Below are 71,300 nucleotides of genomic sequence, written 5' to 3'. Positions count from 1 at the left end.
TGCTACTTTAGAGTAAAGGTAAGGAAGGTCGTGTCTGGAATACAGGAGAGCCCTTAGGGTGCCTCCTGGTATTACCACGCCTGTGATTAACGCCAATGGAAAACCACCTCAACCCAATCCAGGCAGACTGTGAATGGCCCAGACCCTTCACATACGAAGGTTTGGGTCACCCCAGCAAATACAGAACTGCGACCAGCTGAGGTCTTGCTGCAAGCAAATGGAACATAGAAGGTCATTGTGAGTACCAGCTCTGCCAATCAGACCAGTTACAAAATCAAGGGCTGCCACTGTCTTGAGTATTTCCTCTCTATTTTGCTATGAATATGTGGGTGTATCAAATATCTTTGTTTCCTTCCCTCTTTTGTCCCCTTTTTGTCATAGCATGTAAGTTACAGGATATCAGGGAGATGATTAAATGCCACTAAAGGACTTTGCCTCCTCTTCTGGGGAGGGAGTTTGTGCACACTTGGTTGCATGTAGGATGGTTGTACCATTTTAGGAAAAGTGTAGCCTTGTTATTGTTTTTACCTGGAGATTGGGTATGGTGTAAGGAAGGGTGTCTGGTGCCAAGTTGATGTGGGATGGACTTGTGACAGTCAATCTTATGTGTTAACTTGGAGGGTGATTTTGGTGAGATTGATGTTACATTGCGAACTTTGGGTAAATCAGGTTGCCCTCTGTAATATGGGTGGGCCTTCTTCAGTCAGCTGAAGGCCTGAACAGAACAAGAGGGCGGCCCCCCCAGGCAAGAGGGGATTTTCCAGTGAATGGCCTTCAGGCCGATCTGCACCGTGGGCTCTCCCAGATCCCCAGCCTGCAGTACACACTGCAGGTTTTGGACTTGCCAGCCCCCATAGTCCTTGTAATGAATGAGCCAATCCTTTCTCTGTTTACATTATGTATACATCTTACTGGTTCTGTTTTTCTGGGGAACCCTGATGTCTACCCAAGCCAGCTGACCCATCCTCATGCATTGAGTGACCAAGGACAATGAGCTCCATCCTCTTCAGAAGGATGACTTTGGGTTGTTTGCTCTCATACTCTTAATTCATGTGCTTTTCTGGCATCTGGCTTGTTTTCTACATATTATTCCTCAGACTTGAGGAAAGCTGTTGTTCAAGGTCTCACTGGCCTGCTCCATGTGCATGCAAAGACCCCTGGAGTTGCTGTCCTGGCACTGCACCCCCATCTTGCTTCTCCTGAACAGTCAGACAGCTCAGTCACAGCCCTCTACATACAAATAGAGGCATGGCTGTAGTGCAAGTCAAGGGCCATGTATCAGTCAGGATTGATAAATAAAAATAAAATCTTAAGCCCCCAACCAACTGAATAGATCATCTCTTGGTCAAGAGGACCCCAGAGAAAACTTGAAACTGAGTTCCTGGGAGACCATGATAGGACGGGAGATCAGACATGCCTCACCGCCATTAGGCTTCCTTCCCTAAGGGCTGGGTAGAAACCCAGACCGCTGTTCCTTCCTGATGAAGACCACTGACCTCAGAGTGGCTCTGGCCAGCCTACTGAGGATGCACAATGATTTTCCATGTCCTCTCCTTCACTTTTTGACATCACAGGGACAAAACTCCACCTTTGGTTTATGCTAATGTGGCCATTTTTGAACATGGGACCTGTGAAGGGGCATGAAGCTCAATTGCACACAGATGTATTTCTCCTTTCATGAATATTCATGACTCCCCCCATAGCTTATTGAATATGTATATTTGGCCACCTTGCTCAATCAATCCGTCTTATTCTTCCCACCTTCTACATGTCTGTTTCTGGCTTCTGGCTGGAGGCTACCTTTCCCAGGTGGTCAGAATGGCCACCTGCCGGCTGCAGCCCTTTATGAGAAATAAAGCTTTCCTCTCCAAACTTATGAATGTGGTCATGGTTCAGTGGACAGAATCTCTCAGTTCAAAGTGATGGGAGCTCATCTGGAAACAGGCTAAGCACCCAGGGGTGTTATGGGCTTACAGCTGAACAGGATCATAGGTGGATCACAGAACCAGAGGAAGGGGCACAGAGTCAGGGTCTTGAGCCAGCACCATTAATGGTGCAGAGTCAGGCTCCCTCTCCCTGTCTCCCTCTCTGTCTCTCTCTCTGTCTCTGTCTCCCTCTGTCTCTATCTCTCCCCCAACTCTCTCTGTCTCTCTCCCTCTGTCTCTCTCTCTCTCTTTGTATTAATCTCTCCCTCTCTCTTTGTTTCTCCCAATCTCTGCCTCTCTCTCTTTCTCCCTGTTTTTCTCTCTCTCCCTCTGTCTCAATCTCTCCCCCATCTCTCTCTGTCCCTCTGCCTTTCTCTCTCTCCCTCTGCCTCTCTCTGTCTCTCTCCCTCTGTCTCTGTCTCTCCCTCTGCCTCTGTCTCTCTCCCTCTGTCTCAATCTCTCTCCCATCTCCCTCTCCCTCTGCCTCTCTTTCTGTTTCTCTCCCTCTGCCCCTCTCTCTTTCTGCCTCTGTCTCTCTCTGTTTCTCTCCCTCCGTCTCAGTCTCTCCCCCATCTTTCTCTCTCCCTCTGCCTCTCTCTGTGTCTCTCTCCCTCTGTCTCAATCTCTCCCCTATCTCTCTCTCCCTCTGCCTCTCGTTCTGTCTCTCTCCCTCTGCCCCCCTCTCTGTCTTTCTCCCTCTCTTTGTTTCTCTCCCTCTGTCTCAGTCTCTCCCCCGTCTTTCTCTCTCCCTCCGCCTTTCTCTGTGTCTCTCTCCCTCTGTCTCTGTCTCTCTCCCTCTGTCTCTCTCTGTCTCTCTCCCTCTGTCTCTCTCTGTCTCTCCCCCTCTGTACCTGTCTCTCTCTGCCTCTGTCTCTGTCTCTATCTCTCTCTCTATCTCTGTCTCTCTCCCTTTCTCCTCTCCCCCTTCCCCATTTGTCTCTCATGCTGTCATTTTCTTCTTGGCTTCATTCTTCAGACAATTTCCACGTCCCTGGATGACCCACCCAGATTAGCGTGCTCTCAGGTTAGTAACCCCAGGAAAAGACAATTCTTTTTTCATCTAGAAATGTCTGTTTAAAGAATCCTTAATTCTGCCAGAATCACAAGCTTACCTGTCGGGGTGATCTATACAGTTGTGGAACATTGTTCCATGGTAGACCAAGGTCTAAACATGGGGTGGTTTTAGGGGGCTGTGCTTGTTGGGGGGGACGGAAAAGGTGAGGAAAAGAGTCCACCCAACACAGCCGGTTTGTGTCACTCAGACGCATGGTGAGGCCCTGCAGGCATGCACGTGGACGCTGACCCACGGAGGGAATTGGTGTTCTCTGACTATCCCTTCAGTGCAGAACATCAGTCACAATTTAAGTTCTGTTTAGGTAAACAAATGACCTTTCCCTACGGGGAATTTTCATTTTATAAGGGTATGAGCTCATAGCAGGGCAAATCGCTTGGTAGTTAGGACATCAGATGATGGTTCTCAGTGTGGCCCAGGCTGTAGGACAATCGGAGACTTTCAGCTGCCCAGAACCCTCCCTGGACAAGAGATGTACGTGGCGACCCCGGCCCCTCCCTGTCCACGTGACCCTCTTCCCCATGACACTGCACAAAGGAGAGAACGTCCACGTGACACAGCCCCCATCGAGTCACCCAAAGCTGTGGGAAGCAGCCAATGTGAAAAAATAAAACTGACTAAATGCAAAGGCTGCAGGGGGATGACAGCAAACACAAGTAAATGAAATGGATGTCTTTAACTTAAAGTACTTCCGGCCTCGCTGTGTGTGCTCTATGGCCCTATGAGCTCATTTCTGTGCAAATAGGTGCCCAAAATTGCAGTGTGTCCAATTGACCATCCTTCAAATAGAAAGTAAGTGCATCCTAAAACATAGGGAAGTCAAGTCTTTCAGAACGTACCTAAAGAAGATAGCATCTGTGGTGCATGGAGCACGAGCCTCACCAGGCATCGCCATACCCACCACGGCTCATGCGTGCGGATGCCTTTGCTACCCGGGACAGTCGTACGAGGAACCCACTGGGGTCAGTCCCATGCACAAACGGCGTGTCAAGAAATTAAATGACTTCCTCAAGGCCCCACAATTACCTTCAGCAAAGCTGAGATTCCCAGCCTTCTGTCTGCTCCCTGAGACTGACTCTGAATTGCTTTTCTGCTAGAGATGAAAACAAGAACAGAAACGGTGGAAACTCATCATGTTTTTTAAAGTTTTACATAACCACTTAATTATAATATGCCTGCCCCAAAAGCACTCCTAATGTCCTAACATACGATAACTTATTTGTTTAATTTTATAAGTATTTTCAGGGGCGTGGGGGAGGGAGAGCATCAGGATAAAGAGCTAATGCATGTGGGGCTTAATACCCAGGTGATGGGTTGATCTGTGCGGAAAACCACCAGGGCACACGTTTACCTGTGTAACAACCTGCACATCCTGCACATGTGTCCCGGGACTTACAATTAAGTGATAAATAAATAAATATTTATGGAAACATGGAGCTCTTTTTCTACTTCATAGTGTTTCTTTTTTTTCCAGTACTTGTGATTTTTCTTTGAACTTCAAATATTATTGTCATGTAAGAAATACTCACAGTCCATCAAGCCTGCCTGTCAGGAGCATTTCCACCCTACAGACCAGCCGAGGAAGCAGAGTGCGGCCCAGGTCTGTGGGTCACGAGGCCTCGAACGCCGTCCCAGTGCGGGTAAAAGGTTGCTGTATTCTTTACACTGTCCCTTGTGGTCCTGGCTTCCCTAGGAGAAGGTGAGGACTTGGCTCAGCTCCTTAAGTACTTAAGTGCCTGTTCAGCTTCAGGTTAGAGCTCTATTAAATAGCAGTCCGACACCTTCAGATTCCTCCTCTACCCTCCATGAGATCGGTGACTACCACCTTGTGCATCTCATTTTAGCTGCAATTTTTTTTTTTTTATTTTTTTTTTGAGACAGAGTCTCACTCTGTTGCCCAGGCTGGAGTGCAGTGGCGCAATCTGGGCTCACTGTAACCTCCGCCTCCCGGGTTCAAGCAATTTTCCTGCCTCAGCCTCCCGAGTAGCTGGGATTACAGGCACCCGCCACCACGCCCAGCTAATTTTTGTATTTATAGTAGAGACGGGATTTCACCGTGTTGGCCAGGCTGGTCTGGAACTCCTGACCGCAGGTGATCTGCCCACCTTGGCCTCCCAAAATGCTGCAATTGCAGGCATGAGCCACTGCGCCTGGACTTGGCTGGTATCTTAATGTTGGTATCGTACTTTTTCCCAGAGCCTCTCGTGCCCTGCACAGCTCCCTGACCAACTCAGATGAGATCAGGGAGGTCGTTTGATCCTGTGTCCACCGCAGCTGACCGCGTGCACAGCAGAACCCACACAATGCTCTCAGGAACGGCTGTCCAGGAAACACAGGAAAGCTGTGGGCTGTGGTGGAGGCTTCAGGCTTAGGTCCCGTGGCTTTTGGCTCCCAGTTCTCCCTCTGGGTCTCTGCGGGAACCCCGGCACTGCCTGTAAAGCCCCAGCCCTCCCCTCACTTGGCTTAAATCGCTGGGCGTTTCCTTCCAAAGCTTAGAGAGCCCCAAAAAACATGCATTGGAACCTGCCTCCATGGCCCTCTCGGGCCTGCGTAGGGCTGACCGGCACCGCTGGAGCCTGTCCACCTCTGGAAGGATAGTTACATGACTCTGAGCAGCGACGGAAACCCCTCGACCTGGAGAGGCCACCTGTGTGGGGCCAACGTTGCACAGGCTGACCTCGTACGGCCGTTGGGGAGGGTATGCAGGGCAGGGGGCACGGCCAGGGGCACTCCTCCGGTGCTGGTTTGTCTATTTCATGTTATCCACCCCATCATCCACCAATTATTGTTGGGGTCCATTGGTAATAATAGCTCTCGCATGGATGGGCTCTTCCCAGAGCCTCGTGGGTGCTGAATGAAACCCAGGGAATGGCCTTCACCAGACACTTCCTTTTGTTTTTTCCTGCTTATGAAAGGCAGGGCCCAGATAGTTTCATTTTCACAGGGACATCTGTAAACGCGCACTTTGATTTACACTGGAAAGAGCCAATTGTTCTCATTTACAGAGGGTCAAGCTCCAGGGGGGATGCTTTGGAAAATAAAGTTCTTCCTTTTACTCCTGTGGGTCTGATGTGCTCTGTGAAGTTCAAACACTGTATCGACCATCTCAGCTCTCAGGACAGCATGTGACACCTGCCATCACTGGGAGCAAACTCTTCTGTGCAGGAGCACCTGATTCTGCCAGGGCAGGTGAGGAGGTGATGCCCCGTGGAGGCAGGTGATACGGAGCTCTGGGGAGACCGCCAGGTGGGAGGGGAGGAGAGTGCCAGGAACGGCCGCTGTGTCGAAGCTGCTCCCATGCGCCCCAAAAGGGGACGTCCACAGAAGAAGAGTGGGATCCTTCCTCTGACCACAGAGGCTGCCTTGGGCCGTGTCCCTTCTGGACATAAGAAGGCCCCGTGGGCTGAGCCACGTGTGTCCCACAATACCCCAGGCATCCCAATAACCAGAGTCCCCATGGGACAGCGAGGGAGGCTGAGCGGGAACAAGCTTTGAAGCCTTTTTAAAAAACCACTAGATCTCAAAACACAAAGTGCATTCAAATAAGAAGTTAATTTATTATAACTTTTATGTTATGAAAGTAGATTTTTATGTAAGAAAAGATAACAATAAACTTAAATTATCCTATAATTGTGGATATTTACTTGGGCTCAAACACTGAAGAGAAAATCAAAATTTCCCCTTTAAATTCTCTTTTTCCCATGTTCTTCCAGGTAATCCAGTCTCAGGAGCATGTTCCACTCAGGCGGACTTGGCCTGCGCTGAGTCAGTTTGAAGAGGGTGTGCTGGCTTCGGCTGGTTGGCCTTCAGAAGTGTGAGCAGGCCGACGCACCTCTGAATAAACTGCAGATGAAAGGGACTCACGGATCCCCAGAAGGAGGCATATGGCTGCTCTCGGGATCTTGACTTTTGAAATATTTGTTTAAAGCAAACACTTGCAGTGGCTGTGGAAAGCCTCCAGCTTCCTCCAGACCCTCAGCCTCTCCCTCACAGGGCACCAGGCTCTTCCCCTCAGGGACAATGAGAGCGGGAGAGGCTTTTGTTTATTCTTCAGGAGTCTCTGAGAGTTCACAGTCATTTTAAAAATTAACCTGGGGCCAGGCGCGGTGGCCTGCGGTGGCTCATACCGGTAATCCTAGCATTCTGGGGGGCCCAGGCACAGCCGGATCACCTGAGGTCAGGAGTTCAAGACCAGCCTGGCCAACATGGTGAAACCACGTCTCTACTAAAAATACAAAAATTAGTCAGGCATGGTGGTGGGCGCCTGTAGTCCCAGCTACTCAGGAGGCTGAGGCAGGAGAATTGTTTGAACCCGGGAGGTGGAGCTTGAAGTGAACCGATGTCATGCCACTGCCCTCCAGCCTGGGCGACGGAGTGAGACTGTCTCCAAAAAAAATAAATAAATAAATTAAGAAGTAGGAAACGGAGGCCAGGCATGGTGGCTCAAGCCTGTAATCCCAGCACTTTGGGAGGCTGAGGCAGGCTGATCACCTGAGGTCAGGAGTTCAAGACCAGCCCGATCAACATGGTGAAACTGTGTCTCTACTAAACATACAAAAGATTAGCTGGGCGTGGTGGTAGGCACCTGTAATCCCAGCTACTCGGGAGGCTGAGGCAGGAGAATTGCTTGAACTCAGGAGTCGGAGGTTGCAGTGAGCCAAGATCGCGCCACTGCACTCCAGCCTGGGCGACAGAGTGAGACTCTGTCTCAAAAAAAAAAAAAAAAAAAAAAAAAAAAAAAAATTAGCCTGGGCTCAGACCAGCCGTGGGCTCTGCTGGGCTCTCCTCAGAGTCCTCGGTCACATGGGCTGACACTTTGCCCGGTCCTGGCCCCTAGGCCCAGAGGGACTCACCTTGCAGGAAGGGAGGGCCTCCTGATTCCTGACCCCAGAGTCTGGAATCACCAGACTGGGGCAAATCCATCTTCTGCTGCTAAAACTTACCAGCATCTTAAAGCCCAAAGTGCCCTTTTCTCTGAATTTGCAAATAAAAGTGTATTATTTTCTAGAAAGAGACTTCTTACAATGAACAAAGTACAAAGCAGTGTCAATATTTTAGCAGTCCTGAGCCTCACACGGGTGTTGCCTGCATTTCAGGCTCAGCTCTGTACGTGAGCTGTAAATATGCGTTCCTTGAGATGTAAGATGAAAAGGAAAATCATCTGACAAATGTGTTTGGTGGATTAGGACACCATGGTGCGTGTCCTTGGGTTCCTCACTTTGAAAAGTATCCTTCAAGTAGCACAGAGCGGGCGGTTTATATCACGCTGGAGAAGGAATTCAGAGGCAAAGCCCCCCGCAGCCTCAGAGGGGAGGCGCGCCAGGCTCCTGGGTTCTGTCCGTGAAGGAAATCCACGAAGCCTTCCCGAAGGCTGATTTCTAACTGCCTAATGCTTCCAGTTAGGTGGGGCTGTGGGCACAGTCTCCCCTGAAAAGCTGAGGAGAGGCACGGAGAGTGGGCACTGGACACTGGTTTCCAGTCCCTTAGCCTGGTGCCTGCAGAGGCCACACCACCGCAGGGCTTGGCTGGCAGCAGGAGCCCGTGTGGAACAGCACAGACGCAGGTGCCTGGGGCATTGGGACGGGTGGGATAGAGCCTCAAGTCTGTCTGCGGCCTGATGCCTTTCTGTGGGCTACTGCAGATGATTACTGCCAGGTGAAAAAGAAAGCCCAACACAAGCTCTTGCTTTTCTGCGTCTCTTATTCCCAAACGGGTGTATGTTTAGCTTCAGAATAGCTGAACGTCCTCTTCCGCCCCCCACCCGCCATCTCCCTGTTAGAAACAATCTGTGGGACCTGAGCATCCTCCCAGGATCTAAGACCAGGCTCTGCTGAGCCACACTTTGAGAACAGTGCTGTAATTAAATACGCATGTGTATTTTTTTAAATAACAAAATATATTTAAAAACGTATTTTTCCTACCTGTTCCCTTCTAATATTTCTCTCTAGATGTGAACATAATTAAATGTAAATTTGTGTTTTACTCCATTTTTATTATCCGAGTGCTTTTTACTTTGTGATTCTTTAAGTTCCTTAGACTTACAAAGTTGTGAAATTTTCCATTACATTTATAAACTGTATTTATCTGGTTTGGATATTAAATATTATTACAGAGAAGCCAAACTAACTTTCTTAAGAAGAGGGTTGGAGTCTCTACAACTGTTAAAGTGAGAAAAAACCTGTAATAAGCAATATATTCCCCAGTGGTTTTAAAGTCACTAATTTAATTATGCAGACACTTTAGCTTAGTGCTGTTGGGATTCTCCTAAAGGCTCCTACGTGAGCAGACGCCCCTCACCCACCTGTCCCACAGCAGCCCACCTGTCCTCAGCTCTCCCTCCCCAGCCTCCAGGATTTTAAGTTGTAAATTACTTGAGACGTGTGCATTCACCACCAAGAAAGAACACAAATATTCTTCCTCACTTAGAATACTGTAAAGGAGGGGAAACATCCTAAAAACATGAGGGATAACTGAAAAAAATGTGATGCAACAGGCCCCAGAACGCATAACGCTATCCAAAGTCCACCGCTGGCTTCTGGCCAGTTGCAAAACTGTGGGCCTGCCTTTGTTTCCCTGACTGTTGTCTATTTTGACTAACTCAGCTGTTGGTGGCACATGCAGACAGTCGGAGAAGAGGCCTCCGTTCCCTCCTCGCCTCCTAACCACCGGTGCCCTGACAGCTCCGCCTCCAGCTCCTGAAAGGGTCAGGCGTTGGGACTTGTCTTTGGAAACCATATAGCACGTTCCACCTCATGTGGTTTTTTAAAATCTACATGACAGGCCATGTAAAAAGGTTCCTCGTACTCCGGGCAGCCCCTGCCCCCGTGCACCGAGCCCTGACATACTGGTTGGATGAGAGGATTGCTAAACACATTTACCGAAGTGCTGTGGAACGGAAGGCATTTGGGAAGACACCATGCAGGAAAACTGTCTTTCTCTCCAAACACCGATTGATTAGGGGATTAGGGATGGGCCCACCTGACCCAGATGAGGAGCCCGAGGTTCCCAGCTCACGCCCCAGGCCGAGCGACTGTCCTCCTGGGAGGCACTGATCTGACACCCTGGCTCACATCCGTCCTCCAATTCTCCCTCTGTTTTAAATCCCGAAGCTTTCCTGCACCTTGACACTGCGTTTTATGCTTTGTTACCTTCTCAGTCCCTTTTTCCTGAAGGCAGAGAACTGTGATTCTGGAAGAATTCTCCCTTCCTAACATGAAGACTCCCTGGGCATCAGCAGACCAGGGCTAGAGACGTCGCTAGGTGGCCGCCTCAACTCAGGGATGGGAGCTTAGGCTCCATGTTATGAAAGGGGCTCTGGCTGCGACTGTCCCACGTGGATCATGAAAGGTGTTGACCCGAGACAATGCTGGGCACCGCGAGGAACATGTGGGCACATAAGGAAATGCTGGGGCGCCCCCCCCGCCCCCATCATATACCAGAGCCTCTGTGGCACCCCAGGTCAGTGCATCCCAGCATTCCGCTCCCACCTGCTCTCTGTGGTTTGAGAGGAGATGGAGAGCAGAAGAGCAAGGCTCTTTCCCAAATGCCCCAAATCTAAAGGCAAAAGCATGCGGGCTGGTGGTTGTGGATGCGTGAAAACTACATCTGGAATTCATTCTTCACTCTCCTTCCCGCCCTTCTTTCCATTGTCCTGGAATAGACACGAACTAAGGGGGTTCAAATCCGTACTAGGATTTAACATTCTCCACGGATCAGAAGTGATGGTTTGTTGGAGACTTGATGGGGTTAGGAGTTGCACTTTAAAGATGTTTTGTGTCTGGGGACTGACCCGCTGTCAGCAAACTTTAGAAGGTCGCCGTGAGTCGGGGACAGGTGAGACGGAGAGACTGGAAGCCTCACCAGTGCAGAAGGGTCTCTGTAGGGGATTGGCTCTGCCATGGCACCTGACACCCTTGCAGGAACCCACACCGGCCACAGGTCAGGCTTGCTGCTGTCTGGCTAGTCTTAGCGAGTGGCCTGTGACCCTTGGAGATTGTGGGAGGAGCAGCCTCCTGCTTTTAATGAGGGTGGGAGTCTCCATCTCACCCCTGCAGGGGACAGCCACAGGCTTCCAACCCGCTGCTGGAGAATGGGGGGACTTCCCAACAGCAGAGCCTCTGGCTGCTCATGCAGTCGTGGGGTAACCGAGTATCCCCCTTTTTCTAAGAAATGGTTTATTATTTTTTTCCCTCTCTCTTCTTTTCCTTGGTTGCTCACTTCCCACTAAGCCCTTCAGAAATGCAAATCTAGCCTTTCACCTCCTCCTCACCAGACATTCCCCGTGGGCAAGTTCTTCTAACCCTGTGCGCCCAGACAGATCTCTCCGGATTTGCAGAGGAAAGCATATCCTCCAGCAAGCTGCCCCGGACTCTCCTCCACCAGGAAGGCATCAAGAAAGCATGCCCGTTTGGCCACTTTTACAACTTATTTCTGCCCAAGGCACCAGGAAGGTGCCACCTGAGATGTCTGGGAGATAAGGCACCAGGCTAGCAGAGGGCCCCTGCCCTTGCCTTAAAAAAGATTTCACTTTCTGCTGCAAAGGTGAAGCAGCACATTTAAAGGCAGGACGTGTTGTGCCCCCTCCCCAAGTTATGGCTTCAGAATAAATTCACTGTTTTTGTATCAGAGCTCACTCTTGTTGATTGAACTCTGCTTGCGGCAAGCAACTCACCTGGTTTTGGTCACAATGGGGCCTCTGGTTCAGTGTTGTCTTGTGGGGCCAGAGACAAAGAGCTTGCAGCACGCCGTCTTCCTTGTGCACAGGGTGTGCAATAAATGTTAAAACCACGCGTGTTCTCGTGTCCAGGCCGGGCACATCTCTGGAAGTGTGTGTGCCCAGCCTAGCTGCTGCTGCTGCGGGATGCTCACCCACTTGACAGGACCAGCTCTCCAGAAATGGACCCTCGACCGCCTGACAGGGCCAATTCTCCAGAAACAGACCTTCAGATTCAATGGAATCCCTCCAAAGAATCCACAAGTGATATTTTTTGGAGGGGGCAGGGAGAGGGACACATGTGTTAAAATTGACACTGTGACGCCAAGATTTTAAGAAGTATGTTGAAATGTACAGGGCTAGTTACAGACAATAAATGATCTTAGACAACAAGGTTGGAAGTCAGACTCTTCCATGATGCAGGCTAGAAGACAGACAAACAGATCCAAGGCAGGGAACCAGGGCTCCAGAAACAGACCCCCCACATCCCCTAATATAAGACAAAGTGATCCCTGCAACACATTGAGGGAAAGACTGTTTCAAAAACACTAGGGCTGGATCCGTTGTGTATTTTTAGGGGAAAAGTAAATATTTTCTTTTGCCTCAAACCACCATTCCAAAAGTTGATTTCAGGCAGATTGAAGATCTAAATGTGGAGGGTAAAACACTAAAGAATCAGGAAGAAAACACAGGCCTGTCTTCAAGATGGGCAGGCAAAGATTTTTAAAAATTATTTTTTATTTTATTTTAAGTTCCAGGGTACAGGTGCTGAATGTGGAGGTTTGTTACATAAATAAACGTGTGCCACGGTGGTTTGATGCACCTATCACCCCACCTAGATATTAAGCCCAGCATCCATTAGCTGTTTTTCCTGATGCTCTCCCTCCCTCTGTCCCCTCTGACAGGCCTCAGTGTAGGATGTTCCCCTCCTTGTGTCCACGTGTTTTCACTGTTCAGCTCCTACTTAATAAGTAGAACATGCGGTGTTTGGTTTTTGCTCCTGTGTTAGTTTGCTAAGGATGATGGCTTCTAGCTCCACCCAGCCCTTGCAAAGGACATGATCTCATCCTTTTTATGGCTGCATAGTATTCCATGGTGTATATGTGCCACATTTTCTTTATCCAGTCTATCACTGATGGGCATTTGGGTTGATTCCATGCCTTTGCTATTGGGAATAGTGCTGCAATTACCGTATATTTGCATGCATCTTTATAATAGAATGATTTATATTCTTTTGGGTATATACCTAGTAATGGGATTGCTTTGGTCAAATGGTATTTCTGGTTCTAGGTCTCTGAGGAATCGCCACACTGTCTTCCACAATGATTGAACTAATTTACATTCCCACCAATAGTGTGAAAGTATTTGGCAAAGATTTTTTAAATGGAACCAAGAAAGCACTAATCATAAATAAGTTTGAAAAAAAGGAACTTTATGAAAAATTAATAATTTTTGTTCAGCAAAATACACCATTAGGAGAGAAAAAGGCAAGCTCCATATGGTGAAGGCAACTTGCAATCCATGCATTAAATAAATCCCCGCACATGAGAATGTAACAAGATTTCCTGCAAACTGGTAAGAAGACAAACCAAAAGAAAAACTCAGCAGAGAACCTGAGCAGACACAGCACGAGAGAGGCGGTCACATGGCCTGCAAATATATGAAAAGGAGCTCAACGTCAGCAGTCATTAGGGAAACGCAAGTTAAAACCAAAAGGAGACACCAGAATGTCGAACATGAAAAGACCAAATTTACAAGTGCGAGAAATGCTGATCAACAGATGTGTGCGTGGCCAACGGGAGTGTCCGGTCCTAGGCCTAGAAGGGCAGGGCTTGGGCTGGGGAAGAGCAATAAGATCAATGGGAAGTTGAGGGCAGCAGCCAGGACTGGGGGTGGGGAGAAGGACCCACAGGGTCCAAGCACTTCTTATGTGGGATGACAAGGTGCTGGATTCCTGGTCTCCTGCCACACTTGAAGCCATTTCTAGCGGTAGAGTCACGATGTTTATGCATAGCTTATTTGGTTAAAACTCATTAAACAAAGGCAAAAACCAAAGAGTGAATGGGAGGGAGGAAACGTGGCTGTGAAAATGACACAATTTTTAAGGGGTTTGCCTGGGGACACACAAAGAGAAGTGGGGAGGTGGAGCTGATGGAGGTTTCAAGGACAGTGAGGGAGACCCTAGCCCCAAGTATGGTGAGAGACACCCCAGTTCTGAAGATGGTGACAGAGAACCCAGCCCCAGGGACAGTGAGAGGGACCCAAGCCCCAGGAGGGTGAGGGACCCCCAGCCCCTCTGGTGACTGTGATACAGGAAAGGAGAGCTGGGTCTCCCAGGAGGGCCTTGGGAGAGGGTCCCCAGGATGTGCTGGGTCCCCGGGATGTGCTGGGCTCTCAGGAAGCACTTGAGGAGGAGAGGTTTGTCAATCACGTGGCCGAATACTAGAGTGATGGGTTAGGGAGGACATGAGGGTTAGGGGGACATGAGGGTTAGGGGGACATGAGGGTTAGGGGGACATGAGGAATTGTTGGTATGGGGCAGGAAAGTGGCAGCTCAGAGCCGATTACAGCTAACAGTAGAGTAGGGAAGGACCCGCACAACCAGCCGTGACCACAGATCCAGCAACACCAGCGAGGTATTTTGTGCCAGGCCTCCCTCAGTGCCACTTCTCCCTGGCAGGCTGCGGGCAGCAGGTTGCGGTCCTGAGAAGCCAGAGCCGTGTCCACACTGGCACCTGTGCTGTGCCTCTTGGAGGGAGCCTTGTCAGCCGTATGGCAGCACATGTGACGGTCTGTGATTCTTTTTCCTTGGGTCCTGTTTTCCCTCACTAGGAAAAACATTGTCCTAATAAATTGCCCTATCTGTTCCCTTGTTCTCTTACTTAAGAACTCAGGGGCCAACTCCTCAGGCCATCTGTTTTGTGCCTTAAGCATGTGAACGTCAGTGGACATAGTTACCGTGCAGTCCTCACTCCCCACCCCCATCTTTTAAGCCCGGGTCTGTGCGGGCCTGTCCAGGGCCATCTGTAGCATCCATCAGGGTACAGGGGTGAGAGGAGGACTGTAGGAAGCCCCGGAAGTCTAAATCCACTGACACTAGGAAGGGTGGAGGGGCCAGCACAGACTGTGTGGAAGGACACGGCGGGAGGTGAGGGTGCAGGATCTAGGACTTGAGGAGCCCCTGGGGAGGTGAGGCAGGGTGCAGGGTCTGGGACTTGAGGAGCCCCTGGGGAGGTGAGGGTGCAGGGTCTGGGACTTGAGGAGCCGCTGCCACGTGAGCTGAGACAGAAGAGGAGCAGAGGGGTGGACCCCAAAAGGAAGGCAGTGTGCTAGGGAGGCAGCCCCTCTGCAGCATTTCTTTAAGGGGCTTGAGTCAAGGTGTAAATCACCTGCAGGAGCGGCAGACTTGTTGTCACTTGTTGCTTCGAAGGCTGAGCTGTGCTGAGATGGGCCAAAGATGGCCCAGCTTTGCTTGGGTTCCAGGGAACCGATGCTCAGTCCTAATGCTGGGGAGGCTTGGAGAGAACACGGGCCCCACAGAGCACTCAGGAGCCCACAGGGAAAGGAAGACGTAGGCGTCTTTCTACTTGGAAAAGCGTAAACTGCCTGCTGGGTTTCCCTGACACCATAATGAGAGGTAGGCTTTTGGACCCCGCTCTAATTTCTGGGCGTGAGCAGCAGGTACCCCACTTCCACCATCTGGAGGTGAAACAGGAACCTGCATAAAGCTGCTGTTTGTCACTGCAAGGCCAGACCAAGCCTGGAACCCACGCATCACTGTGTCAGAACCAACGGGGCACACGGTCGCATTCTGCTGTCAATCTTCTGAAGACTAGACCCTCGGCTCAGTTATTTTAGAATCTGTTCCATTTCAACCCACATGGGAGGTGAAGCCACTTGGTGCTTAGATGCCAGGTAACCCCGATGACTAGCCAGGGCCAGGTACTCACCGATGCCACCGGGAACCTTAGTAGGCAAGAATCGGTGACTGGCGGAGCCCACGCATGCCCCAGCATAAGAGCAAATATGTTGGGAAACGGGCGATAATTCCTACAATAGAAATAATTCGCAGAAAGCCAATGCCACGGGAACGCCAGGCCACTCTGGGCCACTCTGTGCTGAGTAGAGGGCTGCAGGTGCCCCGTACTTGGTTGGGGTGGCACCAGGAGCAGAAGGATTTGGGGAGGATTCGAGGGATCCCATCGCTCCTCCCGTCTGTCTCTCCTTGGGGTATCTCACCCGGCAACTAACACATCCCCTCTGCTCTGAAGAACAGATTTATTTCCAGGGAGAATATTCGCATTTCCAGCAAAACAAAAAGGACATTTCCAGGGATTTCCTCCTGGAGTTCTTTAAATAAAAGAGCAGCCATGCTAGTTTTCATCTCAGGAAGGAGGGGAGTGACTGTGCTGAGCTCGGGACTGTGCTGGGGGTCACGGCTGGCTCCGTGGGCAGCTTCACTGGGGCAGTCGCAGGACCTGCCCTCCTGGACCCGGAGAGATGCGGTCACCACGTCCTGGAGCTGGCCGCTCTGCTTAGCACACCACAGGATCACACACACACACCATGTGCACACACCCTGCACACGACGCACACACCATATACACACACCACACACAAGTACACCACACACACCATATACACACCACACACACCATATACACACACCACACACGCACACCATATACACACACCACACACACATACACCACACACACCATGTGCACACACCCTGCACACCACACACACCACACCACGCACACACCATATACACACACCACACACAAGTACACTGCACACACCATATACACACCACACACACCATATACACACACCACACACGCACACCATATACACACACCACACACACATACACCACACACACCATGTGCACACACCCTGCACACCACACACACCACACCACGCACACACCATATACACACACCACACACACGTACACCACACACACCATATACACATCACACACACACCATATACACACACCACACACACCATGTGCACACACCCTGCACACTGCACACACCATATACACACACCACACACATACCATATACACACACCACACACACGTACACCACACACACCATATACACACACCACACACATACCATATACACACACACACAGTATATACATACACCACACCCCACACATCACATACACACACCACACACGTACACCACACACACCATATACACACCACACACACCATATACACACACCACACACACACACACCATACCATACACACACACACACACCATATATACATAATACACCACACCCCACACATCATATACACACACCACACACACGTACACCACACACACTATATACACACCACACACACACCATATACACACACCACACACACACTATATCATACACACACACACACCATATATACATAATACACCACACTCCACACATCATATACACACACTGCACACACGTACACCACACACACCATATACACACCACACACACCATATACACACACCACACACACATCATACTATACACACACCACACACCCCGTATATATGTAATACACCACACCCCACACACCATATACACACACCACAGACACATGTACACCATACACACCATAGACACACCCTACACCCTATATACACACACCACACACACACCATACTATACACACACACACAACATATATACATAATACACCACACCCCACACATCATTATACACACACCACACACACGTACACCACACACACCATATACACACCACACACACACCATATACACACACCACACCATGCACACACCATATACACACCCCACACATATGTACACCACACACATACATATACACATAATACGCCACACCAGGCACACACCATATACACACACCACACACACACCCCATACTATACACACACACACACCATATATACAAAATACACCACACCCCACACACCATATACACACACCACACACACACATACACACCACACCACACACAGCACACCATATACACACCATATACACATAATGCACCACACCCCACACATCATATACACACACCACACACAGCATACACATCATACCACACACACACCATGAACCATACACACAACATATACACACACCACAAACATAATACACAACTCCACACATATCACACTCCTCACACACATCATATACACACCACACACACACACACCCATACACATCATATACATCACACCACACATACATAATACACACACCACACACATGCCACACTCCTCTCGCACAACATATAAGCTACACCACACACACTACACACACCATATACACCACACTGTAAATACACGTAATATGCACACCATGTACACACACTACATACCCCACACACAGCATGTATACCACACCACACATACACCATACGCACACACCACAGATGCACACAATGCACACACCATACACACTGTACACCCCATGTTGTCTCACATACACACGCGTCGTTGCAGGGCATGGCCACTGTGGGGGACCAGCGAGTGGTCCCCGATCTCACAGCCTCCTGAGTGGGTTCTGGCTCTCCCAGGAGGGGAAGCTGTCCTGTCTCTGGAGGCACCATCTGAGCGATGGAGGTGCCTCCTGCCTCCCTGGCTCTTCTGAGGAGCGGGCACCCCACAACTCCCATCAACTGCAGTTGCAAAGCCCCCCACCGGCCAGCCCTGCCTGACAAGCTACGGGTGGGAATCCTGCCGAACAACACAAAACGCAAGCCGGCATCACAGGTCTGGTCAAACAGAGGTTCCTGCCATTAGCCCTACAGGAAAAAGCAAACCTCGCTATCCAGAGCTCAGGCTCCCACACACCCCGTCCACGTGCCCAAGGGACTGTGCTCACGATGGGATACAGAACCCAGACAAACGAGGCTGCTCCCTCCTGCCAGGCGCCTGGGGCTTGCCCTTGATTCCAGGGTGAGGGGATTTAGAGTCGCCTGTCCCCATCGAGCGGGGCTTTCCTAAGTAGAAAGCTGACATTTTCTCTGTACTTTGTAAAGGGAGGAGGCCCTGCACACCCTCTGGGAGGTGCAAGACGCTTTGTCCATGTCTGCCCTCACCTTCCCAGTCCTTCTACTGAGAGGGCCTGTGCTCTGGTTGGGCTGACCAAGCAGCCAGACAAAGCAGGTGAGACTCAGGTGTTGGAGGACCAGGTATGCACACAGGGCCACGCACACACGCTGGAATCCTCGTTGCCTCTGAAATCCCAGGGCGGCCACACGCTTCCTGACCAGGTAGGCACACAGGGCCACGCACACACACTGGAATCCTCATTCCCGCTGAAATCTGCCTGGGCAGCCACACGCTTCCGGTGCAGGCAGAGGGAGCCAGGCTGTGGGAACCCCGGAGGACGGTGTCTTGCCGAGGGATTCACCCTCCCTTCAGGCACCTCGCTCTGGGACGCCAGAAGTGAGAGACAATCCGAGCACATCCACATAATGTGGAAATGCTGTCCTATCACCCGTCTAAACAAAGCTCAGAACTGTCCGCCCCCCACCTCCGGGACGGGGTCCCAGCTGGCCCAGGAGGAATTTCACTCACAGGCCCAGCAGAGGCCAACGCCAGCGCTCAGAATCCCGCAGCGTCTGGACACTCACAGCAGCAACACGGAAGCGGCACAGAAACAGCCCCAGCGGCCATGACCCAGCTCCACAGGGGTGCGGCGAATGCAGGCAGGCCTGGGCTGGCTCGGGTGGGCTGAACGCGAAGGCAGTAAAAGGACGTGGCTCTGCTCCTTTCATTGACATGCCATTGATGTTTGTTCATATCGATGCCTCTCAGTGGAGCCACCGCTCTAGCAGACAGAGCAGGTCTCTTACTTTATTGTTTGCTGAATGGAATAAAATACTGGACTTCACACACATGAGGCCTGCATGTGCATTTTTACTGCACACTCCAGCCCCAGCCTGTGCACTTCCCTCCCCAAGCATTCTTAAACATTTAAATGCCTCGCCCCTAAAACAAAACACACGACCACAGGAAAAGCCCTAGAGGAAACCCCTGAGAGACGCTCTGAGGGCTCCTGGCTCTGCCTGTGGGCACCCACCACTCCTGCTGGAGGCGATCCCTGATTGACAGGAAGTGCCGGGAAGGCGTGTGATGCGGTTTGACTGGGAGCAGCCCTACAAAGGCACTATTCTACAAGCTGAAAACTAGTCTCTGCTTCCTTTTAGAGGCTGGAAAACCTTTGACTGAAAGTCCAGCCAATTGTCTCCTGCAACTCTTTGCCATTCTAGAGAATATTTCATAGTCGTCTCAGTTTAAAAGCCATAGAAACCAGCTTATTCATGTCCGTGCCGCCCTGTTGAAGCCGATAAGAGATAAACGTCAGCAGGTGCATCTCGCTGCCTTTTATGGGGCAACTTAACTGCTTGGCTGCTGGAGCAAACACGCAAAATTAGTTTGGGAATGGACAAAGCACAGTAAATCCTGTTTTCTTTAGTATCAAAATCTCACATATATAGTAAATGTGTTTTTAAAAAGAAAAGTGATGTAGGAAACCCTCCTTACACAAAAAGCCTACAGAAATTCGTCTCACAGCACGGCACGGGAGATTTAAGTGGCATATTACACGTCAAAATAGAATATGGTGCCGAGAAGGTTCCTGTTCCATTTCCAGGAGAGCTGTGACCCTCTACTAAGCATCCAGGAAGTCCTCACGCTTGGCTTGTCTGTCAAATTAGCAAGTCTGTGCAGTGGCTTAAGAGGGGGAAGATAGTTCCACTAAATCTCTTATTTATATAACAAGAGTTTTGACATTCCTGCAATGACATCGTTTCTTCTTCAAGGACTTTCCTGTAAGTGAGGAACTGTGGTGTGATTTGCAAGGCGTTTGCTCCAGTTCTCCTCTTCCACCAAAACGCCTGAGCCAACGCCCCCGGTCCTTTGTGTGACTGAGTCCTACACTGGGATGGGTTTAAAGATTTCTGCAGCCCACAGAAGGGGGGTCTGGACTTCTGTGTGAGGCACCACCCCCACAGCTGCCTTTGGGCTGATGCCTGAGGAGCTAGGCCTGGGCACTGGGGACCCCCCGGCTTCTGGGAGAAGGAAAGTCTCCACCGAGCGCTCTCCTGCAGCTCAGAGTCAAGTTCATGTGTCATGGGGACGGTGGCAATTGCTGCATGTTTCAGGTTCATGGTTCATGCTTCCCGTTCACGTTTCATGGGGACGGTGACAACTGCTTTTGCTTCTCCCATCCAAAAGCAGGAACAAGAGTTTTCTTTAATGCTGCATCAGAATGAGAGGTAACTGGGCCAGCATGCAGGGTCCTCACCCGTGTCTCTGTCCACACTGGCTGTGTCCCCGGGCCAGGGCCCTGGGTGGGGGTGTGGAGTGGGACACGGGACTCAGCAGAAGTTGCCACCCTGAGAAGAGCAGGCGGCCATCAGACTGCCTGGGGAGACACACCCTGGCATTGTGTTTCAACGTCAACTGTCCTAGTGCCCCCGAGAGCCTAAAGAAAGGAGAAACCGGGCTTGCTAAGGGAGCCTCTCCATTCTCTCCACACCGTTGGTGGTCTTGGCTCCACCCTAGCCCAGCACCATGGGAAGTACCACAGTTACAGCCGCTGGGTACAGGGGGTGGGCCGGGTTCCCTTCACAGCACACAGCGCCCTGGTCCCCACCCGAGCTGCCACCAGTCTCCTGAAACCCCGGCACAGATTCCCCACGGGGGTATTCTTACCCAAGCCCAGAGACTCCCCTCCCACCATTTACAATGCCCAGGGGTGGATCAAAGAGCCCCCCATCCTGGCACAACAACAGGTCCCATCCCTGCCCTGCCCCCAACTCTGCTGCTGCCTTTCCCCAGGACACAAGGACAGGAAGACAGGGAAACGAGGTGGCCGTCCTCAGAGAGCACCTGGTTGCTCTCCCTAAGTCAATGCAACACCCCGTCCCATTGTCCCAGTCTGGATGGACAGGATGGCCACCAGGTCTCTGTCTTCTGCTATAAATGTGTCCACAGCTCCCACAGGACGTGGTACAGTGGGGGCGGGTCCTGACGGGGGAAGAATGTCTCATTGTGGATTGCTTTTCCTCTGGGCTGGTTTAATGTTTAACACACAGGACTGGCTAAATGCAATCCTGTTTAATTGACTGTGTAACTTGAGAAATCTCAGTCTCAGCAAGGGTCTGAATCGGACAGGTCTGCAAACAGGGGCAGAAAGTTACGTTCTGGTACCTGAAGCTGAAGCTGCCCTTTGCACCTGCCCCTCCCAGGGACACAGGCCCCTGCCCTCCCTGCAATGGCCTCTGCACGGCCTCTCCAGCCTGAGGCCTGCAGGAGCACAGCAGCATTCGCACCTCAGAGACAATGGGAAAGCATGAATCAGCTTCCCACATCCCTTGCACCCCAGGCAACGGGGGAGCAGGAGGGAGCGGTGCAGCTGGAACAGGAAAGGCAAGGCCGAGGCCGCAGATGGTTTGCAGAGAGGCAGGCACTGCAAATTGCCACTGCAGGATGGCAATTGCTGATTTCATTAACAAACTTTTTTTCTTTCTAATCCTCCCTCCCTCCTGCCCTTCCTTCTTCCCTGTCTTTCTTTCTTCTTTCTCTGTCTTGTGCATAGTTGTGTTGCTTCCGTTGTATTTTCTCCTTAAGAACATGCCCCGGGCCTGAGCTGCACAGCTTAGGGACCTCCCCACAGCGGGGAGGATTGCATGGATCCACTTGTCCAGATCCTCCACTTTGTGCACAGAGAAACTACGGCAAAGGGAACTTGCATCAGAATTACCAGCCGGGCCTCCTGGTCCTATAACTGCTTTCTGAGGGCATTCTGCTTGCCAGGAACTCTGCATCCCACCGACGCTGGCATTCCCTCCTTCCTCTCGAAAGGCCTGTTTTCGAGTCATGGTGAACATCCTGTTTCAGAGAAGGAACTGGGGGCGGACAGGCTCACATCCTTTGCCCAAGACAAGCAGGTGGAAGTGTGGATTTAAACCCAGGGCTTCAGACTCCAGAGGTGCTGCCTGCAGGGCCGCCTGGGCCAGCGTCCTCCCATCTCAGCCTGGCCCTCAGTGAGCCAAGGCAGCCTCAGTTGGGCTTACAGGGGGACACCTGCGTTTCCAGGGATGGGTAACTTTCTCCAGGTTGCGCTGGGAAGTGCAGACAGCGTTTCAGCTTGGGGCGGAGGAGTGTCTGTTCTCCGTGTAACTGCAGTTCCTGTTAGAGTTAAGAGCTTCTCTCTGATGTTCAGAGCGTCTTTCCTTCAGAGCATTTCCTGAACACTGTCCTTCCTCTCGTCTCTGCACCCCTGCCTGATTCCTTCTTCTAGAGGTGCCACCACGGTACTAACCAGACTCCTCTGAGAGCCAGGGGAGCTTGTCTGTGTGCTGGGACCAGGTTGCCACGCTCCCAAGCCTGGAAGGACCAACTCCGTGACAGCACGAGTCCCAGGGAGAAGGGGCCCCTCCTGGCTGCTCCAGTCTCCAACGTCCCTGCAGTCTGGGGGCCCCCTGTAGTCTGCAGGGCTCCCTACATACAGTCCCTGGGGTTCCCTAAAGTCTGGCGGTCCCCTATAGTCACTGGGTCCCCTACAGCCCACAGGGTCCCCTAAAGTTTCTGGTGTGCATGACAGTCCCCAGGATCCCCTACAGGTCCCAGATTCCTCCATCGTGCACGGGACTCCGTCTTGTTCTCTGCGAGGTCTGAGAGTCACACCAGAGGAAAAATAATGGGACTCCGTCTCGTTCTCTGCGAGGTCTGAGAGTCACACCACAGGAAAACAGTGAGGGACATTTTCCTTTAGCTCAGAGAGGCCCAGGGCTGAGGGGACAGGAGGAGGGAGATGTGACTGGGCGGCATGTGAGCTGGAGGAGGTGGACCAAGCTGAGGGCTGGCTCTCCCGTGTCCAGTGGCAGGATGCTCGGAGCGATTCCAAAGCCTTCTTTTATCACAATAGACTGAATCCTAATTCTGAAAGATTATGTAATCAGGATTAATTCTCACTGAAAGGATGAAAAATAATTCCTGTGGAGAACTGAATTCCTGCTGTATTTGAATTATTCGCTCCAATTTTTCTCTGCTTTTGAACAAAAGAACTGCCAACGCCTCGACTCCCGTATATCCCACCAAAGTCTTTAAGATGATTATTAAATTTGCTTTTAAAACCATGAGGAGGACTCAAGGTTGACATGTGCTGGGGGCACAGGAAGCAGCAGTTCATGCTCCGTGATGCGTGACTGTTACTTCGCTGTGACCGCCCACGTCTGCCCTGGGCCCTTCGCCCCCTCCGTGGATCGGTTTGCAATATCCCAGCGGAGCGCAGGGGCTCCAGGGCCCTCGAGGCCGGGCCTGTTAGCATGTGCCTGACACAGGACCATCCGCAGAACGTTTTATTGTCTTCCATTATAGGAATTCAGACTTCTAATATCGCATAATTTTGGCTACAATGTGTGCTGGTTGCCATTTGGAGACATTCGGTTCTAAGTCTCCACCCATCCAAGAGGAGCAAGCCTCGCACTCGGTCCCGGCCATGCAGCTGCCCAGAAAGCCGCACAGCTCCGCGGGCGACTTCCCCTTCCCAGGACGATCTATGCACCGCTCTCCTCTGCCCTCAGACACGCACCTTTCCCCTCCTCACTTTTAGCTGATGCGCTAACCCCGCACGTCTCAACCAGCAGGGCCGCCGGAGGGGAGCTCCTCGTCTCTTCCTCGCTGGGTGAGGACGAGGCCCCGTCAAGGTAGCTCTGCGGCTGCTGTCCGGCGTCCTCAAAGCAGACCCTCCTCTGCGGGCCTGGTCTATCTTCTCCTCAGTGTTCCCGGTAGGGCTGGATGATGACACCCACCAGCACGTGTTGGCCCCAGGAGCCGCACCTGCAAGAACAGGACGGTAGCTGGACTCCAAACCGCACGCCACACAATGTTCCCTTCTCCCCAGCCCTGAGCAGCAGCAGCTCCTGGGAGAGCTGGCAGGAGTGACGGTCCCACTTCCTCCCCCACCCAGTCTAGCAGGCATCCTTCCTCAGGAGTCCATGGGTGGCCTTAGTTGGGCTGCCTTCCAGCAGCATTTCACCAGCAGCCGCTGCCTTCCTGAGAGCAGCATCTTTCTCCTGTCTGGGACAGCAGTGTCCAGGGTTCCCACCCCTTCACTCTCAGCTCCTCACGCTCCTTAGCGGCATTTCCTCCTCTGTTAAACCCACAGAGAGTGCAGTGACTCAGGGCTCAGTCCTGGGTCCCCGTTTCCCCTCTTTATGCCATCTCCCTGGGTGACCTCGGCCAGTTCTACCCAAGTGCCAGTGACTCCCCAAACTTTCTCTCTAGTGCTTCCTACTCCAAGGAGCTTCCAATTAAGAATTCCAACTGCCTACTCAGCATTTCCAATGGATAGACTTACAGGCAATGTAAACTTAATGCGATTCCAAAAAATACATGTTATTCTACATCACATGGGCCATGCTTTTCTACACGTGAGCCACATTATTCTACACCACCTGAGCCACGCTATTCTATACCACATGAGCCACGCTATTCTACACCACGTGAGCCATGCTATTCTACACCACGTGAGCCATGCCACTCTACACTGTATGAGCCACACTATTCTATACAACATGAGCCATGCCACTCTACACCACGTGAGCCAAGCCATTCTGTGCCACGTGAGCCATGCTATTCTACACCACATGAACCATGCTATTCTATACCACGTGAGCCACACTATTCTACACCACATGAGCCATGCCACTCTACACCATGTGAGCCAAGCCACTGTATACCACGTGAGTCATGCTATTCTACACCATGTGAGCCACACTATTCTATACCACGTGAGCCACGCTATTCTATACCACATGAGCCACACTATTCTACAACATCACATTGGCCACTTTCACCCCATGTCACATGCACCATGCTCTTCTCTGTCAACACCCATGGGCCTGCTCATTCTACTTTATCATCACATGTTCTGTTATTCTGCATTGTATGCACCACCTTATTCTATGGCATCACGTGCACCATGCCCATCCAGCTCTCTTGTCCCTGCTCCTTCCCCTCTGGCCCATGTCTCCATCACCTGTCACCTGGACCATGGCCATAGCCTCGGCTGCATCTTGGTTTCCCTGATTCCACTCTTCTCAATGATAATCTGTCCTCTATACAGAAAATAGGAGCATCTGAAAAGCAAAATTAAATTTGATGATGCCTCTCTCTGCTCAAAATCTGTCCATTGATTGATGGACACACTTAGAATAAAACCAAACCCCTACCACCATCTTGCAAAACCGCATGATACAGTGCTGTGCAGGACTGAGGCTGTGCAGGTGATAGACGGCAGCTCTGGGGGTGCTGCTCCTGCAGCTGCATTGTGAACCAGGCAGGAGTGGGGGACCCCACACTCCTCTCCAGCAGGAGGGGCCAGGTGTCTGGTCACTTGCTGTCATCCCACTTCATTTTAAATCTCAGTAACACTTATTGTGACCAAGTGTCCTTGTCTGTTTTATTTGTTTGTTGTTCATTAGCCCAGAAGTGGAGGCAGAGCAACCATGGTTTATCTAGGACAGGGTGAGCCACTGAGCGGCCCTGCTCCTCTCCTGCCGGGGGTCTGTCCAGGCACCACCATGGTTTATCTAGGACAGGGTGAGCCACTGAGCGGCCCTGCTCCGCTCCTGCAGGGGGTCGGTCTCTCCAGTCACCACAAACATTGATGTGATTTCATGTCTCTTGGGGCCCTTGCTCCTGTCCTGGCGAGGAGCATCTAATTAGCAAGCTGAGGTCACCTGTGAGTTCCCGCTGTCCGCAAGTGGCACACGGGCACCGCCGTCCAGACCACACCCTCCTGTGTACTCCCCAGAGAGAATGGGAAGGAGGAGAAGGGCGCGTGTCTGCTTCTGAGCTAACTGCAGGGAGTAAGAGCTTGTGAGGGCCGGAAATGGAATGAGAGGGAGGTTCCCAACATCTCAGAGGCCTCCTCGTGTGAGTGGATAGGTTTTGGCTCGCCCACCACAGAGCATAGTTAGAAACGTCCAAGTTTTGAGTCTCTGTTAGTGGGACCCAGAAATGCCAACAGTGGAATCCCTTTCTTGGGCTTTCCCAGGGACCAGAAGACGTTTGCAGAAGGCAGGGAGCATCACTTGTCAGGAAAGTTACGTTTGTGTGGTGGCGAATCTCCTCTGCCACCTCGAAAGCAGGTGCCACCCATGGAGATGGAACGGGCAGTGTCAGGAACAGCTCAGCAGCCCCCGTGGTGTTGCAACAGCCGCTGAGGAGAGAGAGGATGGTGCCGTGAGCCCCCCGGGTGTCCACTTGCGAGGACAGGACCCTCCCCACGGGGCAGCCTCTCACCCCACGCGCTCACCATCTGCTGGGGTTGTGCAAACTCACCTGCCAGACTCCTGCCTCCTAGGCTGAGCAGGGTCTACAGTCCTTGACCCATCATGCTGAATGAGCCTGGGAATCTGGGCTGCACTGTCTGTTGTACACACAGCCGAGGTTTGCACTGGGTGGAGTCTCCATGCCCCACAGGTCCCAGGCTGGGCTCCCCTAGCCTCAATCCCATCCGCCACACTTGGCCCCTTATTCTACTGCCACAGAGAAGGAAGCTTGAGAACTGGGCTCCCTCGTCAGGGCAATAGCGAAAAGCGGCACCAGGGGCTCAGGTAGGGTCAGATGATCCCTGGGCTCTCTCCTTCTCTCCTCCCAGGCTGGGTGCTTGGGGTGGGGGATGTCACAGAGAGTGAGGCCCAGCTGTGAGGCAGCCCCAGGATGTAGAGACTCTGCCAGCATCCAGTGTCACTCCCGTCCTCCCCTCAGAGTCCTTGGCCCCCGGTCTAGCCCTGTCCTGTGCACATCCCTCCCAAAGAGGTCAGGAGATGGGAAGGGCATCCTCAAAGCTGCTGTGTGCTCCTGTGGGGGCTGGAGCTGGGACTGAACGTCAATCATCCTTCACTCAGCACCTCATGATGATGGAAATGTGAATTAATTCATTTGGAATTAATGAAGAAGCGGGAGCCGTGATGTACGCAGATTTCTAGGCACTGTATCTATACAGACCTTTCTTCCAGCCAGCTCCAAAAATGACCACCCTGAATACAACTGGGCCTTTCAGTGAAGCCCTGGGAGGCATCTGCTGCAGCTTCAAAGATTCCCAGGATTCCCAGCACTGATTGTGAAAGTGGAACAGACGCCTCGCGGCTGCCAACTGATGCCTTTAACGTTGGCACACAAGCGACACCAAGCTCAGCACAAGACACACAGGGGAACCTGGCACTGAAAACATGAGCACCACCTTGTCGTTTGATGTCGACGGTCAATGTGGAATTTCTAGAAACCTCATCCATATCGTTGACTCAGCGTTGGGAAAATCCTTCTTCTGAAGGGTAAACCAGTTGCAAGCATTTCATCATTTGGTGTACACATGAGAAACAGGCGAAGCAAGTCTATATTCAGAGCTGGAAACTCGAGGGATTGCACACGGAGACCAAGCCTCCCGACAGCAGTGCCTCATTTTCAGAGCAGCAGGCACAACGCCGGATCCCCGAGTTTCCTCTTCAAGTCACATGAACACGACAGTTGCCCTCATTTACGAACCAGGAACACAGGTGTCAGGGAGGGTCAATGCAGGGTCCATTGGCTGCACACGGTCCTGTCCAGCCCAGCAGGTTGAGCCCGGCGGCCACACCTTTCCACCCGCTCCATGGGTGCCCACTTCCATGCCTCTCTGTCATCTACAGGTGTGGACAGAAGGCGGTCTCATGGGAAATGATGCTCTCCCACTACAAAGCCTGGTCAACCCTCACTCAGTCATTCCAAAGCTTTCTATTAGCAGCAAGAGCTCCCTAACCATCCCCTGCCAAGCCAGAGCTGTGTCCTGGGGCCTGAGTCCCGGCTTCCATTCCTCTGGGCCTTCTGGGGTTTAGAAGTCACTTTTCTTCCTTAGCAAAGCCTGACTTGCAATATCATTGTTTCTCTGTAAGTTTTACAATCCTATTTTGGAAATTTCAGGGAATGCCTCAGGCTAGGTTGCAGCTGGTCCTAAGGGAAGTTTGAAAAGGAAAAGCACGTTCATCTCTCTGAGAAACACCTCCCTGTGCTGGGAAATGTGAAAGCAGGTGGGACACCAATCATCTTCCCACATCATATCGTCACCACCGCCAACGTTTTTCTGAATACATCGCACACCTGGCTCAGTAAAATCTGTTTTTTAATCTACTTTTTAACTTAATGTGTTGGCCTCAACTTTGCACTTTATTTTTCTTCTGCTAACATAATTCATGACTGTGTGGTGTTCTCTTGTCTGGAGGTAGCTTCAGTGAGGCTCAGTTGAAGGGCTCTGTGGGTCAGCGTGTGCTGTGGTTGGGATGTGGAGGTCAGTGTGCCCAGGCATGAGTCAGCCCACACAGGGCGCAGGGCACATTCATGGAAACCAGTCCATCGCATCTAGCAGGGTTCTTTGTGTGGCTGTGCATTTAAGATCAATACTTTCTTAGCGTTGGTTTTCTCTTCTCTACATGAAAACACTATGAGGCGCTCATTTGACTGCAAATCCTAAGTGCTCGGAAAGTTCCAGAACGTGTCTTCACTAGCATTCCCCTGGAAACAAGGCCCCGTACTTCAATGCCCTACATAGAACTTCCTCCGATTTGTACACTCTTAAATGACAGGTGCTTGCGGCCCACAGGGAGGTTTATCCATGGACGGTGTGACATCGGGAATGAGAAGGGCAGAGGTGCAAGGACTGCAGGTCTGTCCAACCCAGGGGGTCAGAAAACCTTGCCTGTTGCGGTGGAATGAATTGTTCCTCATACCATCCATATGCTGAATTCCTAGCCCCTGAGACCTATCAGTGTGTTCTTATTTGTAAATATGGTCATTGCAATTACAATTGAGATGCAAATTAAGTCCAGCGTGGTGGCTCACACCTGCAATCCCAGCACTTTGGGAGGCCAAGGTGGGTGGACCACCTGAGGTCAGGAGTTTGAGACCAGCCTGGCCAACATGATGAAACCCTGTCGCTACTAAAAATCCAAAAATTAGGCCGGACGTGGTGGCTCAAGCCTGTAATCCCAGCACTTTGGGAGGCCGAGACGGGTTGGTCACGAGGTCAGGAGATCGAGACCGTCCTGGCTAACCCGGTGAAACCCCGTCTCTATTAAAAAATGCAAAAAACTAGCCGGGCGAGGTGGCGGGCACCTGTAGTCCCAGCTACTCGGGAGGCTGAGGCAGGAGAATGGCATAAACCCGGGAGGCAGAGCTTGCAGTGAGCTAAGATCTGGCCACTGCACTCCAGCCTGGGCGACAGAGCGAGACTCCGTCTCAAAAAAAAAAAAAATCCAAAATTTAGCCAGGCATGGTGGTGGTCACCTGTGATCCCAGCTACTCAGGAGGCTCAGGCAGGAGAATTGATTGCTTGAACCCGGGAGGTGGAGGTTGCAGTGAGCCGAGATTGTTCCACTGAACTTCAGCCTGGGTGACAGAGCAAGACTCTGTCTCAAAACAAAAACAAACAAACAAACAAAAAAAACCATGTAAGATGAGGTCACAGTGAGGTAGGTGGCTCTTAGTGCAATATGAGAGTGTCCTTACAATAAGAGGACATACCTGAGAGGGGAGCACTGTGGGACACGCAGAGGGAGGACAGCCAGGTCCTGATGGGGGCAGAGACTGCAGGGCCTGTCTCCATAGAAGCCAGAAATGCCACAAAGAACCAGAGACCACCCCGTCTCAGTCTGCTCAGGCGGCTCTGAGAATAGACTCCGTGGCGGATCAGCAGCAGACATTGATCCCCCACGGTTCTGGAGGCTGGCAGACCAAGGTCAGGACAGGTTCAGCGTGTGGCGAGGGCTGCTTCCTGGTGTCATCTTCCCGCAGTGCCCTAACGTGGTAGAAGGGGTGAGGAGCCCTCTGGCCTCCTGCAGGACGTTACATAAGGGCACTCACTCTGCCCAAGAGGCTCCACCCTCAAGAAACCAGCCCCTCCCGAAGGCCCCTCCTAATACCATCACCTTGTCAAGGGGGAGGATTTCAACACAGTAATTTGGAGGGACACAAACTGTCAGTGTATTGTACCCCAGAAGATGAGAGAGAGAGAAAGCTCTGCCACCACCTGGGTTCTGAGCTTCTAGCTCCAGCGCTGCGGGCAGTGAGTCTCCTGCTTGAAGCCCCAGGTTGTGTCCTCTGCAGCAGCCCAGGACACACAGCTGGGAACACACGTTCTGAAAGACAGACAGGCCCACACAGCCCCGGGAGTGGGGGCTCCTGCAAGGCTGCGGTGAGGGGCCCTCCAGGGCTCTGCAGGTGCTCGTGGAGGTGCACCTAGCATGCATGGAGAGAGGAACCCACAGATGCTTGCTAGACCCTTGGCTACTCACGTCGATTGGCTATGGCCTGATGCTTGGTTTGGGGTTTGGAAATGCGTCACTGAAGATACACCTGCAAGCCTACATGGAGGAGACAGCAGTGCCAGATGAACCCGTCACCAGGGAGACCCACCAGCTCATCCAGCCGCTCGGCAATCCCAGATCCCGATGGAGCCAGTGGTGTGCGTGTAGACCCCTGAGCAGCAAGCCTGAGCATGGATGGTAGGAGCGTGTGCTGGCTGCAGGGTGCTCCATGTTCACCCGAGGGGCACGGCTGGGGAGAGCCGGGGTGAGGTCTAGAGTCATGCAGATGCAGCCAGCCCTTCTTCCTCGCAGAGCCACAGCCTCCCAGGCAGGTGCCTCCAGCACCTTCCATTCAGCTCACGCTCCTCCTTCTCCCTCTGGTCCCGCCCAACTCATTCTCTGTATGTCTCTGCCTTTGACTTACATTCCTTGAGGCACAATTCCAAGGCTTCCTGGATGACAGCCATCATGAACTCCATCTCCCTTGCCAGCTGTTTCCTCCCCCGTGCTCCCACTCTGGCCACCAACTTGCCCATCCCACTGCCTGTGAATATGCCTTTGTAGAGAAGAGGAGGGGCTGACTTGGATGGAAGGGCGTCTCCTGTCCCCGTGTGTCCTGGAACCCTCACGTGCATGTCTGGCCCCTCAAAACGAGCCTGAAAATGGACGCCTGCTCTCCCTCCTAAACATTCCCATTCCCCTTCCCCATTTCAGGAGGCAGCAACTCCATCCTTCCAAATATGCAGGACAAAGTCTTGGAGTCCTCTTTGAGTTGCTGCTTCACACCCCATCACGAGTCTCATGGGCTCTGCCTGCCTGCAAAATATACCCTAACTTAGGCCACTTGCTGTACCTCCGCCTCTAACGCCCTCATCGACACCGTCATCACCTTGTGCTTGGACTGGTGCAGTAGCCTCCCAACCAGTACCCATTTTCCATTCTTGCCTGCTGCCTTCCTCATCCCAAATGTATATTATAATGGGGAACTGGATGTACCTTTTCCTAATTTGCAAGCATCTTCAAAGTCTTTGACCTGTTATGGGTTGAACTGTGTCTGCCCCCAAAAAGGATATGTTGGCGTCCTAACACCCAGTATCTTGGAATGTGACTCTATTTGAAAATAGGGTTGCTACAGTGGTGATTGTGTTAGAGATTGATCATTAGGATGGCCCTAAACCAGTATGACTGGTGTTCTCATAAGAAGGAGCAATCTGGACGTAGAGACAGACAGGCACAGAGGGGAAGATGGCCGTCTGCAGGCTACGGAGAGAGGCCTGGAGCACACCCTTTCCCGGCTTCTTCAGAGAACTCACAGCCCTGCAGCACCTTGATCTCAGATGTCGGACATCCAGGCCACGGAGACGACAAACTCCTGCTGTTTAGGTCACCCAGGCTGTGGTTCTTAATAATGGCAGCCCTCGAAAACTTATACAAAGACAATATATTTTAACTTAACAAAAAAACGATGCACCTCAGATAAGGAGTACACCCATGGAACTAATGCTGCCAGCAACCCCAGCCCCTGATCGTGTTCATGACCATAGTGACCGTTTATGGCGCATGCCCTCTGCCTCCGCTTGTGCAGACACCTCAGCATTATCACATCCCTCCGAGGGCCAGGAAAGGACACCCCCAATCCACGCTGAGCAGGCCAGACTGCCAGGAGCTAGGAGGTCATCTGGATTCATGCAGAATGTCAGCCTAAAACCAGGATCCAGCCAAGCCACCCCACTCAGGATTAACCACGCAAGACGCCACTGCCTGGGACTGGCTTGGGGACTGTTTCCTTCTATTGCTAGAAAACGCCGTTCGGTTATAAAAGTGGTATGAAGACTTGATAAGAAAATTGGACAAAAAACACTTCCCCTGAGTGATTAAAAGAATAAAGTTATGACGACTTCTCATGTGCTCGCATTTTTATATGTCTGGAGCCTCCTATAACAGCTATTCCCCGTTCTCTAATCTCAATCTCCTATTCTCTATTCAGCCTTTTTACTCTGCTATTTAACACATTTTATAGTATTTGCCATCTTATAAAATCCCTTTCTTGTTGAGAGATCCAAACGATTATCCTGATGTCTGCCCTATATTCTAAGCTGCAACAACTCAGAATTTGGTGAGTCTTCACCTACAGATCCGCAAGCTGGGCCCGTTTTCCGGGATCCCACACAACACTGCTGTCGGCATCTGTGCTTGTGTGGGAACTGAAGCCAAGAGCCTACACTGATGAGGCTGTGGACAGAAGGGCCCGGGACTCTGGGGACCTTCAGCATAGCCTGAGGTCGGAACGGTCGGCCCCTCCCATGAACTGACTCAATGCCTGGTGTCTGGGTCTGTCCTTGCTGTGTGCTTCAACCCGGGGCACAAGAATGAGAGAGTGACCCCAGCCCTGAGCATGAGCACGCTATGCGTCCAGCACCTAAGTCCACACGGTGCTTGGCCTCTGTCTTCTCACCTCCCTTTTCTTTCTTTCTTTTTTTTTAATTCATTAAATCAACTAAAATTTATTTAATTAAGTATAAAGTTACTTACACACTTGTCTACAGTCACAGTAAATACAGTTCTTGGCAAAAGACAAGGCCTTTAGAATGTAAAGCCTCCCCACCTGCAAGATTACGTATATAAAACTCCCACTATTTTTATATAACAGTAGATTAGTCAAATTAAAATAATTATACTATTTAGAATAAAATAAAATGAAAACAATTTATTCATAAGATTCATATGTAAATCATCCTTATTTACAAAATACTATCCTGAGAATTATAATTCCATTAAGTTTCAGTTTGAGCAAAAGTGTAATCACTTAAGTAACAGCCGTTACTTAAAATTGAAAATGAGATCAGTCAAAATGACTTTTGAAGAGGGCAAAAATATTGTCAGGTTTCTTGCTGTGGTTCTGGATGTTCAGTAGCAGGCTCATTTGAAGGCAGACTCAGCCCTGAAGGGAACTCACTTCAACCTTCAGAATGTGGGGGTTGGGGGAGAAATCCAGGTCTTGGGGGAAGGTAAGGAGGAAAACCCCTCGGTGGATAGACGTTTCTCGTTGCAAATGGAGCGTGCCGTGGACCTGGGAAATACCTTGGTGGAAAATAATCTCGAGGAGCTCCAAACCTGGTTCCTGGAGGAGGTGGGGGGAAAGGAGGTCCTCTTCTCATGAACGGGCCTCTTGTATCCACTGGAAACAATGGACCTCTGATTGGAGCAAGAGGTGGACGAATAAAGCCAGGGCCAGTTGCTTCTTTTTCAGTGGGCAGAGATGAATCAGGCACATTTAAATTCCCAGGATGATCTTTGGCATCATTTCTACTGGATTCCATTTCTGAAGGCATTGACCCATCCATTTTATCCAAAGAAGGCGTATTAAAACTTCTGAGTTCTGCTGGTTCAGAGCGTCTAGCAGAGTTAGAATAAAATCTGTCTTCCCTTTGGGGAGGAGGAGCTGAATCAGGATATGACTGTCCTGGTGGAGGAAACATCATCCTACGGTCCTGTTCCCACGGAGATGGCAGGGGCCCAGTGTCAGAAGGAGCCCTGTGAGGACGGGTTAACCTCTCACAGCTTGATTCTCCTCTTTCATTGGCAATCTGATGGTCCGGAGGATTCCCTGGGCCTCTTGAGCCTCTTCTTTCTTCCCTTGGAGGCAGAGGTGAGAGTCTGAGTGGACCCTCCAGCAGGGTTGGAGGATAGAGAAAAGCTCTCGTTTCAGGTGAAGGCCGACCCAATGGTGAGGGACCATATGGGGAACGCTCTCTGCCAAATGCCGTCCTTGGCACATCAAGTGCATACGGATCCTTTTCTAGAAGCTTTATTTTATACTCTGTTTCAGCTAATTTTTGTCTGTTGTGGGCATTTTCTTTCCTTAAATTGTTGAGGTTTCTTTCAGCAGCCCGAGCTGCCAACCAATTATGACGTGCTTTTTCCTCATGGGAAATAGTCTTCCTTTGATAAAAAGGAATAGTTTTCTCAAATTCTTTAAGATCTTTGGCTCGCTGTCTATAGGTCTCCAGCTCTTTAGTGGCATGGCTCATTATTTCGTCTACTTTAGAAAGTTTCTCTTCTTTCTCTAACCGCCTTTTTTCCTCTACTATTAATTTCCTGTAGAGGCTCATTTCGTTTTCTTGATATAATTCAGTCATTACTTTAAGATTCTGTTGAAGCTTCTGATTCTCACTTTCAAAATGTGTGTTTTCTGACTGCAAAGATGCTTGTTCAGTCTGAAGATGTTTAATACGCTCTGTAAGCTCTTCCTTTGTTTTATCAACTTCAGATAACTGAATATAAATTTGGTTTCTTTCTCCTTCTAAGGTTTTTAAAGAAGCATTTAACTCTACATGGATCAGCTTCTTCAAAGCTCCTTTTGAAGGATCATCTAAGTGAGCACCATCTTCCAATTCACTGTTCACTTCTAAGTTATCATCATCCGTTATGTCTTCTTCAAGCCTCCCAGCCCAATCTTTCATCTTTAGCAAGCGTTCAGTCAGAGTCTTGATGTGATTTGCTTTGTCATTTAGAACTTGTTCTGCATGTACTTTGGAGTCTTCAAATGTTATTTTCTGTTTATTAAGTTCACTCACTTGTTCTTTCCATACTTCAGCTTCTTGCGAAAGCTGCTTCTGGCTTTGTTGAAGTTGAGAATTTTCATTCAAAGCATCTTTTGTTGCTATCTTCAGTCGTTCTTCGTTCATTTGACATGTCGTGAAGGTCATTTTGGCTTCAGCTACTTGTGATTTGAGGGATTTTGACTCATATTCCAGCGACTGTATGCTTTTGGAAATATCCGCCATCAATTCATCTCGTTCAGAATGTTTAGATTTCTCTTCTTTTAACTCTTTTTCTAGACAGAGTATTTCATGCTCAAGCTCAGAATTTGCCCTGTTCAGCTTTTCACAGGTTGCCTCCAAACTTCGTGCTTCTGCTGCCGCCTTCTCAAAGCTGGCATCCTCTAAAGATGACTCTACTTCATAGTCTTCATACTCTTTTTCAACAAGGCTAAATATTTCGAGTAGTTTACATTTTTCTTCAATTAGTCCAGAAAGCTCCACAGCAAGTTTTTTCTCTCTTCTCACATAAAGCCGACTCCTAACCGATCTAAAAGTTCGCCACAGAAAAAGGAGAATAGCAAAAAATCCAACAACAGCTGCATGTATCACCAATTCCCATGGAAAACCATAAGGATGAGAATCTGTTCTCATACCTTCAGTCAGTGCTGCCACAACCCTGTGTGGCAACTGCGGGATCGGTCCCAGGTACGGCTGAGGGGTAGCCCCTGGCTCCTCCTCACTCCGGGATCAGTCCCAGGTACCGCTGAGGGGTAACCCCTGGCTCCTCCGCACTCCGGGATCAGTCCCAGGTACCGCTGAGGGGTAACCCCTGGCTCCTCCGCACTCCACGATCAGTCCCAGGTACCGCTGAGGGGTAGCCCCTGGCTCCTCCACACTCCACGATCAGTCCCAGGTACCGCTGAGGGGTAGCCCCTGGCTCCTCCGTAGCGCCAAGGCTGCTCTGGCGGTTGCTGCAGTAACCGTAGCCACAACAAACGGTGGAGAACGCGCAGCATTCCATCTGGAACCCGGATCCCCACCTGGCAAGTGGAGTGGACCACTGCGGAGCCAGCTGCGGGGGGAGCTGGGGACGCAGGCACCCGGCCCACCCCGGCCACCTCGTTACACTTTACATCCTGAGGCAGCTCTAAAACCTGTATTTTAAAACAACACCACATGGGGAGAAAGACTCAGGTGACCCAGCATCCCAGCTATGGCCATCCACAAGCTGACATCCTAGCTAAATGTAGCCTTGTGCATGAGGCCAGCAGAAGAACCTCCCAGCTGACAGAATGATAAAGAATAACAAACTATGGTTTTAAGTCACTAAGCTTTGGGGTCATTTGTTATGCAGCAGTAGCTAACTGAAATACCTGCCACCTTATCCCGTTGGTGTTTCAGTATCTGTGGTCTGAAATCATCAATTTGGGTGCTTGACTAAGATTATGCCCCATGGTAAATTCTAGTAGGTAATTTTATAGCTAAAATACACATTTTCCGATTGACCTTTACTTCATTGAAGAGATATTTATTTAGCTCCTCCCAAATGAGACAGATTATGGTTTTTAGATTAACTCCTTCCACAAAAGGGCTCACCTCTGCCTAGCATGATCCTCAATCGTCCCATGTACAACTGAAAAACTCTAACCTCGTTCCCAGAAGATCCAGGGCACTTAGAACAGCACTGGCACGTAGACAGTGATCCTCTTACCTCTCCATCAAATGTACCTGCTCTGTGTCCATTTCCGAAACACTGGCACTCCTTCAACACGGATGATGCCTTGCCCTGCAGTGAGCCATCATCTCCCGTGCACACAAGTATCTTCAACTCATCTGGAAACCTCACTCCTTCAGGAGAGGAACCAACTACCTGCCATGATGGGTATCCCAGCCAGCTTGTAAATCAGTGCCAGACCAGGCTGATGTGCATCTTCTCTGGACGGTCCTCTTGGAAAGATGAATGCCAGCTACCACGTCTAGCCAGCCATTTCTGATGAGGACGATGTCGGCTGCCTCGATGGCCACACCCGTGCTGGTGCCAATGGCAATGCCCATGTCTGCCTGGGCCAAGGCTGGGGAGTCATTGACCCCATCATCCTCCACCATGGTGACTTTCTTCCCTTTGTTCTGGAGCTCCTGGACCTTGGCCACCTTGTGCGAAGGCAGCACCTCTGCAAAGACTTTGTTGATGCCAACCTGGGTGGCAATGGCTCTGGCTGTCTTCTGGTTGTCCCCCGTGCTCAAAACCACATCCACACCCATGCCTTGAAGCATGTGCACAGCCAGGGTGGTCTCCTGCTTGACAGCGTCTGCGATAGCCAGCATCAGCAGCTACACAGGATGGGGCACCCCACACCAAGATACCACACTTGCAATGTTCTTATCTGTCAATAGCCACCAGGATGGCCATCTGTCCTTTCATCTCATGGTCTGTCATAGCGTCACTGACATTGCTAGAAATGGTTAAGCCGTTGCGCCTGAGCCATTTGCGGTTTCCAATCAGCACAGAGAAGGTCTGGGGGGCTGCATCTCAACAACCTCCGCAAGCACCAGCTCCCTGCACCAGCCGCCATCTTCCTCATCTCCTTTGTCTGCTCTACTTGGAGGAAATCCTAAGGCCATTGTGGGGCTGGAAATGGCCCCTGAATCCTGCACAAAGCATCTACACCTGCCATGGGGATGCCCCGGGCACAGCAGCTGCAGGTCCCTGGCTTCATGCCTGGAAGAGGCTCTGGGGTAGATGTGTGAGTTGGGGGCAGGAGTAAAAGACAGCCCTGGGTTGGAGAGTGTAGCATCAGGGCCCATGGAGGATGAGGGGATGTGAGCACGGCCTGCCTTAGGGACGCCTCTGTCCTTGCCACCCTGCCAGACAGCGCAGTGGAGACAGCAGTGTAAGGCTGTGCTCCTAGGAGTCTAGGGTCTTGGCGTGACTCTGAGTCAGCAGCCAAGTCCTTAGTCTTGTGATCCTAATTCCCTACAGTGAAACCTCTCCAGGTGACATTTTCCTTCTTGCTGGAAATATCAGGATCTCTACACCATCTTTTCAGGAAGCCTGTTTTAAGGCAGCATGGTTTTCAGGTGGGAAAGTGCTGCCTGCCCACAGAAGACTGAGCTCCCCTTTGCAGGAACACAGCACCAACGGAAGCCTATGGGAGCCATTTCTTCCTGTTGTGGCAAAGGACAAGGGGAGGGAAAGAAAAGTGAAACATGCCCAAATGTAAGCAGTTTACAAGTCATTAAGTAGAAGGAAGGTGTCGAGAGGGATTAACACGTCCCCTGGGGTGCAGGCGGTGGGAGCGCGTGCGCCGTGCCAGCTCCCCATCCTGTCTTGCCCAGCGGCAGAGGGGCAGGGCCTGTGAGATGTGGTGGGGGGCTGGCAGCGGGGGAGGCAGGGAGGAAGGTGAGCTGCATGCTTCGGTGCTTCATCTGCGCAGGTGCCGGTAGGATGCAGAGAAGGAGAGAAAAAGACTGGGGTGCTCACAGCTTGCTGACTGTCACGTGGGCGACCTGTGACCCCATTCTGGAATTGGCTGAATGAAGAGGCAAGGTCTTTGAGAAAACAGCTCTCTGGGTGGGGAGAAGCAAATACAGGAACCCAGGGGAACCCAAGGAGATATTGCCTGACCCTGCAGAACTTCTCCAGGAAGCGGGAAGGCCAGGGATTCCTGTCACCTCATGACCATCTTAAGCTGTGCCCCTGGCCTTTGGCCATGCAGAGCCTGCGTCTGAAGCAGCAGGTCAGTCCCATTCTTGGGCACAGCGGAATGGCACCTTCTGGGTTTGGGCCAAGCCCTAGGTGAGACCCTGCAGGTGTGGAGAAATCCAAGCTCACATGGGTCTGGTCCCTGCCCCCTTTACTCCTGGGTGGATGCAGGAGGGGTGGGCCACAGGATCAGCCCCAGCCTAAGACCTCGGGCCACACCCCTCACAAACGCAGTCTGAGCGCAGCTGCCCTGTCTCTCAGCGGCAGGTATTCTGAACCTGCCGTCAGGGAACTGGGATCCAAGTAGGAGGGAAGGCCAAGCATGGGCCCCTGGGGCCCAGCTCCCTCCCATGGTGACTGACCAAGCCAATTAGACAGAGCAGGAAAACCTGGGCAGATAAGGGCTCTTAGGATTGTGGGTGTAACTCTGTTACTCAGTTCCGCAAACCCTTTCTCTCAGGGGGCGGGGACGCTGCCTCTCCTTCAGGACAGGGCATTAGAGGGATGGCCACTGAGTCAGCTTCCAGAACCACCTGCCTGCAGCATTCGCGCACGTTTCTCCACCACCACGGCGCCCACACTGGCCACGCACGTGCGGGACCATGACCTTCCTGAATGAGTTTCCACGCATCTCCTGAGCACCTCCTAAAGCCAAGAGCTGGAACCGCAGGAGGCAATCCGTCCTCCTTAACGTGATTGCATAAATTATCACCATGCCGGGGCCACCCACAGCCGGCACTCAACGTCTGTGTTGCCTGGAATCAAATAAAGGAAAATAGCACAGAGGTCTCAGATTGCACGTAGACCCTTTCCAGTTGGGCAGAACATAAATGGGCTGGGAAGTTTGTTGTCAGGAGTCTTTGAGTTCCAGGAGCTTGGAGGTGGCCGGGACGAGAGGCCGGGAGGTGGGGCTCCGCTGGCGCTGGTTCCTATGCAATCCCAGAAAAATAAGTCATCCTTCTAAGCCCTAATTCCCTCATCTGTTAAAACAAAAACAAAAGCAAACAAAGAGGCATGTGTGGGGAGGGGATGATGACTCCCACCCCTTCTGGATCAAATGAAATTTGCTAAAGTCTTTTGTAAACTGCCTGTGCCCTGCAGTATCATCGACTTAGCAGAAGGTTTCCAAGCACCCCTTGCACTGACACACAAGTCAGAGCCTCACAGCCATTTTGCACATATTTGAACTAGCCTGGAGAAGAGGCTGGTGAAAGCTCTCTAAGTAACAACGCTTGTTTGTGACATTTGAAGGACTAGCCGTGAAAAGCTCTCTAGTCTTCCGTCTCTGTTATCAGCAGTGGGGTATTTAAGTTATTCTGAAGTTTTAAACAAATCATCTTCTTTCTGCTACTCTACGCATATTTACGGTAAGCGGAGACATGGTCCCTGAAAGGCCATGTGTTTTGAAGGTGTGCGTTTCAATGTTGGGAATTTTGTGAGGTACCGAATATTCATAGGCCACCCCGACGTGTGGCGTGTGGGAAGCTCCTGGAATCCCCAGAGATACGGAGTTTCTGTATCCAGCAGCTAGGATAACCCTTTCATCACAGACAAGCTCTCCCGCCCAGGGATAAATACTCTCCAAAGAGAGGGAGGACAGCCCTTCCCCATCTGTGGGGTGGCTAGCTGACCCGCTGCCTGGGAATTACCAGTACATGTCTATGAGGGTGAGAGGAGGCCGCACCTCTGCTCGGGGACAAGGTGGCCGCGCTCACCCTTCCATGCAGTGGATTGGGTGGCTGGCCCGGAGGGGTTCCTGGGGAGTGCTGGATCAACTTCCCAGCCCCAGTATATTTTATGCTAAAATTTTCCTAGGATAATTTTATTTGGGGAGTAAAGAGGCTTCTCTTTTAAAAATGAGAATGTCCTTGGGAAGAGAAAATTCAGAGATGGAAGAGTAAGGCCCAGATGTACAAAACTAAGTTAGGCGGCCACCCTGGGGGTGTCGGGGAGACAAATCACTGGAACTGGAACAGAAAGTCATTTACATCTTAGTATGAATTAGTCCATACCAGCTGCTTATCTCTGTATAGCTGGTTTAGTTTTCCCACCTTGAGCAGACTAGAAGTTTTATTAGGATAACTATCATTCAAAAATATCAGGGAAATATATTTGATTTTTTTATTGTGGTAAAATATATGTGATGGTTAATTTTATGTAACCAATTAACTAGGCCATGGTGCCTAGATATTTGGTCAAATGTTATTCAAAATATTTCTAGGAAGGTATAGTTAGATGAGATTAACATGTAGGTCTGTGGACTCGGAAAAGCAGATTTCCTTGTAATGTAGGTGGGCCTCATCCAATCAGTTGATGGCCTTAAAAAAAAGACTGCGGTCCCCTGAGTAAGGAAAGAGGAATGAGGCATTCTGCCTCCAGATGCCCTTTTAATATGAGACACATCAATGCTGCCCTGGGCCTCCAGCCTCCCAGTCCACCCAGGAGAATACTGCCAGGCACGGTGGCTCACATCTGTAGTCCCAGCACTTTGGGAGGCCGAGGCAGGCAGATCACTTGAGGCCAGGAATTCAAGACCAGCCTGGCCAACATGGTGAAACTCCATCTCTACTAAAAATATGAATACAAAAATTAGCCAGGTGTGGTGGCTCATGCCTGTATCACAGCTACTTGGGAGGCTGAGGCACAAGAATCACCTGAACTCAGGAGGTTGAGGCTGCAGTGAGCTGAGATCAAGCCACTGCACTCCAGCAGTTAGACTCTGTCTCAAAATAAGTAAGTACATAAATAAGAATATGGACCTGCCAGCCTCCACAGCCATGTGAACTGATTCCTTACCAGCTCTCTCTCTGCACATCCCCTCCCCCACCACACAGGCTCACACACTCACACACTCACATCCTGCTGTCTGTTTCTCTGGAGAATGCTAATGCAATCTACTTAACTAGACTGGCAGTTTGGCTCTTTTTCTTCTTTTTTTTTTAGACTGAGTCTCGCTTTATTGCCCAGGCTGGAGTGCAGTGGTGCAATCTCGACTCACTGCAATCTCGTTTTGGGACTTTTTAAGTGCACCACTCAGTGGCATTAAGTACACTTATTTCCTTGTTGTGCAACCACGCCCACGGTCCTTATTGGATGTTGAGGAGGGAGGGAGGTGAAACGTTTCAGGTCCATCTTGTGTCTTCCTGCCTCTCTCCTGGAACCAGCCATTCTTCCCTTTGCAGGAGAGTGGTTTAGGGACCAAGGTGTGGATGTTGGCTGTGCTTGCTTTGACCAGGGCGATGGTTCTAGGCCCTCTCCGCTGACAGAGCAAGGGAATATATGAGCAACCACAAGCCACAGAGAAAGGCCCCAGGAGCAGCCAGTGCTGCCAGCATTTGGATATTGGGTGCTCAGCCAGCAACAGTGTTAAGGCCCTGTCTGTGGACTCGGTGCTCGCAGCCCCGGCAGACTCACATTTGACCACATGGCGGCCATCCCAGGGGACACATGCCTCTGCTTCCCTCATGGCAGGACCTGGTCTCCCCACGTGGCACTTAGGAGATGACCCGTGGAATGGGCAGAGCGTCTACATGGAGGCGGCCGTGGTCTCCCTGCCCCCATGTGGACCTGCCTGTCCCCGTCTTTGCACCGAGGGGACTCTGACGTCTTGGCTGTTTGCACAGCCTGGGGCCATTAGAGGTGTTTACTGGTGGTGTGGAGGGTAGGAGGAAATGTGGGAGGCCCTGAGAATGGCCAGGACGCAGCCCCACACTGACAACCTCTGTTCTGAGCAGGTCAGTCCCTCCTGGGACCTGGTGGCCCCCTCCTCTCCCTGGCCTTTCTCCCTTGACTGCCCACTTCTGCCCAGGGACATTCATTCTTGAAGGCGGAAACTCATGCCTGCTTTACCTCTGGCTGTATTTCAGCAGCTGAGGGGAGAGGATCGCCCTGTGCCCATAGCCTGAGACCTGATGACCTCGAGCACGGATGAATGTCCAAATCCTCTGGCCTTACCACATGCTTGGCCCTGAGAGACTTCTCAGCACAAACAGAGCCAGGAGATGATGTGACGTGGGTGGGGAAGGGAGAGGAGTGCTCATCTGGAAGGAAGGGACTTAGAAACCCCATCCACAGCTGTGGCTTATGATTCCTCAGGGACAGGAGGTTATCTGCTGGCTGGACTGGGAGCACAACTGTCACTCTTCCCTGGCCACTGTGATGCCATCGCAGCTCTGCAGATGCCTGGCTTCGCCCCTCTGTGTTTGCAGTAAGCACAGATTGTCCCAACTCAGCAGTGGAGTTTCTGAATCCAGCAACTCCCTGATGTTGACCTTTGAACTGGGGGGATTGGTGCTGTTAACCCCCAAAAGGGTCTCAAATGAAGCATTAAAGTTCTCCCCTTTCTATTCAAAGCTGATAGATAGAAAGATGGATAGATAGATAGATAGATAGATAGATAGATAGATAGATAGATAGATAGATAGATAGACAGGATAATTTGCTTCTAAGTTTTTCTTTTTCTCCCATTATTTATTTTCTTCTTCATTTTAGTTATAACATGCTTGTTCATCTTAATCTAATTTTCACTTCCTATATCCTTGTTTTTGATCATCTAGTAAATCAGCAAAAGCCGATTAAAGAGCTGATTCTAGGGAAGACTGAGCAACCACTCCAAGGGCAATGTCATCCATGGAGAGCTGATCCAGGGAAGACTGAGCGATCACTTCAACAGCGATGCCATCCATGGAGGGCTGATCCAGGGAAGACTGAGCGATCACTTCAACAGCGATGCCATCCATGGAGGGCTGATCCAGGGAAGACTGAGCGATCACTTCAACAGCGATGCCATCCATGGAGGGCTGATCCAGGGAAGACTGAGTGATCACTTCAACAGCGATGCCATCCATGGAGGACTGATCCAGGGAAGACTGAGTGATCACTTCAACAGCGATGCCATCCATGGAGGACTGATCCAGGGAAGACTGAGCGATCACTTCAACAGTCATGTCCTCCATGGAGGGCTGATTCTAGGAAAGACTGAGCGATCACTCCAAGAGAGATGCCATCCATGGAGGGCTGATCCAGGGAAGACTAAGCGATCATTCGCTTAGATGACATAGTTATTCCAATAACTGTGTCATCCATGGAGGGCTGATTCAAGGAAGACTGAATGATCACTCCAAGAGTGATGCTGTCCATGGAAGCAGTGAGGCATGATGGAACTAAAGCACAGAGAGTAATAGCATAGGAGGCTGGACAAGGTGTCCATGGATTGATAGCATTCTGTGGTATTTGCATTGCATGAAAGAAGAAAAAAAATTGTCATAAATTTAAACTTTCTTGAGACAAATATGTGTGTCAAAATATGTAAAAACAACTCCTGAAATAAAATACATACTTTTCCAACTAGTAGAGAGAATAAAAAGAATTTAAGAAATTATAATCAAACTCATGTGGACAAAACAAAGAAAAAGTATGATCATGAGCAAACATAAAATAGGTATTGGAAATAAATTTAAATAAATTAAATGATTGTAAATGAATCTAACTAGCTATTAAAGTGTGAGAGAGAGACACACTTAAAACACAGTATCACGGAAAGGCAGAATGTAAAGGGATATGAGCAGAGCTAACAGGAAAATGCAAAGACCAAAGAGAAGGCGTTATAACAACATGACAGGCTGGACTGGATTTAGAGAAAGAAGCATTATTAGGGACATAAACCGCCAACGTGTAATGATAAAAAGAGCCATTCAGGGAAAAAAAAAAAAAAAAAAACACTTCTAAAGTACAGACCAAGACAGTATTCAACTATATAAAGCACAAAGGGATAACATTCAAAGAAAAACGCACAAATCTAGAGTCATAGCAACATATTTCATCATACCTGCAAGCAGATAATAAATATGTACACACACAGAGGAAGTGAAGGGCTCCCTTTTTCATCAATGCGGTTGAAATCCTGCCAGCAACAAGCCCACAGGGAGAATCTCTGAGAACTTACCTCAGGAGATCACAAGGGAAGTCTCAACAAACACAAGAACCACAAAACTACAGGACTCATCAGCATCTAGTCTAGAGTGTTTGACCTCACAGTGATTTAGAAAATAATAACAAAAAGACAATTCACCAAAACTTCTTCGGTTTGGAAGTTTACAAAGACCTTTTAAATAATTTATGGTCAAATTAGAAAGAATAATGAAAACGAAAAACAATTTACTAATTAATACCAATAAAAACACTCCATACTAAAGTTGTCGGAGCTAGCTAACATGGTACTAAGACTGAAAACCCATTAGCTGAGCAAACAATTTGGAAACACAGAGTAATTCCAAAGAAAACCAAAAGAAGGGGATAATGAAAGCAAGAGCAGAAATTAGTGAAACAGGATATGAAGGAAAAATAGAGACACCAGTGCAAATGAGACCTGGTTCTTTGGAAAAATAGGCAATATTAATGCACTGCTGGCAAGATCATCTAAAAAAATAAAGTTAGAAAAAGACAGAAACAATTCCTTTAGTGAAAGGAATAATATTGGTACACCCTGGGCTGAAACTGATCAGAGGCAGAAAATGGGGAAAGCAGGAAAAAAGCAATGCTACAGATGAAAACAATATAGTCGCATCCGTGGTAATGATGTTTCAAATCTTAAGAGAAACGCATGTGCAACTTTATTTTACTAAACTTAAAAATTTAGATGAAATAGAAGATTTCCTAGTAAAGCATACATTTGCAAGCCGACTTAAAAATATAGAGAGAAACTTGGTGAGACGTAAGCATTTAAGAGAGTAAATGTTTAAAAATTCACAAAAACCATCCAAGGCCCAGATGGTTATACAATCAGGTCCACAAATTTTGAGTGAACATATGATTCCTGTCTTTTACATACCATTTATTGAAATATAAGAAGAAGAAAACCATCACAGCTGCTTTTATGGGCTGGTTTAGCTTTGGGATGAAAACCAGATGTGAGTATTATAGGAAAGAAATTTCATAGGCCAATTTCTTCTATGAACATAAGATACAATCCTAAAAAACATTTACAACCTAATTTCGGCAGTGTCCTAAAAAGACACATTATAAATAATTGAATGTCTGGACTTTGCAAAAAAAATCCATCTGAGGTGGGGGTGGCTACGTGGGTTTGGTAAATGAGAAGACGGGCAATTGACTGAGCCTGCTGGTGCTGTGCCGCGTGCTCTGGAGCTTATCTTCTCCCTAGTTACGTTTCAGTATCATTTAAAAGTACAAACAAAAACCCCATCACCAAACATTGTTCATCCCATGAATGCACAATTGGTTTAGCAATGGACATTTTGTTAATGGGATTCATCTTATTAACATAGTAAATGAAAAATATCAATGATCTCAAAAAATATTAAATGTTCACACCATTTTGCAATAATATATATGCATGTGAATTAGAATTTTTCCTAACCTAAAAAGGTTAACTTTTCCTTACCTTATGATCATAGTGTATTTACCCAAAGTCACAGAAATTATGAGATTAGAAGGGGCTTTAAAAAAGTAAAAACCAAAAGGAATCCTCACGAACATTCTGTCAACTGCTCTTGCTTCCTGGGTGTTGCTGAGCATGGTGGTGGTGGCTCCAGCACTTACAGTCATGCTAGAAAAACGCACAGAAAGTAGCATTGGAATTTCCAGTCAAAACGTCCATTCCTCCCTGACTTCGACTTTCCACATAAAGGAAATTCCACTGACCAGCAGTGTTTTCTGGACACTTCTCTGCAGCTCCCACCTGCTCACTGTGGGGAAAGCAGAGTGACTCGGGGGGCGAAGGGGGGGCCGATGATGTCCGGAGAAGAAGCTGGGCCTGTGGCCAGGGCCCAACTTCCAGCCTGTGACTGGTCAGTCAGTTTAGCCACCAGCTTAGTGTAGTGCTCTGTCATTGCTGTCTTGAAAATCTTGATAATTTTGTCTTTGAATTGTGTTCTGTAAGTGATGCCCCCAAGGCTGACAGAGATTGCTTGTGAGTAGGGGAGGTTCATCTAACACGCACGTCTGCTACTGCTCCTTGCCTCCTGGTCCCCACAGAGCAGCCACGATGCCCATGAGCACAGACCTGCGATGGCAGCTGTGCAGCCAGACCTGAAGCACCCACACAGTGAGCGTGTAGCATTTACCACTGAGCAGAACAGCCTCAGAGGCCACACTTTCCTCTCAAACCAGAACCTACATCTAACACTAGAGAAGGCAATGCCATCCTGAGAAACATGAGTGCCAGGAGTCCCAGCACATCTGTCCCCAAATGCTCGCCTTTTCACTTGGACTGGGTATGAGGACACAGAGGAAAGGGGAAGAGGATGACCACGCTTCTCCGCTCCTAGTCGTTCCCTACCTGTCAGCGAGCTGGAGGTGCAGCCTGCAGGTGGGGCGTGCATGCCAGGTTCACCTGGAGCATTGCACGGTTCTGGTAAGAATAAAATGCAAATGCACATGAGAGCTACAGACACACCGTGCAGCCTCAATGATTCTGCGATTCTGCAGCTTCAATGATTCTGCACGCAACTTATAATTTTGTAACACTGGCCCGCAGTATAAAGACAAACAGCAAAATTCATGCCCGTAATTTAAAATTTTAATTTTCTATACTTTGAATGACATTAAATAGCAAATACACATCCTGACAAGTTGAGGAAGAAACCGCAGAATGAAAGGAAGACGCTTTATACTCAGGTGCCTTTCACAGCACCGGGCCCTGCTTGTGGAACAAGGAGCTCAGCATCTGCCCTTTGGCACTGAGTCCCAAGCGTGTGCTCGGGCCCTGGCAGCAACCCTGCCCTTTCCTTCTCCTCTGCTGTTGGGAGCCACTCAAACTGTTCTCCTGAGCCGTGTGGGCAGCTGAGTGACAAGGCCCTCATCCCAGCAGGATCTTGTGAGGGTCAGGTGGGCAAATCTGTGAATTCACGGCTCAATATTGGGTAGCCCACTTTTCCGCAGATATAATACCAGTATTTTCTCAAATAGAACTGATGGTATAACCTTTGGCTGCTTAAATTTTGACTTTGCTTTTCTTCAGAACCTGGGTAGGAAAGAGGAGTGTTATGTACTGGGTTCAAACAGCCACTCTGCCTGGTTTGACTGCAGGCACTGAAAATCCAACAGAACCCACAGGCAAACTCCTAAAACGAATGAGAGGCTTTAAGAAGGTTGCAGGATACAAAATAAACACAGTAACATACATACAGGTGCATGCACCTCACTTAAAACTCCAATTTTATTTATTATACAGAAAAGGCATATAGGGATACATGTAAGAAAATATGGGCATAATTTTAAGAAAAAAAATTAAAAACTTGCTGAGGTGCCTAGAATAGAACTAGGTTAACTGACATGAAGACTTGTCATGAAGATAGTCATAATTCCCCAAGTCAGCCCATAAATTTAAATGCAATTCCATTGAAACCAAGCAGAGGCTTTTCACTGGACAAGATGATGCTGTGATTCACACACAAGTATAAAGAGCCGGAATGGCCGAGACAGCATCGAAGAAGAAAAGCTGCGATATTTGGCTGAGAGTCATTATCAAGCCTTTTTCAAAAGCTGCAGAATTGACTAACGTGGCACAGAGGATGAAGAAATAAACCGTGAAAGAGAATTGCTCTGTCCCCAGGTGGAGACCACACATACCTGATGCCCAGAGAGCCGGAGTCAGCACAGGCCAGTGGGAAAGAGCAGATCCATCCACAGCGGTGAGAAGATGGTCATGGGGGACAGGCACCCGGAATCAGCAGCAGAGCTCTCCTCCCACACAAGGGCAAGTATCACGGGCACCTCGAGGCAAAAGGCAAAGATGCTAAACTGCTAATAACAATAAGGAATAGCTGTACAATAGTAGACTATATAGGAGCTCTCCAAATATGATTTTTTAAAACCCACAAATCATAAATGAAAAGATCCCTAAATTTGATGGCATTGACCCAAAACCCTGCGCTCAGCCAAAACACCATCAACAAATTTATAGACAAGCCTCAGCTGGGGAAGTGATACTCGCAAACCCTGTAACTTACCACTCACCAAAAACTAGTGTCCACATTTGAGGACTCCTACACATCAATGAAAAAAATGAGAAAAATGGGGAAAAGGATATGTAGAGGTTAATTCACAAGGGAAACTAGAAGGCCAAGAAAAACATGGAAAGTGTTCAACCTCATTATAAACCGATAAATGCACATTAAAACCATAATGAAACACCATTTGATATCTGTTCCATTTGGCACCATTACAACGGCCTGACAATACCAAGGTTTGGAAGTGAGAAAGTTGGAAGTCTTGGGCATGGCAGGTGGGTGTGTGGTCAGAAGAACAATGGTCCCCGAGAGATGTCCATGTCCTAATCCCTAGAATTTGTGGATATGTTAGGTGATGTGGCAAAGGTGGATGAAGTTTGCTGAGGGAATTAGGAGGCTATCAACTGACCCGAGACGGGAAACTATCCCTGATTGTCCGGGTGGACCCAGTGTGATAGTCACGGGGGTCCTCATGAGAGGAAGGGGGAAGCAGAAGGGAGAAGATAAGAGAGTGCAGCTTGAGAAGGACTCACCGATGTTCCCGGCTTTCACGGTGGAAGAGGAGGCCCAGAGCCACTGGCTTCTAGAAGCTGCAAAAGGCATGGAAACAGTTTCTTTGCTAGAATCTCCAGGAGTCAGCCCTGCCAACACCCGGACCTCAGCCCAGGGAGAATGACTGTGGACCTCCGCCCTCCAGAACAGTAAGAGGATAAAGTTGCTGTGTTTTAAGCCCCCAAGTCTATGGTAGTTTGTGACAGAAGAAACACATACAGCCACCTGGGAGAGACATGGGGGTATCTATGCAGAGTCTTGCTTGCGTGGACAGAAAGACAGAGAAATGGATGTTTGCGCAACATTGCTTGAGACGGCAACATAAGAGTCCATCATTAGAGGAATGGGCAGATGAACTTTGGCCTGGTCAGTGGGGGTATGGCCCGGTCGAGGGCAGCACGGGGCAGACACGGGCATGTGGAGGTGTGGGCACAGCCCCGGTGGGTCCGTGTCCCAGCCCCTGGTGAGGAGTGATTACTCCTCGCACGTCTGTGGGAGGACCTGCGTGAGTGAAGGACACCAAGTCTGTCTTATCAAAGAGCTCAGTAAATATTCTCCTAGTAATTGTCACATATCCTGAGGTACCATTGAGTGAATATGCACATTGGAAAAATGATGATGTTTATTCAAAACGTGAAAACGTGAAAGGATGCTTGGTGGTGTTACGGGTACATGCATGTACCTGTAAATATACGTAAATATAGGAAAACTTAACAGACATCTGCCCTGACTTCAGAACTGTGGCTAACTCTGTGATGGAGGGAGGGGTTTAGCTGCAGTTTTTACACATTACTTATTGTTTGAAAATTAAATATTTGAAGGAAATGGAGCAGCATTCTAATTTGCCCCAGATCCCTTTGGTGAGGGCATGAGGAATGGGTATGTGGTATTCGCATTTGTTTTTTTTGTTTTAAGTACTTCAAAAATTTAAATATGTTTTTGAATCAGAAAAAGACAATGAACCAATAGAAACAGAGAGGCCAAGTACACACCTTTGGGGGTCTGATTTCCTTTATTTAGTGGTGGTATGTCATCCTCTCCTGCCACCCTGTTACACGTTATTTTAACAGCCAAGAAAAACGCTAAGTGTCGTGCTAACGCCAAAATTCAGCTGGGAGGTTAGCTTCTTCCCTAATGTAAGAGAATTCCATCCATTCCTTCACGTACCTTCATGTACATGCAACGGCCTAGCATAGCTACTGTGGAGATTACACGTGAATACATACATAAGCCATGATCTGTTCAAAGAGGCTTACGCTCCAGTCGTGAGCTGGGACCTTGGGCAAGAGATGGGTTTTGGAAATCAGAGGCCTGAGGTTAATTTCAGACACCTCCACATGCTGGCTGGGTGGGTGCCCTGAGCAAGCCAACTACTCATTTTGGCTTTAGTTCTTTTAGCTTTAAAATATAGTGTAGATATAAAATACCCACGATATCTACCTTACAGGATTGTCATGAGCACCAGAAGATTTTTGAGGAAGTACTTTGTAAATATTAATTATTAATCATACATACTTGTGAAAAATAAATAGTAGACAGTAAATGTCAGCCACTCACAACTATTCTATAAATCTCAAGAGTTAATGAACATGTCCCTTAACCCAAATCGTTGACATTTTCTCAACTACAAGTCCCTGAGAGTCCTTTAATAAATGACTATTTTCCCTAAATTATATGTGGAGAATTATACGTAAAAAAATCTTTCTATTAAATAGGGTCTCACATTATCTCATCTTCCTCAACCAATCCAGTAGCTCATGCAGGCCTCCCCAGATTAGGCGTGAATTTGTTTCAGTTGCACCAACACATGAAGAAGTTAAATTCCTTCCACATGCTTGGTGTCAGTTCTCCTAAGCACCTGTGCATCTGTGATCTTTCTGAGACAAACATACGTGAGTTCTGTGCTCACCGTTGCCAATAAAGACAAACTCTGAGGATCTGCCTGACTCTGGGTTCCATAACCTCCGCTGTTTCTAATAGTTTGAAATTTGGTGAAATAAAAAGGACAATTGACAGTGAATAAATGAACATAAATAAAATTTAGATGGTATTCTACTCTAGGCACTGTTCTTGTCATTGCTTGAACGTTGTGACTCTGAGTGAGGTGAAATGCCTCCCAGGGAATCACAGATCCTGGCCACAGCCAGACAAAACAAGGCACCGTTTAGAGCCAGGAGACACACAGGCTGCTCATGCAAAACATGGATTTGCTTTCAGCGAACTCTTAGCGAACCGAGTCCCCACGTGCCAACTCCTGGGCACTGCCCAGCTTCTCCAGCTTGCCGCCATGTGCTCCGGGGCCACGGCGCCCCTGAAGGCTCCATCGTTGGACGGTTCTACAATAGCTTCTTTCTAAACCCAACACACACCCGTCAATGTAGGAAGTCCCTAGAGCACCAGCCCACCTCAAGGATTGACAGTGGAGGCCAGGTAAGAAAGCCGAAAAGCAACAAGGAATGCGAGGCTCCGTGAGGGAGGCGCTGTTTCTACAGGGACCTGCGGGGTCACACAGATACTCGTTCCAGGGCCAGGGGACACCACGCACTTTGGCTGCAGGACCCGGTGGGCTGGAAGAGTGTCTTCCAGGCAGACCTCAGAGACCCCCGTGAGGAGCGTTGTCCTAAGGCTGATGCGCTGGAGGCACGGAGGGCCTTCAAAGACTGCAGAGGCTCTACTGCTTTTTCCTGAACGATGGCCAGTGCAACCCTCACACAAAGGGGTCCCCCTCACTGCTGCTGCAGACCAGCACCGGGACAAGTGCTACGGGCGGGTCAGTGCCGGGCAGCATGCGGGAAATGGCTGTGTCATCTCACTCAGCCTTGGGAGCATCCCTCCAGGAGGGTCCGGGACAGGAGGACGGAAGCTGTTTCTCTCCAGCGCTGACACAGAGGCCTTGTGGCTGCTTCATTGCCCTGGAACCAGACACTTCCTGTCACCCAGGATGGAAAATGCATTGCAGGAGCAAACATTGGAAATTCCAGAATATGTCCTCAAGTGGGGTGAGGGGTGGGACGGAGGAGAGTCACTGTTAAGGAGGATGAAGCTTTAGCGACTGAAGTCAGTGATTTGCTGTCCTGTCCCGCTGTGCACCCTGCCCTTGATTAGGAGACGGTAGCCGAAAGAAAAATAGAAATAAAATGGAATTAAAAATTCAAAAATAGAAATTAAAAGACTGATTAGAGCCCTATTTCTATAAGGTATTCTGATTTCAATAAGAACTCTTAACGGGGCGCAGTGGCTCACGCCTGTAATCCCAGCACTTTGGGAGGCCGAGGCGGGCAGATCACGACGTCAGGAGATTGGGACCATCCTGGCCAACATGGTGAAACTTCATCTCTACTAAAAATACAAAAAATTAGCGGGGCGTGGTGGCATGTGCCTGCAGTCCCAGCAACTTGGGAGGCTGAGGCAGGAGAATAGCTTGAACCCGGGAGGTGGAGGTTACCATGAGGCAAGATCACGCCACTGCACTCCAGCCTGGGAGACAGAGTGAGACTCCATCTCAAAAAAAAAAGAACTCTCATTTCTTGCTGGGGACGAAGAAACGCCATGGAAGAGTCTCCGGTTTTCTTGGAGCCCAGTGTTGCTGTGGCCTGTGACAGCGGTCAGCGGCTGGGTCCTCCAGAGGCAGAGCAGCTCTGCGTTCTGCATCCTCCTGTGGCAGCCGCCTGCATGGGCCTCTCCCCAGGCACGGAGTCCCCATGCCCAGACCCTGGGCCAGGCCCCTTCTCTGGAACTTCAGCCAAGCAGAGAATGGGTCTTTCTAAAACACAAATGCAATTACATCCAACACCTCTGCTTCTGAGGAATTGAACACGCAAGGGTTCAAGACTGGATCGTATATAAAAGCAGAACTCTGACCCACACCTGCCCAGAAAGCCAACTCTTTATCTGCAATACATAGCCCAGGAGGCCAGTGGCCGTGTCAGGCTTGCAGGGAGCCAGATTGCCATCTTTAGTGACAGCCCCGGAAGCTCAACAGTAACCCCTGTGACAGTCAGCTCCGGAGGGCCAAGACTTGATCGGTGCTGACAGCTTCCTAATTTTTGTCCCTGCTTCCAACTCAGGACCAACCAGAAAGCCAGATAGGCCCCCAGGATGCCTGCCTCTCATTAGAGCTCTGGTGTCCCCAGAGCCTGGCCTCCAACAGGGCACAGCTGGGGCTCTGTGTGTTCACCGGGAAGCTTTCCTGTTGTGAGCATCTCTGCCTGCCCAGCCCACTCACTGCAGCAAGCCCTGAATAAACAACCTTTGCCTGTCCACACCCGGAGGCCTTTGTTTATTCCACACTTCAAAGCCTGCAGTGGCTGTTCCCCTTGTCCCAGGTAGAACTGGGAGCTGTAGGAGGACCCACAAGTCCACACCTGGTGACGGTCCAGCTTCTTTCCCAGCTCCGGGCCCGCTCCCCTCCCTGGATTGCTCCTCCACCATCTCTCTCTCTCTCTTCCCTCCATTTGACTGCCTTCCTCTCCCGACTCCCTCTGCCTGCTTCTTCCCAGCCCCCCATCCAGCCCCCCACTGCCCGGCTTCACCACTGCTTACCTCTAAGCTTTTACAGAGGTTCACTGCTTTCTGTCTCCTTAGGAAGGCCCAGTGTCAGATAGGACTCTGCTGTCCTTAGGTTACTGATTAGCCAGCTTGTCTATCCTTTCCTGGGTCTGTTCCCCCAGCAGTTGGCAGCAGGGGCTGAGTCAGCAGCTGTGGTATTACAGCCACGCTCTACTACCACGAGCAGAGAGCTAAAATTCTGCTCCAGCTGGGACCCCAAATGCAATGCCGTCCCCAAATGTGTAAGGAATGTTGAACTGTGGTCCTGTCCTCTTAGCCATGTTTTTGGGACCGTTTACCTGCCACTGCTCTTGCTGTATACATAACCTGTTTTCAGACAGGACTGTTTTCATCATTCTTTATCATTTCCAGGGCACCTTTTGATGTGATTGCATTTTCTACTCCACGCCATAAAAGCTGCAGCAGCATTTAACTCAATCGAGGTAAAAATAATTTGGATAGTTGCACCAGCAAACATTTCAACTATGCAATAGCTTGATTTTACTCAGTGGGATTCAGGAGCCCACGGCTATGTGAGGGAAGAGTTTGTAACAGGAGGGAGGGATGAGTCTGCCTTAAGGAGCCCCAGTGCTCAGGAGAGGAGGGAGGAGCCCCAGTGCTCAGGAGAGGAGAGGAGGAGCCCCAGTGCTCAGGGGAGGAGGGAGGAGCCCCAGTGCTCAGGAGAGGAGCCCCAGTGCTCAGGGGAGGAGGGGAGGAGTCCCAGTGCTCAGGGGAGGAGGGAGGAGCCCCAGTGCTCAGGAGAGGAGCCCCAGTGCTCAGGGGAGGAGGGGAGGAGTCCCAGTGCTCAGGGGAGGAGGGAGGAGCCCCAGTGCTCAAGAGAGGAGGGGAGGAGCCCCAGTGCTCAGGGGAGGAGCCCCAGTGCTCAGGAGAGGAGGGAGGAGCCCCAGTGCTCAGGGGAGGAGGGGAGGGGAGGAGCCCCGGTGCTCAGGGGAGGAGGGGAGGAGCCCTGATGCTCAGGAGAGGAGGGGAGGAGCCCCAGTGCTCAGGAGAGGAGGGGAGGAGCCCCAGTGCTCAGGAAAGGAAGGAGGAGCCCCAGTGCTCAGGAGAGGAGGGGAGGAGCCCCTTCCTGTCGGCACCTCCCAACCGTGACTGCACAGGCAGTCACCCAGTGAGCTCAGCACATTTGGTAACTGAGTGAATGAAAGAACAGACCCTGTGTATGGCTTTCACCGGCCAAGCCCCCTTTGAAAAGGGCTGTGTCTGCTGGATAGTGGCGGGGCCCAAGTGACAAGATTGAGGGCCCCGGTGTGTGAACAGGTCTGGTTTACAGCATCATTTCGAAGCCTAGCAGGGAGGGTCAACTACGCAAGTGATTGAAAAAGACAGTCAACAAATTCCTGCGGACTTTAATCTTTAAAAATAAGTATGTTTTTAATCAACCATTTATAAACTAGGCACCATCACCTTAAAGCCACATAGAATCTGTAGATATAATAATTTTCCCTTTTTTCACTGATCTTCCATTTATTCACAGATATTAAATAAATACTTGACCTGTAAAGTGGGACTGCGTTAAATCCATTCCAGATGCACTACTGTTTTTCATCAGACTTTATGTATTTCATGTTTAGGATCCAGTAACTGTACAGAACCTCGGATTCTATCCTAAGAGGGCTCTGCTGTAGTTTGCATGTGGTTTGTCCCCACCAAAACCTCTGCCAAAATTTTAAATTTGATCCCCAGTGTGGTGGTGTTGGGAGGTGGGGCCTGGAGGTGTCTGGGCCATGGGGGCCTCATTAATAGACCAACACAGTCCTTCAGAGCTAAGTGAGTTCTCGCTCTGGGGGAATGGCCTGGTTCCCAAGAGAGCAGGTGGTTAAAAGAATGGCTTCCTCGGCTTCTCTCTCTTGCTTCTTCTCTTACCGTGTGTCTCTTTGCACACACCCGGTCCCCTTCTGCTTTCTGCCACGGGTAGAAGCAGCATAAACGCCTTATCAGATGCAGCTGCCTGTCTCAAACTTCCCAGTCACCCATATCATGAGCCAAATAGGCCTTTTTTTCTTTTTCAATTACTCAGTTCTGTTACAGCAACACAAAATGGACCAAGACAGGCTTTTATTATCCTACAAGCTGGAGCAGGAGGATGCAGGAGGATGCAGGAGGATGCAGAGAGAAAGCTTTGCTAGGGCACCCACTTACCTTCCTGAATTTAATCAGTAATGATATGCTCTGTTTTCTTCAGTGATAACGTATGATTTGCTAAAGTAGGTTGGGACATTTTCCCTAATATTATAATTAAATCTTTCACACATCCTTATAATTTAGAATTCCTGACATATTTTTTACTTTAGCTTAACTTTAATTCTTTATCCTTTTATTGTAGAAGAGGATATTTTAGGATAGAACGGATAAAGAGCAATTTTATCCTGTTATTTTTATTTTTGTTAAAATATTTTTATCGTAAGCATGCTAGAAGTTAGTCCTAAAGGCCCCGGAAGTCAAATTCTATATTGTCTACTTTTTAATCCCTTGAGAGAGAAGGAAACAGCTCCTCCGTCTTCCAATGCACTTGAAAGCTGCCCCCGTCATCTAATCAATCACACCCCCTCATATGACAGGCCACGCTCTGCCTCGGTGGGCTTCCTGGTTCATTTCTGCTTCCGTGTGAGTGGTTTCCATCATGTTGGTTTAGAGGAAAAATATGCACAGAACATAAGACATTCAGGAGATGAATGTTCACCACGGGGCGAATCCATCCATCCTCTTTCTGCGTGTCTGCCTTGGCCGCCCAGACTTCTTGCAAATCCCTGTTCTCTGAATTCACGGTGCTTAAGACTCTGCCACACCCAGCAGCACCCTGTTGTCAGCCCTCTCAAAAACCGGGCTTCTTATGACCGGCGTTCTAATGGTTAGCTCTGTGTTTTAAAGCTTTTCCCCAGGCTGCTATCTGCCCTAGGCCTGCATGTGGCATCTGCTCGGTCTTCCTGGTGGTGCCTGGGCGATGTTTGCAGAGGGGTCAGGGAGCCTCACCAACTCTGCACACTACAGGGAGGCCACAACCTGGGCCGACTCACCCCTTGTCCCTACTTTGGGGAGCACAGACAGACGTGGGTCCCTTTTCAAACTGCCAGCTTATGCCTCCTTCCAAACCCTGAGGCGCGATCAGCTTCATTCGATGAAGGGGGATGCTGACTCAGCCAGGCTATGACCAGGGCCAAGCGGGATGGGAACTGGAGCCAGAGCAGTCCTCAAGTCCTGGGCTGCCTGGCCCTGCAGAGTACTGAGCAAAGCCAAGGAGTCGGGGTGCTGGGCAGACGGGACAGGAGGGCTGGGGGACCCTCCGAGGACCCCCATGGAATCTGTGAGAATTCTACTTATTTACTCCAAACCTACTGGAGAGTAGAAGAGCCCTGGCAAGGCCTTGGGCCTGGGGCAAACTGAAATGCATGTTTGGGCCTCCACAGTTAAAAAGGGGGAGAGAGAGAGAGAGCTTGAGAAAGGGAGAGAGAGAGAAAGTAAGAGCCAGAGAGCACATTATTGAGAAAGAGAGGATGGATAGAGAAGGGAAAGAGAACTATTGATTGATTGATTTGGACTGTCAGATTACTGAGGACCCTTCCCGCCCCCGATGTGATGGCTGCATTTTGTCTGGAGTCTGCATGGTTCTCCTGGTCAGTTTGCAGGGCTGTGTGGAGCAGGCCGGGATTTGGATTTGATTGGCTGGAATGCACCCCTCCGGCTGGAATGCACCCCTCCAGCTGGAATGCACCCCTCAGGCTGCACGTTGGAATCTGAATGGTTAGGAAACCACGCCCAGCTTTCTAAAAAAGACAGGCACTGTCAGAAAACCCTGAGAAGCCCAGACCCACTGCACTCACTCCCCTTCTGGGCTGATTCCCTGTCATCGTAGCTTGCAACGTGGAGTCTGAGCAACCAAGAGCTGTGATACAAGCTAAGTCACCATAGCGGATGAAAAGGAAGTTTGCTCTTTCTGGATAGTGCACTCAGAGCTCCTGCGGAAAGCCCCAGTGAATGACCAGAATGTATGACTTATATGAACTTCCTAGCCATGTCTTCAGCACGGTCAGCTACAAAAAAATGCGTGGACTGAGGCTGGGCCCACAGTCCTGAGTGAGGACGGGGACTCAGGCTACGGGGCAGTCGTCACAACCTCACCTGCTCAGTGGTCCTGGAGAAGCCACGCTTCATTCTAAAAATGTTGCCATTTTTATAAAATACCCTGTGAATTAACTTTTACAGTAAAACCCCCATCCGTGAGTGGGTTTGAATCATCCTTTGAAATTTCAATGCAGGTTTTTAGAAAGCTTGAGGAAGATTCTGGCCTTCTGTTCGGAAGCAGATTTCAGGAAGGGCAGGTGAAACTGCACACAGACGAACTCAATGGGTGTTTGAATCTGTCTGCTCTGGCCCCTGGAAATGCTTGCACAGAGAACAGACCCTGCCCCCACTGTCTTCACTGTCAGGGAGCTCAGCAGCAGCCTCCCCCTCACCTCCACTTTGTTCTAGACGTGAAGTTCCCTATAGGCATCTAAAACCAACTCCTTGTTCCAGGAATATTTCACGCCTCCTTCCAAATCTACTCCCGTCTTCCGCTGGTTTTCTGACTGGCTTCCTTCCACCATCCTGCCCAGCTGCATCTGCCCTAAGGGGCCCAGGATGTCCATGGGGGGCTTCAATGGCCTTCTCCACCTTCATGTCAAATTCTTATCTTTCAGGAGAAAGCTGCTTTCTGATGTGAAAATACTGTGACCCTCACCAGGCAGCTTACCTGAAAGCACTGCTATCTTTCTTCTTGAAGAGTTGAGGAAAATTCCATTTGGAAAAGTAAACACCAAAAAAAAAAAAAAAACACTTTTATGCCCTACTTTTTTTTTTTTTTTTTTTTTTTTTTTTGAGATGGAGTTTCGCTCTTGTCACCCAGGCTGGAGTGCAGTGGCGCAATCTCCTCACACTGCAATCTCCACCTCCCAGGTTCAAGTGATTCTCCTGCCTCAGCCTCCCGAGTAGGTGGGATTACAGGTGCGTGCCACCAAACCCAGCTAATTTTTTTTATTTCTGTTTTTTGTATTTTTAGTAGAGATGGGGGTTTCACCATGTTGGCCAGGATGGTCTTGATCTTCTGACCTTATGATCTGCCTGCCTTAGACTCCCAAAGTGCTGGGATTACAGGCATGAGCCCCTGCGCCCGGCCTATGCCCTACTTTTTATACTAAAACCAGAGTGTAGTCTCTACTCACTCATAAGGTGCCCTCCCCGCCCAAAGCTGGTGTGTGCCCTGTGATGGGCAGGCATGAAGATGATGGTGCCCCTACCATGTGCCACCCAAGGAAACAGGGAGGAGGAAGTTAAGAGGGAAAAAAAAGTTCCTTTTATTTGAGATCATGGCATAATTTGGGTGCCTGTGTACGCTGACAGCGTAACGTGGAGTTTAAACTCCAATTCAATTTCCAGCACGGAGTCCTGCAACCGCCTCTTTAAAACGCCTTTGGGGAGGCATGGTCAAAGGACTGGGAAACGCGTCCCCAGCCAGAGGGGAGTGAGGGCAGGGGAAGGCCATGGGAGGATGACAAGGCGGAAACAAGATGCCTGCCGGGAAGCAGTATCCTGGGCAGACGTTGAAAAGAGACGCTAGGTCGGCCGGGGAGGCTGCTGGCATCTGAAACCAGAGCTCTGCATGGAAGGTCTTTGCTGGGGCGGGGACTCACGGCGTACTCCACGGGCAGAGCATGTAACAGGAGGGGACTCCTGTCAAATGGTGGCCTCGGAAGATAAAGCGGCTTGGCGAGATGACACTGAAACCCAGACATGCACAGGACGCTGCGGGAAAAGGGCTCCGGTGTGCAGCAGGCTTCTCCTGATGCAGTCACTGCGCCTCACACCATGGTCATGACCTTCAGGGCCGTCGGCTGGAACCTACGGATCTTCTTCTTCAGGGCCTTGGAGGCCTTAATACGGCACAGCTTGGGCACGGGGGACAGGAGTGGCCCCGAGCTGACCGGGACCTCCTGGGTCCAGGTCAGCTCCGTGTGCCCGGCCGCCACATAGCCCAGTGCCAGGTCACAGTCCCTGCTCTGGGTGCTGCCCTCCTCGTCGCTGCTGCTGGATTCATGATCTCCGAATCGGTTGGTGGTGTGGTCACTGGACTCCCCCTCGCTGGTCTCCGGGATGACTGAGGGGAACCTCGGGTCACACTCGGCCGAGTGCTTGGAGGGCTCTGAGTTGCTCCTGGTCTGGGCGTCCTGGCGGACCAGCAAGGGCCGGCCCCGGGCCTGTGGGCCACCTGCTCTTCTGGCCACTGGCCTGGGGGGCCCCAGGTTAGACTCGGGACAGCTGGCCAGGCGGGCCCGGGCTGAGATCTCCATGGTGGACTGCCAGCGGCGGTGCTTCCTCCTAGCCACCGAGGTGAGCAGTGCTGCCTCAAAGGGGAACAGGGCTTGGGCTGAGGTCTGGTGGCCCTCCTTCGGGGCCACCGCCACGGGGACGAGGACAGGCATGGGGTAGAGGGTAGACTCGGAACAGGAGCGCCCGGGTGCCTCCCAGGCCAGGGCCGGCCTCCGCGGGAGCCCACCCCTCCCTGGGGACCAGTGGGCCGGGTCCCACTCCAGGGACGGCTGGGGGGCTGCATGGGCTCCCTCAGGCCTCTCCAGTAGAAGCGGCGGCTGCCTTGCAAACCTCAGCACCTTGTCCGTGGGCCTTCTCTTGATTTTTTCGGCCTTGCTCTTGGGGGGACCCATTTTCAGACTGGCAGCAAAGGACGGGTGGGCAAAGTGCCCAGAGGCCGGTGAGGGGCTCTTGTCCAGCATCCTGGATGGGGATATGACGTTGCCTCGTCCATAGTCCTGAGCTGGGGGTGTCTGCTGGGCCTTCAAGCTGGGAGAGGGCCACGCCATGGTCTCCCTGAGGACGCAGCTGTTCGAGGGCTTGGAGCCCTCCTCTGGAAGGTTGCCAGGGTGCTGGGGACCCTCAAGAGGCATGGATCCCTGCTGCTGGGGGCCCCTGCCGGCACCTCTGCTCTGAGCTGGCCCTCCTTCATCCTCCCTCCCTGGGGCGAAGACCAATAGTCGCCCTCCACCATCTGTACTCCAGCCACCCGGCCTCTGTGCGGATGGGGACACTGCATGCCTTAGAGGTCCCTGTTCTCCCCCACTACCCTTTGCTGGGGTCTCCCGGCCCCACAGATGCAGCAGCCTGTCGATATAGGCTCTGGCTCTGGCTGGACCAGCCTCGAGGACCGGCCCAGTCTGGATGGTGTTCAGACCTGCGGGGCCTAGGGGGGTCTTCCTGGGGTATGAGGGACCACCGCTCTGTGGGGTTTCCTTAGCCAGGGCAAACAGGGGGCTCTGCAGAGCCACGGCGTGCAGGGGGCTGGGGTACGGGTACATCTCCCTGCCGCCCTGGGACACCAGGTCTTGCCGATACTTGGGGTCTGGCATGTGCAGCGGGATGTCCACTCCCTGGCAGAGGAGCCCGAGGAGCTCAGCATCGGCGCTGGCTTTCTGGAGCCCCGTGTCTGCCAGCAGGGCTCTGTCAAGATCACCTAGGAACGAGAAAAATGAACAAACACGTGACACAGAGAGGATTTCGTGTGCTGTTGATTTCACTTCATGCATGAAATGCAGCCAGGAAGGAAGCGCTGCTCCTTCACTGCTTGGAGGAACTCCTGGGTCCCATGGGAGACGGCGACTCCAGTCACCGGGGTCCGCATCTAGGCACGGCGGGGCCCCATCTGCGTCTAGACACAGGGTGCGGGGCACTGTTTGTGCCTGCGGCACAGCCCCCTCAGCTCATTCTCATCCTTCCCCTTGAAGGAGAACGCATGGGGAGTAAGTCCTCAGTTCAGCGCCCTCATTTCCCTGAAGGCTTGGAGGCTGAAGGGGCCCCGCAGCGGTGGATGGAGCCTGGAGGGAGGCCAGAGGCATGAAGCTAGTCCCTGCAGATGCCCTGGAGGAAACCACAGGGCTTCTCGGTAAGAAAAGACCAAATGGTTGTTACTAAACCAGGCCTTGTATTAGAAATAAAACAAGGCCAAAAATGACATCTGTGCCTTTGGAGACAGTCTGAAGACAACTACAGCCCCTCCCGCGCCAGGGGGTGGGATCCAGGCATGAGCCCTGTTTTCTCCCCACCAGCGCCTTCAACCCCGCTCTCCCTGCAAACACCAGTGGATCTAGGGTTTTTGAAGGATTGTTTTTAAGCTTGCTGATGTCCATTTTAAATACAGGGAAAAGTGCTGTGTGTTAGAAGAGCCAGTGGTGATGCACATGGCCACGTTTGATTCCTGCCTCCATCCAAACCACCACAGGGCCCACGGAGGCCTTCCAGCATCCGTTAGAGCCTGGGGTGCGCCCATGCGGGGTCCCTGGCTCTGCCCTCAACATCTGGGGACTGCACTCCGTCCTCCCCTGTGCCTGAGATGAGACCCCCACCTTCCCTGGCGGTTTCTTACCTGTAGACACCGGCCTGGGCCAGAATGTGCCCCACGGCTGGCCTGCATTCTCCATGCTGCCCCGGGGCCTGGTGCCCTCCTCGGTAGCCTGGGGTCTCCACGCTGGCACAGTAGTCTCATCAACCGACCGGGGCCTCCAGTCCCCCATGCTGGGCCTGGCCTTGGGGGCCTGGGCCATAGGCAACAAACTGCCCAGCGAGGGGGAGATGTGGTCACTGCAGACAGAGGCACAGGACGTGGACAGGGAGCAGGATCCACCGTCACTCATCTCGTAAAAGCCTGGACACAGCAGACAAGGCAGGTCAGTGACTCCCATCCAGAAGAGCCCAGGGACCCCTTTGCTCCTGAGCTTGTCACAGCACAGGGGGGCCCAGGGGAACCCCTGAGCTGAGGCTACCAGAGGCTGTGGGCCGTCGTCCACACGGCCGGCCTGGGAGAGTGTGGCTCAGGTGAAGATGTTCAGGATTATTCTCGGGGGCTGTCAGTGAGTTGATGAGAGCCCGCTCCACCCCCACTCAGCAGCACTGGCCCTCCCTTTTCCTGGCAAGTGGTCCCTTTAGTCCTGGGTGGTCGATGCCTGCCTAAGGGGTGGCCTCTTCCTCTGGATTTCAGCCTGTTTAGGACAGGCCCCTGGCCCCTGTCTCTCTCTCTTCCCTGGCGCCTGCCAAGTTGAGAAGGAGACCAGGCTGGGGAGGTGCTTCAGCCCCAGGCCTCCTGAGTCCAACAATGTCACTTAGACCACAGTGTGATTTTTGCAAATTAAAAAAATAAGAGCGAGGTAGCCAATTAATATATATGCCCTGAGAAAGGCTTCGGTGTCGCCTCCTGACTTTCAGATCGGCCTGATGAAGTGGCCGCCTCCCTGCACGGACACCGGGAGAGCAGTGGAACGGAATTTCAGCCCGAGAGGGACTGGCGGGACAGGCTTCACCTCTGCCTGGGCTGCATGCCTGCCCCTGTGTCCAGGAGGTCAGGGCACCCTGGTACCTGAGCTGGGCCTGCTGTCGCTGTCCAGGGCCTCCCCTGAGGCTGTGCCCACATCCAGCTGCAGCTTGCTGATCTGCAGGTCCAGCTGGTCCAGGTGGGTCTTCAGGCCGATGTCCTGCTGTCTCAGCCGGGACTGAGAAGGGAAAGAAGAGAAAGGGAACTATTGTACCTACAGAAACCAAAACTTAAGGCTCAAAGGGGTGAACCATGCATTGTGAATGTAATTTGAACTCCCCGAGTCCACACGAAACACATCTTCTAAATCTGGCTGCTGCGCCTGCTCATTCTGAAGCCATTTCCTTGCTCCACCGTCAGAAAAAGAAAGGTCTACTGACCCATTCCCCCCACACACACACGCACACGGGTTTTCTCCAGTTCAGGCTGCTTCACTTATCCGCACTTTCCAAATTACATTTCTTTATAAGGATACAGTATACTACAGCTTATGAGACTGAAATCAGGATCAAAAGCAACACCTCCTTTTGGCAGACAGGAACTACCTGCACCGTCTATTTGGCTGCGTTTTTCAGCCAGCATAAGGGTTTACCCTCCTGTGGTAATGCTTTACGCATCTTGTGCCTGGGTGCGGTGGCGTCCTTTTACTCGGCCGCCTCTGGGCTCCTGGTGCCTGCAGAGCACAAACCTTTTGACTTTTCAAGAAGGTAAGAAAGTCCCTTGGAAAGAAAGAAAAGCTCCTCCTTCACTAATAAGTCCCTTCCCCTTCCCTGATAGAAGAAGTAACATTTTGAACTGTTACAGGCTTTGGCAGAGCTGCCAGGGTAGAAGGTTCTCAGCAAAACATGGAAACTGTCAGCTTTACCTGGAGTAAATGCAGTGTGAAAATCAGCCTTCAGGATCTTTTGTTTTGTTTTGTTTTGGAGACAGGGTCTTGCGCTGTTGCCCAGGCTGGAGTGCAGTGGTGCGATCACTGCTCACTGCAGCATCCACCTCCCCAGGCTCAGGTGATCCTCCCTCCTTAGCCTCCCAAGTCTCTGGGACTACAGGCATGCACCAACATGCCCTGCTAATTATGTATTTTTTGTAGAGATGGGGTCTTGCCATGTTGCCCAGGCTGGTCTCCAACTCCTAGGCTTAAGTGGTCTACCTGCCTTGGCCTCCCAAGGTGCTGGGATTACAGGCATGTGCCTGGCCAAGGGACTGTGTATTTAGAAGTTTCTATCACAGCCCTGCCCTGAGAGGCTGTGCCTTCTCCCGGCCTCAACTTCCCCAACTCTAAAAAGCTTATTATGAGCATGTGTGTGTGTTTTTCTTTCAATTCTAAAACATTTCTTGTTTTGATGAACAATCACGATTAAGGCAAATAATTAATGAATGTAATTATGTGGTTGGTTCTCTTAAGAAAATGATTAATTCTGGCTGGGCGCGGTGGCTCAAGCCTGTAATCCCAGCACTTTGGGAGGCCAAGACAGGTGGATCACGAGGTCAGGAGATCGAGACCATCCTGGCTAACACAGTGAAACCCCCGTCTCTACTAAAAAATACAAAAAACTAGCCGGGCAAGGTGGCGGGCGCCTGTAGTCCCAGCTACTCGGGAGGCTGAGGCAGGAGAATGGCGTGAACCCGGGAGGCGGAGCTTGCAGTGAGCTGAGATCCGGCTACTGCAGTCCAGCCTGGGCGACAGAGCCGACTCCGTTTCAAAAAAAAAAAAGAAAATGATTAATTCTATTTCAAATTTTACGTGGGAAAGGAGCAGTTCCCCTGAGTCCCATAACCTGGGCCTCGGGGAATTACTTCAGTAATTTCCACAATATGAGAAATCATTACAAGACAGAGGCAGGTTGCAATGCTTTCCTGTTCTGATGAGAGAAAGACTTCTCCGATTTTCCAAACGCAAGTGCCCACTATCAGCATGGATGAGGGAATGGAGGCCGGGCTCGACCCAGCGCACAGCTTCTGTGCCAGGAGCAGATCTCCTCCTCCAGGACCCAACTCCGGGGCCTCCCAAAAACCTCCAAAGTTTGCACAGTGACAGAATCTGAAGCCATAATATTATCTGTGAATGTGAACATGGCAAAAACCAATCTTGAATTTAATCAAAACGTTATGCTTCCAGCATCACCCAGCTTCATGTAAACATACTGGTTTCTGACCCTGCACATTTTCACACAGGTAAACCGCTATCCAAGTGAACAGCACCACCAACCAAGCCTGCGCAACACACACAGGCGGGCTCTCCCACACCAGTTATGCAAAGAGGAAGCCTGGATCCAAACAAAGGGGCCGGCGTGGATTCTCATAGCCCAGGATTTTTCTTTTTCCTGTCGTAAAACAAAACCCAAGGTACCGACAGAAAATCAAGTTCCTTGGTGAGGCCACACCTCAACGTTTAAAAGGATCTATGTGCCTTCTCCTCTTCCAAATCACACTCTCCTGCACCCCAGCCAGCTTTGTCCTCCTCCTCCTCCAGCCCCCTTCCCGCCCCCGTGTCTGTGCTGGGTTAATTGCTTTGTGATTAATGTTTGGCCAGCCAGGCCTTCAGTTGCTGGTTTCTGATTAATGGTCTAGGGGCTGCAGGACGCACAGAGCTCTCAGGCACTCACAGGTTATTTATTACGTCCTTAGGTCCCCTCTGCGTCTGCAGGACTCCACCATTCAGGATTTACTCCCTGCCTGTAACCCTGACCACTGTCCCTAACCCCGACTGCTGTCCCTAACTTGGGGTTTGTATGACTGTGCTTTACATTAACTCTTTCTTAGGGTTAGACTTTGTGCTCACGTCACAAAATATATGCGGCCAGGCAGGAGGAAAGTCCACTGCAAGGCCAGCCCCAGAGTGTGATCTCCACGCATGTCCACGATTGGACTGACTCACTCCATAGCAGCAAGCGAGCCCTGGGTGGCCTCCGTGCCTACTTCCCTCTGCAAGCGTTCAGGCTAACTCCAGGCAACCTTGGCCAAAGTGTGCTCTGGGGGCATCTGTGCCAAAGCCCTGGGCCTGGGGAAGGGGCAGGAGGGCCTGGTATAAAGGCGCTCATACCAAGCCTCTCCAGGCAGTGGGATCAGCTGGGCATACCTGCAGACCCCAGGCTCCAGGCCCCACTCATTTCCTGAGACCCTACCCGGTAAGCCTGGAAACCTGCATTTTAACAAGCTTCCCAGGGACCACAAAAGTTCCTTATGACAACAAAAAGTTTGAGGACTTCTATTCCAGGGGGTGCTTTAAAAAAAAAAAAAAAAAAAAAGGCTAATCCCTTTCTTTGAAATGCATTCTTTATGCACTGCAAGAGAATGACCTGATTTCCACGTGCTGTGCCTTTTCCGTGTGCAAGTCAACAGTCCAGCCATCGCAACACCTGTATGGCACATGCGGAGGATCAACATGAAAAAGGCCTTACTGTTCAGGATACGGAGATGGGATCTGAAACACCTCCTTTCTATCCCTGAGAGCTAGAACGCACAAAGGAAACACTCTATGCCTGAATTCCAAGGCTATGCCCTCCATTCTGGAGAGAGGTAAATGCTATTACCTAAGTTTAAAAGAGGCCTGTCAATCAACAGCAAAGGGGTCCCTGGTTCACAGACTGGACTCAAGGATTAAAAAGCACCACCGAAGCCTTGCAGGTTTCTGGGGATGGCTGGCCCTAATGCGTGGCCTTGAGCAAGTTCTCACCCTGCCTCCCTTGGTTCCCCTGTGTGTTCACAAAGCAAGCACAGTCGGCCCAAGGAAAATGCCGGGCATCAAGTTTATGCTGCAGAATCAGACGTACAGCTTGCTCCTGCAGCATGGAATGTGGGAAGCTGCCAGGGAAAAGGAATCGTTGCAAGCTGCCACTTTTAGAACAAGTCACGACCAGCAATGTCAAGATGGGGAAATTCTTCCGGATAAGATTTCATTGCAGACTCCCGGAGCTCTTCTGCATCTCTCCCCTTGTGGAGACAGTACCCACTGGTGAAGGATGGGGTTTTTGGTCTACACGTGGGCTTCGAGTTCCAGGAAGTGGATGCAGTCTTTCTATCTAGGGCTTGTTGGGGAACCCAACCCTTATGAATATGGGAATGGCCGGCACTTCTTGGGAACGACAACCTTCCTCACAAACATACGTGAGGACGCAGAGTGAACCCTCTCTGGATTGGCCACGCAGCAGCAAACCCACTTGGGTCGGAGGGCATGGGGATCTCATCAGCTTAGAAACTCAGAACAGGAAGATCCCAAATTCTGAAATCATTTTCCCTTTTGTTGCAGCAATAAAAGCCACTCATTTATTTATTCAACAGAATCCTACTAAGCACCGCCTACTGCACTCTCCTTTGTGACACAGCAATTAAAAAGGTGCAGCACATTGCGATAAGCCTTGAAGTGATGAGTGCTGCTATTTTCCTGACTGTTTAAATCCCTGGAAATGCCAACAATCATTCTCACCTGAGAATTCCCATAGGCTAAAGCTGCTCAGGGCCTGATAAATGTTCTTCCTGCCTTCACACCTGAATGATGACCAATGGCCAGGTGAGCACCAGGGTGGGCGGAGGGGACCCTGAGTTAGGTGGGAGTTGCTGGAGTGTGTAACTGCTCCAGCAAGCAAGGCTTTTCATTGTATTCAACACTATAGAACTGCTATCACTTCTAATGTTTTTCCCTGTAAGAAAAATGTGAAAGTGTTAAGCCCTGGGCTGATGTCACACAAATTCAATTATTCTTCTCTTTTGATCACATAATCCATCCCGAGAACAAAGTTTCAAGACAAAGTCTGCATGTTCCTTCTGGTCCCCACATTAAAAAAATAATAATAAAATAAACAAAAAACCTGTTTGATCTTCTCTTCCAAAAGGCTACTTGTAATTAGAGGCTGAGCACTTGCAAGTTTGATTTGTATATTTCTTAAGCCAAGTTAATCATCACCTGCACTCGCACCCCCTCGACGGAGCAGTTGAAGCCAGCATCTCAGCAGCACCCCCTTCCCATCACATGCGTCTAACACATCTGTGGCTGTCGCGTGCTGAGCAGAAGCTGAGATTGTGTCTGGGTGCAAACACACAAATGACCTAAACACACGGTCAGGATTTGGTCACTGGGTGAGTAAACAAAGTCTGTACACCAGCTACTTTCCTCTCAGGAGGCATCAGGGGCAGAGTTGGGAGCCCAGGTTAATCCCACACAGTCTGCCACCTCCGTCTTCCACAAGGTCAGGAGATAACCGGGATCCTGGGAGGCATCCCAGACACTGGGATTCTTTAATCCAGAAGGGTTTGCTACTTTAACAACCTGGCTGAGCCAGCTAGGCTGACGGTCATGCCACAGCTTCACGTGGGCAACGTTCAGAGGCAGCAACTTTTAACAGGACAGACTTAAATTTCTAATGTAAAAGAAATTTCACTTAGTGTAATAGAGGTAACACGAGTAAACAGATATCTTTCTCTAGCCTTTTTAGTTTGTCTTTAAGAAAATACAGCAACTATGAAAACTCTTGTGCGTTGTTTCCAGTAAATTTTACAAAATCATACAATAACATAATAAGCAGAGGGGTAATGACTGGAGTTTCTTTCATTGTGTGAAAGGAGGGGTTCAGAGCGTCCAGGTAGTGCTGAGGAGGGCCCCTGGCAAGGAAATCAAAGAGTCTTTCCTCTGGATCAGAGGACACGCCTCTTCTTACAGGTCAGGTCACATTTTAAAGTTGAAGAGGCCTTTGTCAGCGACGTGCTTTCCCCCAATACTTTATTACAGCGACGCGACCTGTAAGAAACGTCAGCACATTCCTGAGGACAAGTCGGGGTGCGCTTTACCACGCGGACACTGTTGCCCCTAACCCAAGACGGCAGGGGGGACCTGGTACCCAGGGAAGTGATGCCAGGATCCCGAGCCCACCTCCGCCCGGGGAAAGCCGGTCAGTACCCATAGGTCAGAACAATGCTGTAACTAACCAACAGGGTGTCTCCCCCAAATCTGCCAGTTTCGGGATCCTGGCGTGGGTGGGCGCACATCCACGCAGGGTGGAGCGCGGGCTGCAGCCCCGGGCAGTTTTCAGGGTCCTCATCTGTGTGCTTCACCTCTAGGCACCTGCGCGCGGGGCCTCCGCGTCCCCCTCCTTGGAGACCCAACTGCATTCCAATCAAATCCCAAAGGACGTCCCCTCCATCCATCAGACGCCCCCCTCCCACTAACACACAGTCTCGGCCGGCACCGGGAGGGAGCAGCGCCTGTGGCCCACAAACCCCGCAGCCCCGAGTCCCGGCGCCCGGTCCTTACCAGCTGTTCCTGCAGCGCGGCCAGCACCGCCTCCAGCTGCTGCTCGGGGCCGTGGGGACCGTGGGGACCGCAGGGCGCGGCGGGCGCGGGCTGGGGCTGCAGGGCCAGGGCGCCCCGTACCCGCTCCTGCTGCGTGGCGCGCAGCCCCTGGAGCTCCTGCAGCCCCGCGAACGCCGCGCGCAACCTCGCGCCCAACCTACGGCGGTCCCAGCTCGCGGGCCCCGGGGGTCCGCCCGGCGTCCACATCTCCCGGGCAGGGTCCCGGCCTCCCGAACCCCACGAGCTGCGCCGGAGGCCCAGCGCGCGCGGATCCCGAGCTGTGTCGCGGGTCCTCCTGCGCCTCCTCTCTCCGCCCCTGGCTCCACAGGTCTCCAAGGTGGGCTGGAATCTGCGGCCGGTCGCTGAGGGCGGGGTCTGCACGCGGAGTCTGACCGCGGCTGCCCCTGGGCCCGCCCCGCAGACCCCCCAGGGTCCCTCGCCGACTGCGGGCAGGGCGGGCGCACCCAGACCCCGGGGCCAGCTGAGCGCGTCGGTGACTTCAGCGGGGAGGGCCAGCCGGGAGGAGGAGCCCGGGGGAGAGGGGCAAGGAGGCGCAAGTGGAACAAAGGCGGAGAAAGGACTTGTTAAGGTTTTAAAATGTTTATAAAGATAAATCATTGGGACATTATCACATTGCAAGGACCGTGTTACCATTACAATCGCAGTAGAGATTTCAAAACCTTGCAGTTTGGAAACCGCACCTTGCTTTTTTTTTTTTTTTTTCTTGCTCTGTCGCCCAGGCTGGAGTGCAGTGGCATGATCTCACCTCACTGCAACCTCCACCTCCCGGGTTCAAGCGATTCTTCTGCTTCAGCCTCCCGAGTAGATGGGACTACAGGCACGCACGACTATACTCGGCTAATTTTTGTATTTTCAGCACAGACGGAGTTTCACCATGTTGGCCAGGCTGCTCCGCTTGCTTTTTAAATTTTTAAAATAATAGCTTAAGATGCAATTCACATACCATAAAACTCACATTATTTAAGGTGTACAGTTCCACAGTTTTTTAGTATATTAACGAAGTTGTGTTCACTACCCTCAAAAGAAACCCTGTTCTCATCGGTAGCTACCCCCATTCCCTCTCCCGCACCCCCACACATAGAACCACCACCCTGCGGTTTCTGGAAGTTCATGGAAATGGAGTCACACGCCAGGTGGTCTCTGTGGGGGCTCCTTTCGGTAGGTGTTTTCAAGGTGCGTCTGTGCTGCAGATTACATCAGAACTTTATTCCTTTGTGTGTCTAAATAATATTC

The 71,300-nt window shown here is 50.7% G+C and overlaps 2 protein-coding genes and 1 pseudogene across 2 annotated transcripts; all 3 read right to left on the bottom strand.

Moving 5' to 3' along the window:
- Window positions 1-33,792: 33,792 nt before the first annotated feature.
- LOC105487590 (cTAGE family member 2-like) lies at window positions 33,793-36,357 on the bottom strand. Its single transcript, XM_011751082.3, has one exon. The coding sequence runs from the start codon at window positions 36,265-36,267 to the stop codon at window positions 34,030-34,032; it is 2,238 nt and encodes a 745-aa protein (XP_011749384.2). The 5' UTR covers window positions 36,268-36,357; the 3' UTR covers window positions 33,793-34,029.
- Window positions 36,358-36,673: 316 nt separating this feature from the next.
- Window positions 36,674-38,800, bottom strand: LOC139363260 (copper-transporting ATPase 2 pseudogene; annotated as a pseudogene).
- A 20,917-nt stretch (window positions 38,801-59,717) lies between these two features.
- Window positions 59,718-70,515, bottom strand: LOC105487592 (dishevelled binding antagonist of beta catenin 2). Its single transcript, XM_011751083.3, has 4 exons — window positions 70,008-70,515; window positions 63,806-63,938; window positions 62,819-63,097; window positions 59,718-61,909 (listed from the first exon to the last, which is right to left on the bottom strand). Exons 1-4 carry the CDS (start codon window positions 70,251-70,253, stop codon window positions 60,246-60,248), a joined length of 2,322 nt encoding a protein of 773 aa, XP_011749385.2. The 5' UTR covers window positions 70,254-70,515; the 3' UTR covers window positions 59,718-60,245.
- Between the last annotated feature and the right edge of the window lie 785 nt (window positions 70,516-71,300).

Source organism: Macaca nemestrina, chromosome 5, assembly GCF_043159975.1.
Source record: "Macaca nemestrina isolate mMacNem1 chromosome 5, mMacNem.hap1, whole genome shotgun sequence".
In the NCBI taxonomy this organism is placed as follows: domain Eukaryota; kingdom Metazoa; phylum Chordata; class Mammalia; order Primates; family Cercopithecidae; genus Macaca; species Macaca nemestrina.
Note: the sequence above shows the minus strand (reverse complement) of the source record. Positions and strands in the feature narration are given on the sequence as shown.

What these genes read in the sequence shown, in the direction of transcription:
- LOC105487590 (XM_011751082.3), bottom strand. Translation starts at nt 36,267, where the DNA reads ATGAGAACAGATTCTCATCCTTATGGTTTTCCATGGGAATTGGTGATA.
- LOC105487592 (XM_011751083.3), bottom strand. Translation starts at nt 70,253, where the DNA reads ATGTGGACGCCGGGCGGACCCCCGGGGCCCGCGAGCTGGGACCGCCGT. An exon ending in CGACAGCAGGCCCAGCTCAG is followed by an intron (nt 63,098 to 63,805) that starts GTACCAGGGTGC and finishes TGCTGTGTCCAG; the next exon opens with GCTTTTACGAGATGAGTGAC. An exon ending in GCCCAGGCCGGTGTCTACAG is followed by an intron (nt 61,910 to 62,818) that starts GTAAGAAACCGC and finishes TCTCGTTCCTAG; the next exon opens with GTGATCTTGACAGAGCCCTG.